The sequence below is a fragment of the Periophthalmus magnuspinnatus genome, chromosome 23, assembly GCF_009829125.3.
Source record: "Periophthalmus magnuspinnatus isolate fPerMag1 chromosome 23, fPerMag1.2.pri, whole genome shotgun sequence".
NCBI classification, from domain to species: domain Eukaryota; kingdom Metazoa; phylum Chordata; class Actinopteri; order Gobiiformes; family Gobiidae; genus Periophthalmus; species Periophthalmus magnuspinnatus.
In genome coordinates this window covers 16,716,533-16,777,480 of record NC_047148.1, presented here as the reverse complement: position 1 = coordinate 16,777,480, position 60,948 = coordinate 16,716,533, and the positions used below count along the sequence as shown (strand labels likewise).

General features: G+C 40.0%; 3 protein-coding genes across 3 annotated transcripts; all 3 read left to right on the top strand.

The window, feature by feature from the left end:
- The first annotated feature begins 3,188 nt into the window (after nucleotides 1-3,188).
- tcf7l1a (transcription factor 7 like 1a) lies at nucleotides 3,189-12,232 on the top strand. Its single transcript, XM_033989840.2, has 12 exons — nucleotides 3,189-4,197; nucleotides 4,317-4,389; nucleotides 4,509-4,624; nucleotides 9,258-9,335; nucleotides 9,550-9,667; nucleotides 9,749-9,821; nucleotides 9,897-9,974; nucleotides 10,050-10,163; nucleotides 10,241-10,406; nucleotides 10,507-10,614; nucleotides 11,056-11,104; nucleotides 11,194-12,232. Exons 1-12 carry the CDS (start codon nucleotides 4,021-4,023, stop codon nucleotides 11,820-11,822), a joined length of 1,779 nt encoding a protein of 592 aa, XP_033845731.1. The 5' UTR covers nucleotides 3,189-4,020; the 3' UTR covers nucleotides 11,823-12,232.
- Nucleotides 12,233-16,952: 4,720 nt separating this feature from the next.
- Nucleotides 16,953-19,075, top strand: LOC117392007 (caspase-7-like). Its single transcript, XM_033989980.2, has 4 exons — nucleotides 16,953-17,157; nucleotides 17,608-17,771; nucleotides 18,181-18,304; nucleotides 18,377-19,075. The coding sequence occupies exons 1-4, from the start codon at nucleotides 16,959-16,961 to the stop codon at nucleotides 18,688-18,690; spliced, it is 801 nt and encodes a 266-aa protein (XP_033845871.1). The 5' UTR covers nucleotides 16,953-16,958; the 3' UTR covers nucleotides 18,691-19,075.
- Nucleotides 19,076-19,787: 712 nt separating this feature from the next.
- On the top strand, nucleotides 19,788-22,501 carry dusp11 (dual specificity phosphatase 11 (RNA/RNP complex 1-interacting)). The gene is made up of 8 exons (XM_033990390.2): nucleotides 19,788-20,075; nucleotides 20,157-20,232; nucleotides 20,322-20,453; nucleotides 20,525-20,648; nucleotides 20,716-20,823; nucleotides 20,900-20,975; nucleotides 21,077-21,187; nucleotides 21,291-22,501. Exons 1-8 carry the CDS (start codon nucleotides 20,038-20,040, stop codon nucleotides 21,748-21,750), a joined length of 1,125 nt encoding a protein of 374 aa, XP_033846281.1. The 5' UTR covers nucleotides 19,788-20,037; the 3' UTR covers nucleotides 21,751-22,501.
- The last annotated feature ends 38,447 nt before the right edge of the window (nucleotides 22,502-60,948 follow it).

Genomic DNA, 60,948 nt, shown 5'->3' with positions numbered 1-60,948 from the left:
ACCTTATCTTTACTCTTTTCATGTTACATATACATCAAGCCTGGCTTTTCCCCCCAATTGGGCCAGTTTATTAATAAAGACCAATTAGCACATGGATCTGGTTTTACCCCAGGTGACTTTCTGGCCAGGGGACCAAATATTAGCAACCTGCCCAACAAGTACACTGCCTGATGACACCTAAGTGCTCTCGTGATTAACTCTGGCCTAGGGCAGTCACAGCCAAGCTGGGACAAAATTGGGTCAAAAATCATGTTGACTTTCAGACTTTGTATTTTTGTCCTTGTCCTTCCAAGTGTTAATCTAATTTCCCAGCCCTACTATCTTGTTGACAACAATTTAATTACACTGTGTTTTGGCTTCATATAGCACATGCAAACACACACACAGTTAGGTGGTCCAGCAGATAATAATGATCCTATTAGTAAATGAATGGGAGATTGATAGACTCAAGCTCAAGAGCAAATTACCCTTTAGGCCAAACTCCCCCACCTCCCTTCCTCCCACCCTGACTATTCACTGTGTGTCACACACCCTCCCTCTCCTGCTTATCTGCTCGAGCTGTCACAGGTATCATTAACATTTCCCTTCACACTCTGGCCTCCCTGCCACTCACCAGATAGCTCCAGAGATGTGCACATTTGCACACACACACACACCCACACACACACACTCACACACACTTACATTCCAGTCTCCCTACAAATGCAGAGAAGTTTCTCCAATCTTCTTTGAGTGGTGGACATTTTGAAAGAGGTTTAAAATCCAGGTGCACATTGGGGCTCAATCAGACAGCAGCTGTCCTAAAGCAATAACCTTATTCTACAGCTGCCCATGACATCACTACAGAGACATTTACAGAAACATACTGTACGGTCAAAGCTCAGTTGGACTTTTAACAGGAGACAAAAGAGGAGGGACGCCATGATCATGAGTGCACATTTTAAAGGTGTGTGAAAGTTCCTTACAGGGATGAGGGACTTGTGGGTTGGGCTATATGTTTTAAAGTCAGAGTTTACAATGTCTCATTTCCTCACTGCTGTAATGGTGTGGGTGAGAAAACAACACAGTCATTCTAAAAACACAGAACAAACAATCACACACCAAACAAAATAGATCTTCCATTACAACAAGTGTTGGAGGCTAAAAGCAAGAACAACAAAAACTCCAGACTTTATCAGAAGTCATGATTATTATTTGCATTATTTGGTGCATTTTTGATACAACATAATATAACATTTTTCAGAGTAAGGCAAAGCAAGTTTATTTGTATAGCACAATTCGTACACAAAGTAATTCAAAGTGCTTTACAGAATAAGAAGGACATTAAAATCACACAAATCAAAACATAAATAATCACAAATAATCATAAAATTAACATTAAAACAGAAGAGTGCAGAATAAAGACCTGACCAATGTATTGTATGTTAATATGTTTAGAGTTAGTTAGATATAACATTTTATGTAGTCTGATACTGTATTCACTTCCCTCATCAGTATTTCATAACATTTAACCTTTTCATATTTGCTTCACTTCTGTTTTTTCTATATATTTCACTATGGTAATTTATTTCCTAGGGCATTTAACATTCATTAACACTAAAGATGAATGCATTTTTCTAATTTGGGTGTAAAAATTTATTGGTATATAAACATACACATAATGCTACCTCTTGCAACTCAATTGTGTCCCCTGTGGAGAGCAGCCTGGTGGTAATTAGGATCCATTACCTCACAACCCCCTTCGGTGCAACTCTGTGTGCTTTCTTCTACAGTCAGAGGCACTTTTGCATTTCTCTTTGTTTGCCCATTAATGGGTCTCTTTTCATTACCTTTCTACTCACCTGGCCTTGTTATTTACTGACTTGCATATGTATATGTCCTTTGACTGTTTGGAAATTTTACATTTGCACATAAATTGCACATATTTTTTATTCACTCACAAGTTCTTCCTCATGTAAAGTAACTTATTGCATCACTGACCCTTTGTCACAATGTTTGGAGTGCACTGAGTGGTCTCTACACTGTAAAATCACTGACACATTCATACCATCCAGTTGGCTTTTCAGGAAACAAAAGAGGGATTTAATTTATACCAACACGCTCACATCTCCGCACTCTCCCATGAACAAATGTGGTACATAGACACACAAGCAAGCTTTTGTCACGGTGTGTGCGCAATATGGAGCCCAGACTGAAGAGCTGCAGTTGCACAGTACTATGGTGACACCCCTGTGCTTCTTCACTTTTCCCAGTTCTGCTCCAGGCAAAATGAGCTGCTCTCACTGGCCCTGAGCCAAAGACTGGGGCTCAGTGTAATCCCCTCAACACTGATATGCCCAGCTGCTGTGTATGTGTCAGGGCTGCTCACTAGTTACGTCTCAACAACATATTGCACTTTTTCCACAACAGTCAAGTGGCTATCTCTGAATAACAAGACTGTAAAGTTCTCATAAGTTAAGTTATTTTATATCAGTACTACAAAACCATTCACTGAAACAGACTGACTCACATTCAGTTAAAGGCCTCTTTTCCTGCCTGCTATATTAGAAATGAAACTGGAGAAGGTAGGCTGCACCCTGAATCCAGATGTGGTTACATTTTAGGCTTACCTAATGGAGTTATTTACCATGCTACATCCTGTAAAAAAATGGCAAAGGTGTCGTAACATTAAAATACTCAAGTGAATACTGAATTAATTTCTACACATTATATACTACACATTAAGGGACAAAGTTGTTTAGGTCACAATCTAAATATATAGTTCAGACTTCCTAGTGTTTATTGGTACATGGCTGTCCTATTGTTGCATAAGTTACCACAATGCAGTGTAATGTAAAATCATGCATTGATAGACATAACACATGTTTCCTTGCATCGTTACAGCTGGTCACGGCTTTGACCTGTGACTGGCCTTTATTGTGCTCCTCGGCTAGAACAGCAAAGTCATGTGAGAATGATCTTATTACTGAGTTTTAGTAGTCATACTCAAGTTGACTCTGTGTCTGAGTCTAGTCAGAAATGGGAGTAAAGGGAACGGTTTTTGGCACCAGTACAGGCCATGGCTTTATGACAGCGTTCATTTTTTCAATTATCTTTTTCCTCACAAATAACAGGGCCAAGAAAGTCTGTCATCTGCTCCTTTAAGTTGGAAAACTCTTCTTTTTCTTGACCAGCTCCTTCCTCCCTGGTCTTTGTGTCTGCTTTGCACAGAAAGGAAACCTGTTGTGCCTGTTTAAAGATCAGTGTAGTTGGGGCTGGCCTTGTGAAAACGTGCTGCACAACTGTTCCTGGATCTGTAAAGACTCTCCCGTCTTTTCCTTAGCACTGAGCCCCCGCCCCGCGCAGACCGACAACCATCGCCAGTCTTTTCCTTCCACTCCACTTGAGAAACATCCAGCAGCATACTGCTTTCCCACGCCTCCATATTACGGACAGGCAATCAAAAATCCACCACAAGGAATGTATCACGCGGAAATGGACACTTTAAACATCGTATGCGGGCTTTACGTGTGACTTTAAACTGGAAGGACGATGCAAGAATCAAACAACAAGGCAAACAGGGCCTCTGCTATTCCCACCGGACTAGACTAACTGTGCGCAAGAAAACTTTTTCCCGAGTGCAGACGCACACTACTACTCCGCTTTTTTGTTTTTACCAGCACGGGTTTTCTTCTGGATTATTTGGTAATCCGTTCTCTTTGATATCACTACATTGATATTTCAGTGTCATACTTACACATTTCAAGGCAAAATCTCATTTAATGGATTTAGCGTCGCCGCACATCAGAAAGCAGAGGACGCGCAGGTAGCATCTAGCTTAGCCTGTTAGCTAGTGTTTTTTAACGTACACAATAACAAGAAAGTTAGTGCATTAACACGAACATTTGTCATCATGTTGTAAGACTAACAATTTATCACACACACGTTTTCACCCAGTCGGTTTGACGATTGGTTTGTTTCACAAAGTGTTGCGTAAAACTCGGTGGAAGTCAGATTAGCCAGTCCAGCTAGCGTCCAAACATGCCGCAGATGAACGGAGCAGACGGGGATGATCTGGGAGCAAGTGATGAACTTATTGCCTTTAAAGACGAGGGTGAACAAGAAGAAAAGAGAAACGTGTCTTCAGAACGGGACTTGGACGATGTCAAGTCTTCTTTAGTGAATGAATCGGAGACAAACAGCAGCTCAGATTCAGAGGTAAAAAGTGAAAAAAAACAACAAAAAACTTTTACCCCCTGCAACTTGTGGATAAAATATTCTCCTGCACTATCGGATCCTCAGGCTTTGTTTACATTACTGTATGTGTGGTTTCTCAGCAGGCAGACAGACGCCCAAAGCCCAGACACGATTTGGAGAGTAGAGCTAGACAAAGTCAACTATTTCAAGAAGGTAATAAACACTGAGCACACTTGTGGAAATGGTGTTATCGTTTGTCCCTCAGAGTTATTTGTGCCACTCATGTTTCCGCCTCGACTGTACAAATAAAGTTTCTCAACATTTTTTTACAGCACTGAGGAGACAGGATGGGAGTTTGTTCCAGCCTTCCCCATATGCTGGCTATCCATTTTTTATGATACCAGACCTCTGCAGCCCCTATGGAGCCCTCACACCAAGTGCACGACCAGTAAGCATATATCTCCACTGTAACCATTCCCACACCAGCATTTGTATTTATTTTTTGTTCACTTTTTGAATAGTCTATGAAGTGCCTAAATCATATAGATTAAATCGTTCCACCTCAGTTTACCCTATGTACCATCACACTGCTTTACTTTGCAGGTGTATTGTTTTGCAAAGTGAGACCCGGATACCTTTGCTTCTTCATTGTCTTCTTGAAACCTTTTTTCTCTTGTGCGCATGCATTTAGTTTGTGGGTGTGTGTATGACTGAGGAGATGGCAGTGAGCCCAGGCAGCGGCCTGTTATGATAAAGTGGATTGTGATGGTACAGGGTTAGACAGGCCTGGACAGAGTCTCCTAGTGGAGCTGCCTGCCTGCAGCGGGAATAACCTCACATCACAGCTACACTCCAAACTTCAGGAGCTGCAGATTAGCTGCTGTAGCCAGCAGGCTTGACAGAGTTTGCCCAATTTCCCATTTCCTTGAGTTTTATGACAGCTCAGATTATATATGGATGTTAGTTGCGGGTATAATCCTGTAACTCTCATGGACACTAATCTAAAATGGTGTGTTGACACAGCTAAGTATTTCCAAACTTTGCATGACTTAGGTTTTGCAGAGCTAAGAGTAAATGCACAATATATTTGAATGATTATGGTGTTTAGTAACCATGTGTTCTGACCCAGTCATTTTGGTGAATTATGATTTGTTGAAGGATGTTATGAGAGACATGTAGCTGTTGAAATGGCAGTGATTGTTGTTCATTGACACTCATTTGTGGTTCTGTTTTGCTTTGAGAGTTCTTTCCTCTGTGGATTTAGCCCAGACACACATGTGGGCTAAACACACAGAGCGTGGGCCACTCACACAAACACCTGCATTCCTCAGCTTTGTATGGCCCTCCCCTTGTGTTAGCTGCTTATTGTTGTCATTAAGAGCTGAATGGTCCTAATGCATGGCTCCAGCAGGGGGATCGTTACATCTCATTATGCTTAACACGCTGCCACTGGCATCTGACTACCTCTTCTGTTTGTCTGTGACCAGCGTGAGCCCAGACTGCATGTTGCCTTGAGACAACACTGCGATTCCTCCTTTTCCTCTCCTGTGCAGGCCCTCCCTTGCGTTTCTCTTTGCACAATGGAGACTTTGTGTACTTTTCAGCTATCCCCGTGTGTGTGTTAGGTGTGTTTATAAGAGGGAGAGAGGAGGAGGAGATGCGTCTGCCAGTCTGAAGGCGAGTCAAGGTAAACAAGCTATCGTTAGTTGGCGCTACCTGAGCCATAATACAGGCTGTTTACTGTACTCTTCTAGCCAGAGCAGGAAGTGGTAGCATAGTCTTATCAACCAATCAACCCATCTGCCTATTTTGACTGTCCATGTCCCTCTACACTTATAAAACTAAAGCCCGTCAGATTCCCAAATGCAGTATGTGTAGAGAAAACTGATTCCTATTGTCATCCATTCAGAGGTTCACCCATTAAATTTGGCATATTAATCGTAGCATTTTTATGCTGTCTCTCATCCTTCAGGTTGTTCATAGATTTAATAGCTAAATTACTAAAGACAAGTATACTGTAGCCTTTTGGTTTTATAAGTTTGTTATTTTGTATAGGTGTTATTAAGCGCCTAGTAGCTCACACCTGACTAGCAGTGAATAGCTGACTGGCTGAGGAGATAAGCTATCTGGTATGTGTGTGTGGGGTGGGTCCTGCTCTAGATCATGTGGGCTTATATCTGCTTTATTTTCCCAAAAAATAAAAAAAAATCTTTATTTTCTAAACAAGAAGTATTTTTTGCCGCAAAGCTGAACAATCCCACAATATCTCTGTTTACTTGACATTGTCTCCAGAGTCTAAAATTACCCAGAGGATGACCCTGTCTAAAAAAACAGGTCTCAACATACACAATGCATACTGTTTGAACTTCATTCCTTATGTTTGTCTGTAGGCAGGATCCCGGACAAAGATTGGGTTAGATTTGCTCCAAACTATGTTGGGATTTTAGTCATGTGGCAGGAGGAACTAATTCTCCACTGGGTGCACATTTTCTTTTCAGTAAAACATTTCACAGCACCATAATGGTTTGAGAAATAACAAGATCACCTGAAAAGTTCTCCAAAACTTAAACCTAGAGATTAGATTATTGTGTTTTATATTGTGTCTAAATATCCTGTTTTCTTGTTCTAGTACTAACAACCAAAGGTTTTTCACAACTTTGTCAATTCTGTTACTGTTCTGTCACTTTCAGATGCATGATCCAGCTTAATTTCTGATTTCGATACTGTAGCTTTAAGCATCTGCTGATATCCAATTTCAACTTAAACCAGTGCACAGACTGAAAACAGCATTTCCTTAAAATAAAAATAAACCACCAGTAAATAGTCATCAGCGTATATGTCCACTCAGGATATTGACTGAACTTATATTTGGGAGCTGATTTGATTGAGCAAATTTTTCAGTGTTAGCGCCAGTATCTGATATCAGTATTGGATCAGTGCATCCTTACTTTAGATGGATCTTACTTTGTGGTTTCTGACAGGAAATCAGATGTTTGCTAAAATGTTGTAAATTTTGTAAAAAAGTTATAGAAGCATATGAGAGGCTTATTACCAGACTGACTAGCTCTGACAAGAACAGAAAAGATTGTCAGATTGATACCCAGATACAAATTGATATGTATAGTATCAAAACGCTTACTGTAATGATAAAAAAATCACCTTTAAATAGTTGGATATCTATCACTGAACTCTTCAGATTTGAGCTTCAAACTTATGTATCGTGACAACACCAGGACCAAGGACCAGTTAGTTCCAAAGTAAATTAAAGTGAATTGTCAGACTGAATAGACATAGTATGTGGTGGCCTTCGTTCTTTGTCTTGCAGCTAACTCTGTGCTCAGTGGAGTGTTTTGTAAGCAGCAGTGAGCCTAATAACTTTCCCTCCAGTCACACACTGATTTTATGCTTCCCTCAGTAATAGACTGTGATTGTGCTGGTGTGTGTGTGTGACTGTGTACATTGATTCGCCTGGTATTTTCAACAGCTGGATTCAGTTAGCACTCAGCCAGAGCTTCCTCAGGCCTGTGGAGGTGGGGGCTGCACTGTGTAGCAGCGACGTGCGCTTCTTTGTGGTGTGTCTCTCCGTAAGATACAAAAAGTTGGACTTGTAGCATGAGTTTCTGTGTTTCAGTGTTTTTCCCAATAATGGGATGGATGCAGTTTGTGTTTGTTATGATTTGAATCATTTGTTATATAGTTAGTGGCTGGTAACATGTGTCTTTTGTGCAAAAGTAGAAGGTCAACAAAATGGAGGAATCAACACGGAATCCAAATGCGCTTTTGTTAAAAGTAATTATAATGTAACTATAAAGTGGACTGAATTTAAAATAACAGATTTTACAATATCAATTCCATCTCAGGCAGTGCTTTTGTGGGCTTTCAAAAATATGAGCATTGTTGACAATAAAACAATGTTGACAGACTTTGACTATAAACACATAAATAACTCAGAAAGCTGCCTGTTATTGTTGAGACTTTGCTTGGCTCTTGAATGAGCCAAATTGTCTTATGTAATCTATTGTAAAAAAGAATTAACAACCACAGCAAACATGAGTGTGGTTTAAGATGGTGAACCCTCCCCCGGTCTGTCTGCTGAAAACTTGACTAACCATTTGTCATTATAATGCTATGGTCTCTCAGTGGCTTTATAATCTGTTTAGTAATGTATCAAGAACAGAATACCAGAGGGTAAAATATTGACACGGGGCGCCCTGGAGAACATATTTTAGGGGCACAGAGCTGTCCATCTCTCCTCTTGTCCAGGGTCAAAGGCTAAAGTCTTTTGACGTCACTCACAGTTGAACGAGCACCAAAGACCCTTTTTAAAGAACTTTTGTGCTGAGGTGGGGGTTCCCTGCTCCAGACAGCTTGGTCAACAGTAAGACCCTGGTGTTTTTTGGCAGGCTCGGCCCCTCTGTGTACGTGTGCATGTGTGTGCGCGTGTGCATGTGTGTATGTGTGAGGTATGGAGGTGGGGCACGGTCTTCTGGTGGAACTCTGTCCTTTGTCTGACTCACTATAATGTACACACAGTCTGAGCAAGCAAACATGTCTCCAAACCTAATAATAAATGCTGCTCTAATTTTATTGCAAACGTTTTCAACTTTAAGACAACACAGATATGAGCCATGATCATCAGTGTTTATCTAAGCAATCTTTACAAAGAATGTAAACATGACTGAAGCTTAGCAGACTGCACATTGTTATGTGGAATTGATCTGTGCTGATACGTGTGTGACTTGTACCTCTGTGTCATTTCATATGGCCACATCCACACATTCAGAAATTAAATGTACAATCCCTGTCCAACTAATAATAAGTGACCAACGTTTTTTTTCATGCACATCAAGTGCACCGCTTTACATAAGTCAAATAGAATAATAAAAATATTATAGCAAGATTTGCTAGACAAATGCAGAAGTTATTTCCTTTTTAATCTGTTGGTGACCCCAAAATATTGGCCTCAGCTGCTGGACCTTCAAGGCCTATAGACGATACCCTAAAAACCTCTTGAGTTGTTTAAAAATGTTGACAAACGCAGAAAGTAGATACAGGATTGACTGTTGTCATTATCTCTGCAGTATCTGCCGTTCCAGTGGCCTTTGCTTGATGTTCCTGGAAGAGCCACGATAAGAGACTCTGCAACTCCCACTCACCTGGTAAGAACCACTGTTCAGAAACTGCAGTTGAGCTAGAGACCTTTTTGAATATACAATATAAATATTTCTGATTATGGGTTTATTGACCTTAAATTTCAGATTGATCAGATAAAATGAGTATTGCTGTATGACGTTCCTTGTATTAACTGTCTTAACCTGCCACCTGCTGGACAAACATGACTACTGTAATGATATTTGTGTGTGTCCCGTGCAGTCAAATAATGTACCTGTCGTGCAACATCCCCATATGCCACATCTGCATCCACTGCTCTCCTATAGCCCCGAGGCCTTCTCCCCTCAGAGGGCCTCCCCCGGCTTCTCTCCTGATGCAGGTAAGGACCATCCTCAGGAAATGCAATAATCAGCCTCTAAAATGATTGCAGTTATTCTTACTTTCACTTCTATTTTGGCAGGACTTTCACGAACACCATGTTACCCAATGTCACCAGGTGGAATGGCTCAGATCCCACACCCTCTTGGATGGCTGTAAGTAAAATAATCTTATTTTTCAAACAATAACTGCTATATCCATTTTATATTCATTTCTGACTTATACTTTAGGCCTGGGCAGCCCATGTATCCTCTTGGAGCAGGTGGTTTCTCACCAGCGGCCCTTGCTATGAATGCCTCTATGTCAGGGTAAGTTTGTCTGGTTCCTTGTTTAATTTTCATGTGCTCTCATATGACATGGTTGTAACTTGTGTCTTTTTGCAGTCTGGTGTCTGGCAGCTTTCCTCCACGTTTGGTCCCTACACCACAGTCGTCCATCCCGCACCCGGCCATCGTCCCAACAGTGAAGCAGGAGCCCGGAGTCTGCAGCCAGCCAGGGTGCACATTGTTTTTTTAACACTTAATTATTAATGAACAGAACAAATGACTAATTTTTGTATTTATTTATTTTACAGGAAACCTGTAGTTGAGCCCCAGACAGAAAAGGAAGATGAGAAGAAGCCTCATATTAAAAAGCCACTCAATGCTTTTATGTTGTACATGAGGGACGAAAGGCCCAAAGTGGTGGCTCAGTGCCAAGTGAAGGAGAGTGCCACCATCAATCAGATACTTGGACAGAGGGTGAGTCATTTTAATCAGTCATTCAGTGGGTTGTTATTTGCAATTGTCTTTAAAATTCACAATATGGTTTGCACATCCTAACATTTAGTTGTTTTTACAGTGGCACTCCTTGTCTAAAGAAGAACAATCTAAATACTATGAAATGGCACGTAAGGAAAGGCTGATTCACTCAAAACTGTACCCAGGCTGGTCAGCCAGAGACAACTATGTACGTTCTTTTTTTAAAAAACTATGTTATTACTGTGGACTGTAATCCTTAAGTCGATGTTGTCTTAGTTGACCAAAATCTGTATTGGTCGACTAATCATTTTATTTAGATTATAAGGATTTACTTGGGACTACAACAAATGGGAGAATGCTGGATGATGTGGGAGTTAATCTACATTATACATATTAATATAGTACCCCCCCCCCCCCCCATGAACTCCCATGCAGTTGTGGTCGTGTGAATGCAGTTTGGGTCAGATACATACAGATATGTAATATTAATACAGATACTCTTTTTAGTCTACTAATTAATCAGCATGATATGTCTTTAGTCAACCAAGAATTTCTGTAGTTGACTACAGACCTATTACTGTCTGTTGGGGATGCAATGAAACTCAATATAATGTGGCATCATTGTGCTCATTGATATTTGTTTTTACAGGGTAAAAGAAAAAAGCGTAAGAGAGCAAAGAGTGAAACCCAAATTGAAGGTAAGTCCATGTTGTATGATTCATTGTGGATTCAAAGTGATGGCGGATATATTGGTGAGTTTGATCCATATGTGTGCTGTCTTTTACAGTGCCCTCAGCTGGTTCTGCAGAAGATTTCTCCCCGCAGCCCAAAAGGCCATGTGGACCTAGCGATTCCGAGGAAACCCTGAGCCCTATGGCCCAGCCTCACCAATCAGTCTCGCAGGGTGCTCTGGGACACGCCCACAACCGCACACACCACACACAGTCACACGCTATCTCTCACCTGACGCACACTCACCTGTCCCAGGCAAGCCCCGCCTCCTCCCTGGACTCTCCAGCCACTCCCACCACAGCCCTGGCCTCCCCCGCTGCTCCAGCCCCCACCCACACAGAGCACATCCTCTCCTACAGCTCGTACAGCACACACGCCTCTCCGTATGCTGAGCAGCTACAGCCCCTGTCCCTCACTACCAAACCTCCCCGATCTCACAGCCACACAAGCAGTACACAACCTCTGAGGACCAGCGGGACCACCAGACCATCCACACCTTCGTCCACCTCTGAACCCTCTCTTTCCCCATTCCAGGCCCCCTCTCCCCCCCAAAGGGCCACTTCCAGGAGCACCACCCCTACTCTCCTCTCCCAGCCCTTCCTCATCCCACCCAAATCTGCCATTCACCACTCAGCCTTACCTCAGACACAGCCTTTGTCTCTGAGACGGGCCAATCCGCTGTGAGGCCTTTTAAAGAACTCTGAAAAGTAACAATCATATAAAAATGGACTCTATTTGTACCTCTCCAGAACGCTGTACATATGCTTTCTTTTAAAATGTTTTTATAGAAGCTCACATTTTATATTAGTATAAAAATAACAAATAATGGTCAATATTTGACTTCTAACCTTTCTTTATAAACTTTATATGGTTCAGTCTTTTGTTGTTGTTTTTTCCTCATTCGTTCTGTTTCTGATCAAATGTTTTGTGGCACAGTTGTTTGACATGTATTTTTCACTGGGTAGAGCTGACTTTTGTTCAATGGTATGTTCCTGTTTTATAGAAATGGTTCCTTTTAATATTCACTCAGTTATGTCAATGTAAGAATGTTTTTCAAGTTTTTTTCCCTTCATAATACAAATTATTTGAAAGAAGCAAGGCCCCTGATGTATTTGGATGTGATTCTTACAGTTTCTTAACAGCAAGCTGTCATATTCATCCATTGGACTAACAGGTTGTATGTTTTTTCACTAAAAATAATGTCAATTAAGGAAGTGCAACAAAAACTAACAAATGTAATCATGGGGAAACAAAAATGTATATTGTCTTTATAATCATCAAATGAGTTGGCATTTCTAAACATATTCAAGGAACTCTTGTAACAAATCACGTACAAGTAAGACCAAAATAATGTCCATGCTAGAGATCGGCACAGAACAGACATTGTGAATGTTTTGAAGATGAAACAATTTGAATATTGAGTGTATCATTTATAATACAAACTGGTAAAATAATACAAAAAAATATGGTTATAAAGTTTCAAATCTGCAGATATGTGCAGACTTTGTCTAGATAAGCTACTGTTACTCAACACAGCTGAAATCAAAGTTTACATACACTATATAAAAAGGCACATTTTCTCAATTGTCTGACATGAAATCAGGCTAAACGCTTCCTGTTTTAGGTCAAATAGGATTGCCATAATTATTTCTGTTTGCTAAATGCTAGAATTATGAGAGAAGGATTTTTAAATGCAAATTTTAACTGCTTTCTTCATTATTTAAACAATTTGGGTAAACCCAGATGAGGATGTCATGTCTTTGGAAGCTTCTGAAGTTTATTGACAACATTTGAGTTCATTAAAGACACCTGTGGATGGATCAGAAGAAATCAGCCAAGATATCAGGAAGAGAATTGCAGACTTTCATACGTCTGGCTCTTCTTTGGTGCATTTTCCAGATGCGTGAAGGTGCCATGTTCATCTGTTAAAACAATTATACGCAAGTATAAACACCAGCCATCATAGCACTCAGGAAGTTCAGGAAGGGGTTCTGTGTCCCAGAGATGGTCCAAATGTGATTATCAACCCAAAGACAAAAGCAAAGGACCTTATGAAGATGATGGCTGAAGCTGGTCAGTGTGTCATTATTCAGTGAAACAAGTACTGTACCGACATGGGCTGAAAGTAAAGGCCAAAAGTAAAATCTGTCAACCGAACAAAAAGTTGTAGGAGCGAAGACGTTTCGCTGCTCATCCAATCCGCTTCTTCAGTTCTGGTCACATTGCTGGTGGACACTGTCTTATATCTATCTGAATGGAGGAGTGACTACAGGCTGACTACACTGGAACTGGAACAGCTTTTGTTTAGTTTCTGTATGTAGGCTAACTCTACTGAGCTACATTAAGTGTGTACTGTGCCAGAGACATACTGAGCATATTCATACATGTAGTAGTATGTCTCAGGCACAGTGCACAATGGCTGGGGGCAAATGCCCTGTAGCGACCACTGGCCTGTGACCCTCTGCTTCAAAATATTTTTAAATAGGCGACAACATTTCATGGGGGAAAAAAACAAAACAAAAAACATTTTGACTTTGCAGGTGTAAACATTATATAATAGCCTATTTTATTATTGCATAAAAAAATGTGACTTTCCAAAGAACCAGGAACTCCCAGAAAGCCTTGGGAACATGACAACAACGTCAAGAAACGACATTATCAGCATATCAGTTTGGGTAAAAACACGAGTGACGCAAGACTTGGTGATGAAGTGAGTGGCATCTATTAAAATAACGTGTAACCCGGGTGAAAAAACGTAATTATTTCTCGCCCTTAATAGTATTTTAGATATCCTTGCGTGATTGCGCTTTTGCTTGTTGTCTGCGTGACTACGTCACTCGGTCACGTGACTAAGCGCGACCAATGAACATGTAATATAATCCGGTAGCGGCACGAACTTTTAATCGACATACTTTAAGACAATGCTACTACTGTCGCTGACTTACTCTCAAAAGAGCATTGCAACCGATAAAATACTGGGCTGGTCGCGCTAGCGCTTTGCAGTGTCGTTTAAACCGAGTATTAGCCTAGCCCCTTACATTTGTTGGTATGCAGCGGTTAGCATCTGACTTTCATACGCGTTTTTTTCCAAATTAATTTGACTGAATTAAGTTCAATTAATGTGAGTGCTTCTTGAACAGTTTGATATGTACTACAGGTGTTTAAAGTGCATTGAAGTGACAGTAAACTAATGGTACCAAAGTTACAATACCCATGCTATACAGTTGTGTATCAGTATTATCCACCGAGACTTAATACTTCATTTAATACTTGAGGTATGGGTAACATTGCTAACGTCATTCATGAAATTTAGCTAATATTAGCATTTATTATTTATTGTACAATATGGAACTTAGTCTTTGTTGACTAGATTCAGATTCTTTTGTGCACACAGAGCCCTTACACTGGTCCTGTTCCTTTTAAAAAAAAATTCGGCTCAGGTTTTTTTGATGATGACCTTACCTACAACAACACTGAAGCCTCTCCGAGCATCCTCCCCGAGCTGGGTGCTCCGATCCTCCTGCTCTCTGGTTGGACTGTTCTGTTTGCTCCTTTACTAGCAGAAAGTGTGGCCTCACTCATTCATTTCACCCACTCTCTCCCTACACTGGACTATTCCGCTGGAAACCTGGGCTGATGCAAACTGTACAGTGCTGTGAAAAAAGTATTTGCCTCCTTCCTGATTTCTTACTTTGAAATGTCTGGCAGCAATCAGGCCTGGGTGTGGCTATGAAATTCAAATCAAGAAATCACTTAAATAGAATCTGTCTGACAAGGTGAAGTAGGCCACATTGAACCCAAGACATCATGCCACGATCCAAAGAAATTCAGGAGCAGATAAAAAGAAAAGTAATTGACATGTCTAAGACTGGAAAGGGTTACAAAGCCATTTCTAAATCTTTGGGTCTCCAACGAACCACGGTGAGAGCCATTATCCACAAATGGAGGAAGTTTGGTACAGTGGTGAACCTTCCCAGGAGTGGCCGGCCAACAAAAATTACTCCAAGAGCACAGCGACGACTGATCCAAGAGGTCACGAAGGAACCCAGAACAACATCTAAACAACTGCAGGCCTCACTTGCCTCAGTAAACGTCAGTGTTCATGACTCAACCATATGAAAAACTAGGCAAAAATGGCATGGATGGCAGAGTTCCAAAGCGAAAGCTATGGCTGACAAAAATGAACATAAAGGCTCATCTCACTTTTGCCAAACAACATCTTGATGATCCCATGGATGGTTTGGATGGAGTGCATGCCGTTACATCTGGTGTAAAATGAACACAGCATTTGATAGAAAAGAACATCATGCCAACAGTAAAACATGGTGGTGGTAGTGTCATGTTTTGGGGCTGCGTTGTTGCTTCAGGACCCAGACAACTTGCTGTGATTGAAGGAACCATGAACTCTGCTCTCTACCAACAAATCCAGAAGGAGAAGGTCCGGCCATCAGTTTGTGACCTAAAGCTGAAGCGCACTTGGGTTCTGTAGCAGAACAGTGATCCAAAGCATACCACCAAGTCCACCGCTGAATGGCTTAAAAAAAACAATAAACAAAATGTAAGATTTGGAGTGGCCTAGTCAAGTCCAGACCTGAACCCAATAGAGATGCAGTGGCATGACCTTAAAAAGGCAGTTCATGCGTAGAAACCCTCCAATGTGGCTGATTTTAAACAATTCTGCAAAGAGTGGGCCAAAATTCCTCCACAGCGCTGTGAAAGACTCATTGTCAGTTATCGCAAATGCTTGACTGCCGTTGTTGCTGCTAAGGGTGGTTCAACCAGTTATTGGGTTAAGGGGGAATTACTTTTCACATGGGCCATGTAGGTTCAGATGGCTTTTTCCCCCTTTAATCAATGAAATCAATTAAAACTGCATTTTGTGTTTACTTGTGAGTTATCTTTGATATCTAAGTTAGCTTGATCTGAAATGACCAAGAGTGACAAAGGAGCAGAAAAAGAAATCGCTAAAGGGGCAATTACTTTTTCACAGCACTGTAGAACTGAACTGTTGCGTTGAAAGGACATTTGGGTGCCACTTGCTGAACTTATCCTACGGATATTCGTAACTGCGCACTCTTGCTGAACTTATTGACTGTTTATATAATTGTTACCTTTTTGAATGGCCATTCGTAAGCTGTCCATGTTCAATGTTTGTCATTTGTCTTCAGTATATGGTACCAACTAACGTAACACTCGTGTCTCAGTCTCTCCACTCCTAGAGCTGAACTCAGGTGCATTTAACTATTCAGTGCAAACATTGTACTTTAGAGACACTCATGCTATGTGAAGCTCTGTAGTTTTGGCCTCTGCTGTCTGGTGTACTCTAATTAGTAGGAACAAGCCCTGTTCATGAAAATCAAATTTCAAACCATGCCTAGATTTTTTTAGTAAATGTAAGGAGGACGGATGATCTGATAGACATGTGCTAAGCTGAAACTGAATTTTTTTAAATTGTGGGGTTTTCACAGGATCCTCATCCTGTGAAAAAGTCAGGACTCCCTGTTAAAAGCCTTTCACTTATGTATGCTTACCACCTCTTTTTGAAACCACATATGATGCAAGGAGTATGTCTTTTTAATTTTTTTTCTGTTCTGAGTTCATGCTACAAGGCCTTCCGAAAATTTCCTTTACAGGAAAACCTTTAACTTCTTGAAGTCACCTGCCAGACGTCTTATCTCAGTACAAGTACAATAAAAATTGCACCACATCATGGCAGGAAGTCCATAAATGGTAAGAGCTGCTTACCGGTGTGTGTGCGTGTATATATACATCTGGCAGCAAAAGCCAGACTGCACCTTGTTCTTACCTGTAGACTGAAGCATGCCGCTGCATAAAGGATTGTGTAACAGGGCTCTGATAATGTCTGTGGGACGCTTTGAATATGGGGTGAACCTGAACCGGAGGCCTGGAGTGAGGAAAGATCAGAAAAAACTCCACCGAGCTCTCAGCAAACTGGGCTTCAAAGTGGACATCCACACAGACCTGAACTCTGAGGAGATCTACCAACTCTTCATGAAAGGTACTACAGAAAACTGCTATGAAATCTAAAACAGTTTATTCTTAATGAATAATGAAAGTTCAATGTAAAATTTGTGATTTTGTTTTTTAATTGAATCACTGAAATAAACTGATTAATTATTGATGACCCCCGAGCAAAGGGCTTATCTCATCAAGATGAATTGCTACTTGTAAGATACAAACATCTTATGTAATATTTGCTTGGAGGACAACCCCCAAATACTGTAACTGTAAATAAAATGTGCATGTTTTCATGAGTGAGTTTGTATATCAAAATATATTGTAATTATAAAGTTGATAAAATACCTGTTATAGCTTAAGATAGATGTGTAAAATGAAGTGGTTGTTTGACTGTAACTTGGAAACTCTAATTCCTGTTACAAGTTTGCACACAGTTCTTTCTGCAGCATATGTTCTATTATTATATTACTTTACTTTTGTGGATTTGCAGAGAGCAAGCGGCCTGTGAAAGACTGTTTTATAGCTGTGCTGTCATCTCACGGCGAGGACGGCTGTGTCTTTGGAGCAGATGGAAAACCTGTCAGACTGTCTCAGATCTTCACATACTTTGACAACGAGTGCATGGAGAACACAGCCAAGCTATTCTTTATACAGGTACACAATGTCATATAAGATTGTAAAATCAATACCCCGACACTAATCAATACTGAAACCAGAGCTGCTTCTGAAAAGTCCCATAAATGGAACAAAATTCGATCTTGATAATATTAAATAAATGGCTCTTTTTGTGTTAAATTACATTCTGTAGTATAAAAAGTGTATTTTGATATTATGGCATTGCCTTTGCCTTATTGTCAAAATGTTAGCATTGTGGCAATACTAATATCACAGCCTGTAAAACAAAAAATATTGAAATGATTGAAACATTTTAATTGTTTTGATAGTTCAAATTGAAATGCACTTAAACAATGGAATGAATATATTAAATGGAAGATTCTTCACTCAAGTTTGGTCCAGTATATGGCATATTATACTTAATTGACCTTTGTCTTTCTGTTTTCAGGCTTGTCGTGGAGGTGGTCTTGATGATGGTGTTGAAGTTGACTCAGTAGATGGTGCAGAAGAAAACTTTTCACTTGACCTATTGGTGCCCATAGACACAGCTGTCATGTACGCCACTGCGCCAGGTAAAGCCTTTCACAACATATCTCTTCTATTATGTGCTTTTGTGAGTATCCCTAACACTCTGTTACCCTTAGGTTACGCTGCTTTCACGCACCCATGTGGATCAGTATTTCTCCAAACATTTTGCAAACTGCTGGAAGAAGATGGCAACCGAAATATGGAGCTGACCCGCCTGATGACCCGCTTGTGCCATAGAGTTGCCTACACCTTTCAGGCCAAAGGTCGTGACTTCAGTGGGAAGAGACAAATGCCCTGTCTACTGTCTCGCATGACCAGAGAGGTTTACCCCTTTGCAGAAGCTGGGAAAGACACTGGTGTTTTGGGACTGTCAGCAAGTGCAATGATTAGCACTGAAAATGTCAGTGACAGTATGCCATCAATCAGTTAGACAAATACTTAAAATGAACTGTTATATGATACTTGTGCTTACATATTTAAGTTATTTGTACATACTATATATGTTTATATGTGCTATGTTGACTACCTGCAAACGTGTATCAATACTTTTAGGCCCTGTGACTGCATAATAAAGCAGCCCTTTAATGAAAAGAGACTCACGATAGACTGATGGGACGTTATACAATTTATGACAAATATTTAGAAGAATCATAACTTAATAGTCAGATCCTGTATTGCTCTAAAATTCACGTTCAGAAGCATCTACTTTGTATTTCCTGATATTTACACAATCATTATTGGAGTCTTTTGGGTTCTTGTGTGTTTTATGGTGTTTGTTAAAGGTGCACTATTTAACTTTTGATAAAAGGCCTGTCCCTGCTAGTCTCCATGGGGATGTTATTAATTTGGTTGAAATGTTCCACAATATAGCATTGGGCAACTATCTTAATTGAGGAAAAACAGGTGACGCCATCAGATAAGGAGAGTGGCAAACCCATTTTTTTTCAGTAAAAACACTTATTAATATGTTTAATGTTATACAGTGGAACGTTCAAGACAAAGCACTATGAAGTGAAGCAGGTGACACACAGACGCATAACACAAGAGTTGTAGTTTATAGTGTTGTAATCTAAAATCCCACTGTAATTGGCACTGTGGGAAAAGGATGAGGCCAGTATATTCATAGATTCATGATGTGAATCCATAAAGTACTTGGTGTAAATCAAAGAAGAGGGAGGTATCAGCTGCTCTTTGGTATCATGTGATAGCACAGCATGTAGGCAGGTTATAAAATGCTATTTTATAGTGAATAAGGGAGCATGTTATAACCTGCCTACGTGCTATGCTATCTTTAAGTGAAAAAGAGAGCGGAGCATGTAGGGAGGTTAGAAAACACGACCTTAATAAGTGACTCCACATTCTACTTCTACCATGTGGCAAACCCTATGACCTCCTCATGATGTGAAAAGTTTAAAGTCATCCCAAAAGAGAAAGACCCAGATTTCTATTTACGGATTTGTGTCACCAGATGGCGCTATAGACCTGTTTGAAATATTCACGCTTCGCCGAAGAAGGTTTTCATACGTCATCTACGCGACAACAACAACAGTCGCGTCTGTCTGTCTCTGAGATGAGTTTCACCGACTTTAAGTTTCGTTTTCCATGAAATAGCTCCGTGGAATATTTCCAAATCGGGACGGCCTGATAAACCTAAGTTTATCCTCATGTTCGCCTGTTGCATGTCCGTGTAAAGATGACGAGCTTCATATTGAGAAGATTGGCCGCTCTTAGTGCACGTGGTTAGTTCAGTTTGTCCGTTTCACGAAAGTGTTTGAAAATGTCACGAGGACACAGGAGAAACGGCATTCCCGACAGGTAGAGTACGGATGAGTATGTCTGAGGTCTTCTAAACAGTAATAAACGCAGCCATATGTAACATATTCAATTATTGTTTAGGTGGTTAGATTATCAAGCTGTGGGGAAACGCCTCCCAGGATCTCGTTTTATTGCTTTTAAAGTGCCACTAAAATTGGTGAGACAAATGTCGCTCAAGAATGTATTTTTTTCCATTATAACGTGTTTGTGGTCATATTTTCTCAAATTATAATGTAAATATTTCAGGATTTAACCCGCAGACTTGCAAGTTCTGATGTTTTTGGCCCTTTGGATCTGCTTGACACTGTCAAAAGGGACAATCAGGAACTTGGTTTCATAATTGATCTGACGAACACTACACGCTATTACACACCAGAGGTAAAGGCATACCGCCAAGCTTTAGATACTTCCATTCTCTTGTAGAAGTAAGACGAACTGTGATGTTACAGGATATCCCAGAGTCCCTGCAGTATGTCAAGATCTTCACAGCTGGACATGAAATTCCCAGTGAGTCAACAATTCTGAGTTTTAAGCGTGCAGTTCACTGTTTTCTATGTGAAAATGCAGATAATGGTAAGTGTGCCCAGTTTAAATCTCTACACCCAATGGAGATGTTCATAACAATAGTTTTCTGTACTAGACAAATTGATTGGAGTCCACTGCACCCATGGTGTGAATCGCACTGGTTATCTCATCTGTAGATATCTAATAGATGTGGATGGATTGGATCCTCGTGAGGCCATTGAATGTGAGCTATAATACTTGGTAATACCTTGCATACAAGTTTTAAGTCATCACTCTCATTCTGTCAATCCTATCCACAGTGTTTAATTCTTCCAGAGGCCATGCCATAGAGAGACAGAACTATTTAGATGATCTGCTGTCAGGACTCAAGAGGGGGTGACATACAATTCTATTTGTCTATCCATCTATCCGTCTGTCTAACATATCTGTATATTTGTGGGTGTAATGATATAGATATAAAATTCCTTCGTTTACAGTAATGAAGGCATTGAGGAATGTAAGCAGGAGCTAGTTAAAGGCAGTTCCACACATTGTTCAGCAGTTTCTGAAGCAAACTTCGACAACATGGAGGAAAGGCCAGGGTATAGGTGAGCACCAGCCATAATGGTTGGTAATGTGTCCTACTTAAAAGGAGAATCAGAAAAATAACTATTGTTGATGCATTTTATTTTTCTCCATATGATTTTTCAGAAGAAAGAGGAAGTACCACCGGGCTGGGGGCCCAAGTAGCAAAAAGCATTTGGTCTTGCCATCGCCTTTAGCATCTGGCCTACTACCATTACCTAGCGGTGGTCGATCAGGCTTACTGCCCCCTCCTGGTGGAACAGGCCTACTGCCATTACCTACCTTCCCCATGGCTGCCACACATTTCGGCGCTTATCGCTGGAGTCCACCTCAAGCAAATTACCAGTGGCGAGGACCACTTCCCAGGGCGGAGAGTAGAACCCTCCCACCTAACTCTGTGTGGGGGTCCAGCTCTTCTTACATCCAAAGAGGCAGAGGAGATGGCCCTTTTTCATCAAACCAAGCCCCGTATGCCTCTGGCCAGTGGACCAAGTACTCGGACACCAATACTTATGAGACACCTGGAGAGTGGGATGGCCCCAAAATGAGAACTCAAAAGGAACACAACCACAGACTCGACTACTAAAACTATCCTTTGGATTATCTCCAACATAGGCTGTATTGGGCTTTATACTTAATGTACTTTGTACTTAATTTTTCTCTACAAATCCATATGATATTCACATCTGGCATATGAAGATCTCAAACAAGTGGCCACTGACAAAATTGTGACTGATAAAGGGTTGTATCAGCTTATACAGATCTGATGGTATAGCAGATATTTTTATTATATAGATTTTTTTTTAACAGTTAAAGGAGATTCTGAAGTGCCTTGTGGCAATTTAAAAAACAAAACAAATGTAGCGTTTACATTTCCAAGTTAATTCACATGTAGTTCTATTTTATTAAAAGAATGTGTTATTTTATTTGAACACTTGCAAGCAGACATTATTGAGGTTATCAATTTTAACGTAATCAAATTAATTGTCCAACAAACTGACAAACTTCTAGACCTTCTGTTTTTAAAATGTCAAGGCTCCGCTAGTGATAATTTAAAGCTTCTCGTGACTCTTGTACAATAAAGGTGTCTGTATATTCTTGCTGCAGAAAAACCTTATTGTCAAAGAGTCAAACAGCAGAGCACTATTTTTTTTTTTTTTTACCAAAATGCATTACTACATAGTATTAGTCCTTACAAATAAGATTAGTAAATCATAAGCAAAATTTGGAAATCCAAAATATGTTTATGTATACAAGTTAAAAAGGTTAAAGCCACAACATGTACGGTAACTTATTTGCCAAAAATAGACATAAATAAAAAAATGTGTTTAAATGTATTTTTGATTGTTTTAATTGCACTGAAAAATGTGTACCTTACTGTGAGCAGGCTTGCATCTCCACAAACATGAATTATAGGGGCTGGAGGAAGGCCTCACACTCGTTTCCATGGAAATGTTATACACTTGCACAGTTTGGCATTAAAACTTACCTATCTCCATGGAGAATGTTCTGGAAATATGGTATTAACTTTATATATCCATGGAATCAATCAGGTGACGTGCCACCTCCATAGCCTACAGAAACAGGTCTGTGCGTTTTATATTTAATTTCGGTTTAAAAAGTCATAATTTCTTAAGTTTCTAGGAAAATGGTTCCAGTAGCCCCTGCACTTGCATGGCGTGTCCTATGTGCGCCATTGCTTTGGAAAAAGATCTGGCTTTGTAAAGTCTGGTTTAAATTATCACGTGCCACACTCTTTAGAAAACAGGCTAATTTAACCTTTTATTTTCAAATTGGCATCTCTGAACACAAGCTTTTTCAGCCTTCAAACACCAGGTGGTGCTGTGGAACTATTTATACTGCGCACACAAAGGTGGATTTCGCGAGGTAGGCCAAGAAATTTGGTACAAACCGTTAAACTTGGTTAAACAAGCCCTGAAGACGCGGTCTGTTTGGTGGTGAAACCTCGGCTTCCAGTTAAAGTAAGTCATCTGTATCTCATGCGGCCTATCTCTAGTTCAGTTTACTGGTCTTACTGAGGCCTAATTGTACTCTTAATTGCAATTGCACAATTGCATAACACCGAACTACTGGTTGATCACATGCGGACGTTGAGGTCAGTTTTAGGCCTGAGACACACTACCCGCATTTCACTGTACGCAAGCGTAAAAACTGCACGTTTTGGACGGTTTTTTTTTTTTCTTTTTTTTTTTTTTTTAAGAATACGTTAAAAGTGAATGGGGAGGGCCACACTGCCCGCGCTAGACGCGCGTATGAAGCAGCACGTCCTGCGCGCTTAGATTCCAGAAAATAGAATCCAACCTATTTCTCGCGTAGAGCGCGTATCCACATCAAAATACACTGAAAGCATGCGTCTCTTGCTGTATTTGTGCATTTACCATCAGCACAACGACTTGCTGGGACAGTTATGTATCGTTTGAAGGAGCCCAGGTTCAGAAAGACAATTTGTACTTTCAAATTTTCTTTGGAAATACTCGTGTTCGCCGCGGCCAGCCTGTACAGACGGTAAATACAAGTCTATTTGGTTAGTTATTTTCGCTGTAGACCTAATATAAGTGGCTAAACACTCCCCTTCGAGTCTGAACGCCTTTCTCATTGAGAAACATAAAGTCCCGCGCGCATACGTCCTGCTTGAGCAGTGTGTATGCGTGTGTGTATGCGTGTGTGTGTGTATGTGTGTGTGCGCACGCGTCGGCGTTTATGTGCGTACCCTCCCGCAGCACGTATGCGCGCGGGACTGGCTCTGTGTTTGTCAGTGAGAAAGACGATCAGACTTGACTGTGCGCGTTTAACCCCCTGTATCAGGTCTATAGTGAAAATAAGTCGCTGAATCGGCTTGTATTTACCGTCTGCACAGGCTGACCATGGAAAAGGCGAAGGCGATTTCCAAAGGAAATTTGACAGCACAAACTGACAGTGTTTCTGAACCTGGGCTCCTTCAAACGATACGTAACTGCCCCAGCAATACGTAGTGCTAATGGTAAATGCACACATACAGCTGAAGAAGCATGCTTTCAATGTATTTTAATTGGGACACGCGCTTTACGCTCGTGTAGCGCGTCAAAATAGGTTGGATTCTATTTTCTGAAATCTACGAGCGCAGGACGTACTGCTCCATACGCGCGTCTAGCGCGGGCAAGGTGACCACCCCCATTCAATTTGAATGTTTTTTTTTAAAAGTACGCATCCAAAACGTTATTTTTTACGCTTGCGTAGGACGAAATACACGTGTAGTGTGTCCCAGGCCTTACAACAGGGGGTTCCAAACTCTAGCCCGGGAACCAAATTCGGCCCTGAGAACAGTTTTTGTTGGCTCTCACGCCCGAAACACATCGCAAGAGCATTTTGTAGCGGAACGGCAAGCGAAGTGTCCTGCGCAGGAATTCGCCAGACTCATTTCACTTGCGCGCCTACTTTAGCAGATCAGAGTGTGCAGAGCCGCGCACCCTGGGTCGTAGCCGAAACCTCACGCTAAAATACGCTCCAAGCGTATTTTCCCGCTCAAGACCTGCGCAGTGAAGCGGTTTTCAGTCAAAATACAGAGAAAATATAGACAGATCAACAGTACAGGCCAATCATACACGGACTAAAACATCAGAGGGTAGACCGGTTCGGATTGGCACTGATTCTAGACTTTTTCTTTCTTCCATAAAGTCTCGCGTCTGACTTAACCAGCCCACAGAGATAGTGAAGACTTATCATATGCAGCAAATCTTTGCCTGGGTGAACCTGTTCTATTGGCTGTACTGTGCGCTAAACTTCACCACAGAGACACACAGAGGCAGCAGCTGTAGCCGCTCCTCTGCTCGCTTCCTGTGCTGCCTGTGTGTCATCACACTCCGCTCTCCGCGAGGCAGCTTGGCCGCCGAAGGCGTACGACTCCCATGTTCTCGTGCAGTATGTTTCGGGCGTCAGGCTTCATGCTGAATTGGTCCAAATTACTAAAAGTCAGAGACGTGCACAGATAGGGCCCAGGTGGTGCTCAAGCACCTGCCCCTTTGACTTGTGCCCTCGTGGTCAACACATTGTTTAGTTTTAATATTTGCCCCATGAAGACAGCAAATGTGTGAAAGTTGTTTTAAAAACAATGTCATGTCACTTCACTCCACTCTGTCCTGCTTCTCCTCATGTGCATCTGCCTGTCGCAGCTTCAGACTCCACGTGTGTCTTAACAGCACATGGCGCCAAATCAAAGACTGTATGAACAGTTTAGAGTCCATAAAGATGTTCTACACTATCTAAGCGTTAATCCAATCATATTTTTGGATAAACCGACTCTTACTCACAATGTTATGGGCAGAAGAGCTGACGTATTAATACGTGTGTAGATTGAATATCGCGAGTATGTCGCGTCGATGCGCGGGGCATTTCTTGGAAAAGATGAATTCTCATAGAGCAACATAACACTTAAGTCTAGGAGTGTGGACAAACATTTTAGACCGGACTGTGACTGTTCTCTGGAGCGTTTGTCCACAGCTCAGTCTGCTCCTCAGACAGTAGCTGTGCTCAGCAGGGGCGGAGCACAGGGAGGAGGCACAGGGCTGGAGATCTACAGAGAAATAAGTGATCCGTCTTTCTAAAAATGGAATTTAATGACAAGTATGGCATAAAAGTAGGCCAGATGTTATAGTCTAAGAAACAACTGCATGTTTTGATTTTTGGAGAGAAATACAACAACAAGCTTGTCTCCATTATTCTGCATCAGACTGCTACAAAATAGGATTTCGTCACCTAAAACACCCCAGATCACAGAAAATTACATTGATTTTGATCAAAAGCTCCTGGGGAAAGGACCTCAGACTCCCGGCACATGTTTCTTTTTTGTTCTATTTCTCTCATAAAAAAAAAAAAAAAAAGTGTTCTTCTTGGTCTCATACACCTGCGTACAAAACTTTGCTGATGAACCTCAGCAGGCACAAGCAATAGTGCCTTTTTTTTGGTTGAGCATCTGCCCCTCAACAGGTTTGTACAAGTCCCTACCAAAAGTAAGATAATAAAAAAAATTGTTGCTATCAAAACTTAAAATACAAACATTCTGATGTGATACAGACTTAAATATGCCTAAATAAATAAACAAGTGTCCCAGACCTTATTTTAAGGTGTGGGGCTCAGTCAAACCGACGTCAAATGCAACATTTTGAACAATGCACTTACGCCTGAAACACACCACATGAGCTCGAGTCGCCAGGCTCGTTTCACTTGTGCTCCTAGTTTTGCAGATTGGAGTGTGCAGACAGTACGCCAAAGCACATCTATTGAAAATATGCTTTTATTGATGCCTTTTGAGGACTAGATCAACAATACATGCCCACCACACACCGATTAAACATCAGAGGGAAGACTGGCTTGGATCAGAGGTGATTCAAGACTTTTTTTTTCCTTTCATAAAGTCTCACATTTGTCTTACTCAGCCCACAGAGATAGTGAAGACAAACATATTTAGCTAATTTTCGCCTGAGTAGACCTGTTCTATTAGCTATAATCTGCTCTAGATGTCACCATAAAGAAACATAAAGGTAGCAGCTGCTCCTCTGCCCCTTTGCTCAGTGTATGTTAAAATATGCAGCCCTCGGCGAAAAAAATGTGGACATCTCTGTCCACAAGGATTAATAATGGTACAGATGGGTTTCTAAAGACATATTAGCTCATGTGTTTGCGAAAAGCCCAACTAGTAATGTAGATCAGAGTTTGGGGATCCAGGTATTTTTGAGGATCTGACAAAAATCTGAGAAATTGTGTGTGTATGGCAGTGTTCCTGGCAACTGTTTTGGCCTGTTACCCCATCACATGATCACTCCAGTCCACAAGTGTCCTTAACTAATTTACAAATTAAGTATTAAGGTAAGCTAGATATTCAGGGAGAAGATCACAATTTATAAGGTAATATGTGTTTGTTATACAAACACATATTACCAAAAAAAATTGTGTGCACTATTACTTTTCTTTGTTTTGAATTCAGTAAAACCTCCAGACTGGTGCTGAAAAGTCTTAGCGCCAGAGAAATGTGACATGTTTGCCATCTGTTGCAGTCAAACTGGCACAGCCAAAAATGTTGTTAGTGCAAAAAATGATAGAAAGGAGATTTGGAGCTGAACTTAATTTGTGTATTTATAAATTTTTGTATTTATATCTCCAGAAGCATGCTATTATTAGAGTGTGGTGCTGTGAAAATCTCTGCGTTCTTGGATCAGGCACTTTATACATGTGGAGCAGTGCTTGGAGCAGTCAGCTTGCCCTGATGTGCTTTGTTGAGGCTAAAGTGTCAGTTTCTGTTCTGCTGGAAGATGCATGTAAATCAGATCTGCAGCTGAGCACAGTCCAACCTGTAGGCTGGCATTTTAAGAAGGTAGCTCTTGTTGCCGAGGTCAGCTTAGCCTTTAGCACAAAACACAAAAAGAAGTATTTCCGACTACATCATGGGCAGACTAATCCTACCCCCTATCATTCATTTAAAATGAGGCACAGCTGCTATTTCCCAGACAGAGCCATCACTCACAGACACAGAATTGGCTCATTGGTTTTCTTTCTCTCAAAAGACAAATCCGATGGCAAAACTGCCAGTACCTGCTTTTACTATCAATGTTTCTCAGTCTACTTAGACATGTGCAATCATAGGACCACAGAATCAAAATTCCCTGACTTATGCATGTTGACTGATCGTACTCTACTACTATCACGTTGAGAAGCAATGTAAAGTTTGCTGTCGAATGCTGTGTTCGTTCTGTGTCCTGTAGCTGAGCTGATGTGAGTGGACGAGAGTGAGAGTGTGATGCTAATGGACAGTGTCAGTGTTGTGTGTTCACCTCCCTGACGTCTCACTCTTCACAGTGCCAGGCACTGGGCTACTACTGCTACTGCTGCTGCTCAAAGGTTCTGAATTGCTTCAGGGACCTCTGAGGGTTTTTTTTGTGTGTGTTTTATGTTACCCTTGTGAGAATGTGTTACACTCCTCTGAAATAAAGGCTGCCGTTGTCCAAAAAGTAGACATTTCCAAAGTAACAGCAACACAGTGACCTGCTAACCCTGGATAATTGATTTTATTTACAGACTGTGGACAAACTGCTTAATGTTGCACAAGTCAGTGGATATTGAAAAAGACCCGGAAACTCTCCTCAGACCAAAGTTGTTTTTTCCACTAATATTCTTGTCTTTATTCTTTATTTTTTGAAAAGATAGATGAATTTAGTTTAATTCATTTTATTTTTGTGTCTTTTCCATTCACCAGTCTTGCTTATTTCAAACGTAATAGAGCCTGGAGATGGTGCATTCAGGGCACACTCCCACGTCAGCCTCTTTGATAAATGCAGCTGACTTTGGGTCATAGCACTGAACAGTACAGCCTGTCCCCTCTGCCACAAGTGCATTATGTATTCTTATTTATTTTGGTTTGCTTCAGACTCTTGCATGAGAACACAAACAATCATGAAAGTCTCAAAGATTTAGGCTCACACTGCTCCCATCTTAGACACGTTCACAGCCACTGAAAGCCCAAGCATACTGTTAAAAATGTTAATAGCAACAGTCTAAAGGGTGGGTACATGCTTTCAAGAGCTGGGATTATTCATGAAGCTTCATCATGTATTTCTAACCACACAAATAATTGAAATAATGTTACAAATGCTCACAAATAACTAAATGTTTTTTTCATTTCATTTATTTCAGCCATGCAATTTGAGTAAAGTGCAGTTAAGTCAACCCCTGGGTGAACAGGAGCATGAAAAAGACCATGTCTTATTATTACATATCCCTTTTAACAAACTGAAAATAACCAATCATTGAGATGGTCAGCCATCACTCATAACACAAGGTCACTCCTCAGCCAAAAACAGTTTCCTCTAATAGATACAGCTACAGAATTTGTCACAGTGTACACAGGAACATGGAAGGGAAATGCAGCAGAGAGATGTTGTTTGTGATTACACATAATTTAAAAAGGTTAAAAAAAAAAGGTTAAATGGGTTTGGGAAAGATTTGAAGATATATACTCAATACTCAATGTATATCTCTAAAACTGAACTCCTGTGTTAAAAATGATAACTGACTGAACCTCTTAATATTCTTTTCTGTACTAGTCTCAAGATTTTGAGTAGAATGAATTTCTAATTTGTAGTAGTAAATATAATCCCAAGACTGTTCTCCAAATACTGAGAGATACGTGTCCCCTCAGCCTCACCTTCCCTTTTGCTGATCTGGATCTAATTTCCTGTCCTGTCCTTGCCCTAGTGGACACACTTGGGCTGTGGCATGGCCTTATGGTGATGGAGCAAGGTCAATGTTGACAAAGTGATGTGGTGCTAGCTGCATGCTTGCATTGTGCATCCCAGTGCTGTCTGTATAAATGAGTGTAAGTGCAGCATTTGTCACAGCGAGTGGATCAGCTTGCATTGTAGTGATGCGGTGTAATGGGAATCTGAATAAACAATCGCCTTTATTTATCTGTGTATGTGTTTGCATACATTAAGAACTCAGACAGCGTGTTGTTGTGGGGCTGGCCTGGGAGTGAACTATGCATTGGAGATCGACTCAAATGGAAAGTAGTGGGAAGTCGCAGGGGCAGCTCAGTGCGGCGTTATCCTCCATCTCTCTCCAATCCCCCTCTGGCTGTTGGTATGTGAGCCTTGCACTGAGAAAAAGAGCATTGTTTGTTTTGACAGGCACTGAAATCCATTTCCAGTCTCTGTCATATGCTCGCTGAATCCATCTGAACTCTCAATCTGCCGTGCTTCTGCCTTGTGGATTTGTCTTTGTACTGTACATGCAACATAAAGTGTAATGCCACGTGTGTAGGCAATGAGGTGAGCTGAGCAAAACATCACCACTCACCGGGACTGCATGGCTCCTTCCACACTGGCACAAGTGGTTTTGTTGGAAGTTATTACCCATTCTTATTCTATCATTATTCAAACATGAGGCTACTCCTTGTCCTGGGGGAGGCAGGCACAAATGAGGCCTTGTTAGGAGAACAAACTAACAAAAATGAGCAGATTGGAATGAGTGGTAATGCATGCACACACGCGCACACACAGATCAGATATCCCTAGATAATTCATAGCTCCTCTCCTATGCCTGTCCTCCTTTTTTCCCTCCAAAGCCCCTTTTTCTTTACCACAAAACCACCAACCCACACCAGGCTTTAAATGCATGGGAAGCATTCTTGAAGTGCACTGAATCCTCTGGAGTATGGACTACTATTGTTTGTCCTACTAAGTACTACATATACTGACATATTATTTGATATTAGTGGTATAAATTAACACTATACCCACAATTTAGTGTTATACTGTTAATTTAATGTTGATTACCTTAAAATGCTATGCTGGCTTTTGTTTAGTCTAGTATGAATGTAAATCCATTTGAATTAATTACATTTAAAAAAGACATTATTCTTTTGTCTGCAACAGCTGCAGGAGATTACTCAGTCAAGAATGAATCACTCTTAATACAACTTTGAGTGGGTAAATGTGAAGGGAAAACAAGTGGTTAAAAGCTCTGTGGAGTCCTTTAAGAAAAAGTAATCATCTCTTCTTTATTCTATACTGTATTTCAGCTCTTCAGTGTGACTTAAACAAGGCCCTTGACCTGAGTCACTTCTAAACATTGCTCATAATGTCTGTGCACATACTTCTGCTGCACTGTGCAGCAGTCACCAGAGCTACACCCAGTTAAGTAGTCTTTAGAAATCAATTACAATTGATCTGAAGCCCACGCACCAACTCTGATTGTATGCAAACTCACATATATTTCAGAAATTAAAAAGACCTGCGCTGAATAGAAAACTCATTTACTCTAGTCAATTACTGAGAAAGGCATATTAAACAGTCATATTTATGTTTTAACCTGACTCAAATGCTATTTGCATCAGTGCAATGACCTGTGGAAAATGCCTCTCAGATATTCATTAGATGTGATTTGTATATTATTTGCTGGGTCATTGTGAAATGCATGGTTTTGGAGGAATAAACATGCTTCTGTGTTGTTGTATTGGACACAGTTACAGATACAGTACGTGAGGTGAAGTGTTGATGCTATGATGCTGGTCACATGACTGTAATACTCAGTGACCCTTTCTTCGTCAGCATCCTCCATAATCCCTACATTTGTGTGCAGTGTGTGCCACCATGAGACCTCCGCTGGGATGGAGGCTCCAGGTCCATCTGCTGAGCCCCTGCGCTCAGAGTAAAGCCTGTGGTTACTCAAAGCCATTCCCCGCTCTGCTCTGGCTTCCCAAAGTGTTTGTTTGTTTCTCTGCTGTCACTTTCAAGGTGATGAAAGTGTGAATAAAACATAAAAGGAGAAGAGTGGCTGTCAAAGCACAGTGACGCTTCACCCAGAGAGCTAAAAGGGAGGTGTCATGTTCATTTTTCTGGACAGAGATGTAGATTTGATTCTGAGTATTTATTGTAAATATAAACTGCTCATAGCCACAAAGCGGCAGTTCACAGCGAGGAAGTGACAGTTGTTTTTGTTTCGGGGTGGTTTGTATGTGCGTGTGTCAGGACCCTCCGAGCCCAGGCTGTGATTGATGCTGGCAGGTGTCGCTACGCTCTCTCTCTCTGACGTCTCATTCTCTTCTGCGTCAGTCCAGAGTGTGGCCTTGTACAGCTCCAGGAAACCCAGGATCATGCTCTGAATGGTCAAATAGACAGTCACTAGCCGCTCTGCTCCTGGAGAATATCAGAGGACTATGTGACAGAGGCCCATCACAGCTGACATGTGCTCACCTCTGTGCAGCTACGACCAACTTAAGTCCATGTGGGGAGCAGTGACAAATGGCAATGTCACTTGGAAATGAGTGGTAAGAATAGAAGAAATGATTTGAGAAAAATATGCCATTATTACATGAAAGGGAGCGCAGAACTTTTGACAATGAAAGCTTTGGAACTTTTCACATAAACTGGCTCCACTGAAGTCACAAGTCACTGGGGACCATTGTTCTCTCTTCAAGTCGCTGCTCTGTTCTTTTGCTGTCAGACAAGCCACTCTTTGCCTGAAACTTTGGGCACACCTGCCTCTTTTGCTCTAAACTACCTTATTAACCATGTAGCTTAGCAACACAGAGTATTTAAAGGTAATAGCTGCAACATTAGCTTTCAAATACTGAGGACACATCATAGAGAGCGTTTTTGCAAGCAGGCTTTAGTTGTAATATCTGGCAAGCCAAAGTCTTTTTGCTTTCTGGATAATCAGCTCATGAACCTGAACACAAATGTCACCATAAACTATTTAACCTAATGTAAAATACTTTGGAGTTCATGTTTTAACCTTTTAATATATTTACCTTAAATCTGGGGGTATGAAAAATAGGCTTGTGTTTTGCATACAGTCAGAGATGGGTAGAGTACCCAAAAACTGTACTCGAGTGAGAACCGTAACTTCAAAATAATAGTAATAGAAATACAAAGTGGTCCCAATAAATTACTTAAGAAAGAATAAAAAGATCGCCTAGTTTGTGAAGGCATTACCAGTAAGCATTATAAGAAAAGCACATTATCCATCATTTTTATGGTTCTGTTTGATATCTGAAAAGAACTGATCCTGATCAAACCCCTAAAAGGTGAATCTGTAAAAATAACACAAAGGTCTAGTAGTTATTATTTCAGACATAGATCTCTCCATCAGCTCCTGTCACACTCCACTGTCCGACTCCATCTTGTTTTTTCCCGATATTCTTTGTCCCTTTGCATCATGATGCATCTCGATGGTGTGAAAGCATCTCCTCTGACCTCACCTCCCCACAGGAGCTGATCTGCTGAATTAGCTGGTGTCGTTTGGTGCCTATTTATCCAATACCGTCACTCTGGCTTTGCTGATGTTGCTGTTTGTCTCGTATTATGCAGATGCTGGTCATATGCTGGTGTTCACAGTTTGTTAGAGAATAATAACTACGGCAGGTCAGAGAGTGGGAGTGTGTGTTAAAACACAGCATAGATGGTGCTTTTCTGTGATGCATCTGAAATCCAGCAATCCCTTGACCCTGTGGGCTGACTCAGACGAACAACCGGAAGAACAGGGTGGTGTCGAGTGATCCCAGAGCAGCCAGGTCATACATGCAGTTAAGAGTCAGTGTTTGTTCTTGTTTGCATTTGTTGAAATTTAAGTCTTTATGAAGATAATACAAGTATGTGTGTATGCGTATGCAGTTTGTGAGACTATTATTTAATATAGGTGTCATTTATTTCAAATATTAATACCTATTTTGTAATGACAGCCAGTGTCTCCGTTCAGGGATTATAACTGTCTAGGCTTTAGGAATAAAAGAGTCACTACTAATGCACTGTTGACATTGCAAAATGGGTATTTTTTAGAAGAAAGTGATACAAATTACTCTTTACATCTTAAATAAACCTCAAATCTAGAAATATTGTGGCTCCAAGCAAGCGTGAAATGTACTGTAACCTCCATTGTGGCAGATGAAGTTCACAAAACACCTGCTCATTGGCACTTCTGATTATTATCAAGTACAAGTCACTAAAAGTAGCTTGGTGAAGCTGAACGTCCAGACTCAGTCATTCTTATAGTTGACCTTATTTTTTACTCTGTCATAAACACACATAGGTACAAGAAAAACAACACTTATGCGACTGGCCGTATGAATCCCCATCAGATGTGAACATCCTGGAATGTGTCTTTTTAGATTCATTTTTAGTTGTTGTAGTTTGTCCATATGTTTATCTCTGTGTATTACACTGTAATAACTGTATGTATGATCAGACTTTTAAACCTGATCAGACCTAATAAAAACAGGAAATGTTATCAGAAGGACTTTGCTCTTGCAATTACACCAAAACCGCAAAGTGTCTGAACCTTCCTACGCTAAACATTTTCACACATTTTATATATGTCCACACAGCATGTTGGTGTACACTACCCTGCTGTGTGCCACACCAAGAAAATATACAGCCTATTATCCACCCACACGTGGAGTTAAATACACTAAAGGCTTGGACGATCACAGGCCACTGTGTGCTTTGCTTTTTCAAGTGAACCACTGTGATTTGGAAAAAATTCTCAGAACTCAAGATAAACTGTTGGGGAGAATCAGGTAACCTACTTTTATGAACCAGGCAGAATACTCACTCCTTTTGATAGTGTGTTTTAAGAAGAGATACTGAGTGTGATTAACTGTCAAATTCTGATGCATCATTGATATATATATATGAACTTAAAAAACATGGTTAGAGGCAATAAGGAGATAAGCTCACCTCTTCCTGTCTTTACTACAGTGAGTCATCCCATTCAACACTGTAATACAGATGGAGCTGTGGCATTTTTTCAGAGACTTGTGGCCTATACTTATGGTTGTGGCATCTCACCCTCCATGCAAAATATTTGATAACAGTAATAGCAGAGTCTCAAAACTATGGAAAAGGTGATTCACACTACAGGCTGTCTTTTATTTTATATATTCTACATATTTTTAATGGGATACTTTAAATATTCCCTTACATTTACATTTTAAATATAGTATTACATTGCCCATGAACGATCCACCATCATACAGAGTAGAGTTCTCTGTGCTGAGCGTATATTTATACTGTCATTGGAGCACTTTCTCAATAACATTAAAAGATTACTCTAAACTACCACATGGTTTTTTCATCAAGATGATTTCATTTTCCCTAATTGCCACCGAGAAACTATCATTAATTACAAGCTTTTATCTCATGCACCATCTGCTCAGCTTTGCTAACATTTGTCTTGTTCCTATTTTAGCCGTCAGTCCTCATGTGCTCTAGAGAACTGCAATAATACAGACCTTTGCACTGTGTGCTTTTCTTCATGAGGATGATTGGATTACCATTTGAAAACCTTTGACCTTTTACATGTTGTATTTTAAACATCTGACACAACAAAACAGCTAACCTAAACTAATTTGTGAAAATGACAAACTAAAATATGACATAAGCAAGTTGGCATAGTGGGGAAATACCTTGCAGGTCTGAACTGTCAGCATCTCTAAAAGTAGAGCTGAGATATATTCAGTAATGAAGTAAATGAGACAGAGTTTGCTTCTTTGTCAATGCAAACATTTATAAGGAAAAAGGTACATAACAATGAAATGAGTGTAAATATAAACTTCCATTGTGCCCAGTGGAGTCTGCCGCCTGCTCTAGTCTCACTCTTTGTAAGGCACATGCCATTAACACTTAGATTAGACATGCATCTCTTTTTGTGATTGATGACTTTGTCAGGTCAACAAATGGGCATTTAATCATCATGTGGCATTCTCTGATGCAAAACAGTCTCTTATTTATGAAGTCTTACTCTGGAGGACGGAATATTTATCAGGTGTTTCTGAGCAGCTAAACTTTGAATGTCACTGAATTTGAGCAGGTTCTGAATATATCCTTCTGTTATAATAAGTGATGTTGGCAAATCTGTTATGCTTAAAGGCTCGAATAATAAGCATGCCAATTCTGTAATCCATAACATAAAAACTGCAATGTGTTAGAAATGTTCATGGCAAGACAAACAAAAACAACCAAAACTCCAGCTGCCAGCAACACAAAGGGCCTCAAATATCAGGCTAGTTATAGACTGATACTGAGATAATGTGCTTCAGATGTAACCTTAACATATAAATTCATTTCTAATTCATGTGAAAGTTGATGCAGAAAATGGACCCAAAGTTAGGGTGGGGCAGGGTTCTAAAAATGGGTGTCACTGGCAGGTATTTGACAAGGAAACTGTGCACAGACTTAAGACACAAGGCAGACCACAATCAGTGTGAGCGAACACCACACACACTATCAGACTGTCCACACACACCAATCGTATTTATCTGTCACAGGGCAAAGATCAGCTAATTACAGCCGCCTTACACTCAATACCCCCCCCCCCCCCCACACCCCCCCCCACACACACACACATATATATATATATATATATATATATATATATATATATATATATATATATATATATATATATATATATATATATATATATATATATATATATATATATATATATATATATATATATATATATATATATATATATATATATATATATATATACTCTGTAATAAACATGTTGCTGTCTTTGTCTTAAGTCATGTTACAGTTTTCTTGCTCACAGTAGGTCCAACTCTCTGTCACACTGTGTAACTTTATTGCATGTGTTTATTACCCTGAAAAAGGTATAAAAAAAATATTATTATTATTATTTTATTTTTTCTTTGCTAAAAGCAAGTAAAATAATTCAAAAGTCACATATTTTCACTGTATTACTCAATTCTGACCCTAGTATAATATTGACAATGAAAAGACAGTGAAGGTTAAGTTTGACACTGACACAGTGTGGACTAAATGGATCCTATTCCCATATACTGGATTGTACACAATGTGTGTGTGTGTTTGTGTGTGTCGTGTGTGTCCGTGTGTGAGTGCGTGCAAATGTATGCGTGTGTGCATGTGTGGTGTGCGTGTGTGTGCAGGGGTGTGCGTGTGTGTGCATGCGTGTGTGTCTGTGTGTGTGTGGGTGTGTGCCTGCGCATGTGTATGCATGCATGTGTGGGGGTGTGTGTGTGTGGGGGTGTGCATGTGTGCGGGGGTGTGCATGTGTGTGCATATGTGTGTGTGTGGGTGTATATGTGTGTGTGCGTGCATATGTGTGTGTATGCATGTGTGTGTATGCATGCATGCATGTGGGTGTGTGTGTGTGTGTGTGTGAGTTGGGGTGTGCAGGGGTGTGTGTGTATGTGTGCAGGGGTGTGTGGGTGTGTGTGTGTGGGGGGGGGTCGTCTGTCCCGTTCCCTGCCTCCGGGCTGTCTACTGTCGGATCTGACTTCTCTATTTCTGGAACTCAGTATTCAAGGGTATGGTGATACTTTTGTGTGAGTATAGTATGTGCATTGTGTGTAAGTAGTAGAAACAAAAGTGTGTTATACTTGGAGGAAACTGAGTTTAACTTTATGGATTGCATGTTTGGATTTCGTAGACTGGAGGAATACCAGTCTGCTGTAAAAGAATGTGGTCACTGCTGAGGCAGGTTTACTGAAGCTTGTTCAAACTGCACTCAATGGGACAAAATTAAAAATAAAAAGATTTTTTTTTGTTTGTTTTATTTCTCAAAGTTGCATGCAGTAGCTTTGTTTCATTTCATCTGTTAATGTTCATGTCACTGTGCATCCAAATTAGGCAAATCATCAAAAACAAATCCATTACTATTTGTGCCATGTACATCTATGTAAACATCCCGATTGGAAGTACATTTGCACATTTACCATGTGCGACTACTTCTCTTTTCTCTCTTGAGAGAAATGAAGTAGGCAATGCCACAGACAGGGGAAATCATTGAAATGCTGTAAAACATATGGCAAGGAAAAGGCCGCCAAGAAGAAAAGTTGCAGTGCTGGATCGAGGCCCTTGAAGATGGAAAACATTTTCGAAAATTTGGAAAACAACTTAACATGTACCACATGTTTGGCTATGCTAATGTAGAGACTGCCCCAAACTGGAGAAAAAGAATTTCAGATGTAGCGTTAAAACACAATTTCAGTACCATGGACAGCACTACACAGCATGCCAAATCTTAAAAATCTCAAGCAACATTTCCTCCTAATAAAATGCTAGTAAATATTTTATAATATCATATTATCTAAAATAGAGGTTAAATATTTATGTTTGTTTTATTTATTTTTTGTTGGCAGCATCACAGAATCAAAGACAGAACGCAGGTTTTATACCTCACTAACAGTAGACCTGTTAGTGACGTTTACACTCCTTACTCTCTCTACTTCATGTATCTTAAAATATCACCCACGCTGTGGTGCCTACACTATTATGGTGTCAGTTGGTTGCCTAATTGGTACTAGCTTGTTTTTACCTTAATTATAAGGTGTGGAGCTATAAAACATTGGCCAGTGGTTCTTTACAATGCACTGAGCAGATCTATAGATAGAAAAAAACATTATGGACCCATGTCTGTGTATGATCCATAGTAAAAGAAAAATTCTAATCTGTCAACAGGACAGAAAGGTTGTTGGAGGGAAGACATTTCACTACTCATTTAAGTCACTTCTTCAGTTCTGGTCAGATTGCTGGTGGACACTGCCTTCTCTCTGAAGGGAAGAACTAACTGCACTCAAACTAACACACCGGTTGTTTACAGTTTCTGTTTGTAGGGTAGGTCTAATGAGCTACACTAAAGCCTCATTTCCACTGGCACGGTTTGGTTAGAGTCACCTTGGTGCAGAACAGTTCCCCGGCCAGGGAGTGCTTCGATTACAAACGGCCTGGGCCGCTTTTGGGCGTGACACAGGTCTAGCAAGGCACACCCAAAGTAGGCCTGGAGCATCAACACAGCTCAACAGCGGCACAATGAGCATGTGGGTTTGGGACTGGATACACCTCCACGCAGTCATTGGAAGACCAGCCGCGCGCGTGACATTTCTCAGATGATGATCAATATAACAGCAGAAAACAGATATAAACATAAAATAATATTTTCTCACCAGACGTTGACTTGATCTTGTGACATACAGCGTTATTTTCCAGTGATGGAAAATACACCACTCCCGTCATGATTGATAAAGTATGTCACATTTGCAGTGTATAATGCAACTAGCACTAGTAAACCCCAATGCAGTAAATAAAGAGAGGTTAAACGCGGCGTAGAGGTGCAAATTTAATGAAATAAATGCAAAAAACTGACAATAAACCAGAACTGGTTTAGTGTTTACACAAGCATTAGCCTTGTCTCACAGCACCACAAACGCTAACATCAGTCTTATGAGCGTATAATTCAGGTATGAGTTTGATTTGATTTATTAAGTTAATATTAGTTATGCTGAGCTGACATAAGTTGTTTCACCTGGAGCCGTACTCAGAACATGGAAACACAACTTGGCTGGAGTTGTTGCTGGTCCTCCAATGACTTTGCGTAGGTGTGACTGCACGGGGGTGTGACTAGCACCACTGTCCCCGCAAGCCGGTCCCAGGTCCCAAGCGTCTTAGACCCCTTTGTAAGGTAGTATCTCCAGGGGTCCACTTTGGACCCCATACTGGCCCTATGGAAACAAAGGTTAAGTGTGAACTGTGTCTGAGTCATATTTAGCATAATCATTCAGGCCCCTAATGGGTGCTCTCACACCTATTAGCATCCTGTCTAGCTCTTTTGTTTTCTTTGTTTAGCTTTAGTTCCAAGGATGGAGTTATAAATAGGAGATAAACAATGTTTAAGGCCCCCATTCCAGTTCAAGGATACTAAGCTAAAAGAGAGAACTAAACTGTCACCTAACCAAATCTGCTAACTACTGGAATTTTTTTTAAATACCACATATTTCCAGTTCAGAGGAAACTTCTACAGGCAAATCCCTGGCTGCGCCATGGGCTCACCGGTCTCTCCTATTATTGCTAACTTTCATCTGGAGCAGTTTGAACAGAATGCATTGGCCTTGTTTCCATGGATGATAACTGGACTAATGGACAAAATTCAAGATCTGGAACCCTTTCATTGCACATATTAATACTGTGAATCCAAACATCAAGTTCACACGGGAAGAGGCCAAGGAAAACAAACTGGCCCTCTTAGATTGTGCAGTAACAATAGGAGATGACCGACAACTCCAGGTAGAAGTCTTCACGAAACCCACACACACTGGCCAATATCTGCTTTTTGATTTACACCATCCACTGCAGCACAAACTTGGACACTACATCACAGAGCTCAAGTGGTACCCACAAACACAGAGGGAAAAGTGAAAGGACATGTGGAGAAAGTCCTCTCTTGTGTATGTCCAAAATGGGCCTTCAATAGATCTATTAGATCTATAAGAAAAAGTGTACCTATTCCTAACACAACTTGTGTGTCTGAAAAGCTTCAGAGGATTTTCAGACAATATGAAATTCCAATCTTTTTCAAACCAGAAACTGGTTCACCCAAAGAACAAAACTCAGAGTCACAAACAAAGCAAAGTGGTCTACTCCATTCAGTCTAGTGAAGACTGCACTGAGCCTTATATTAGAGAAACTAAACATCCGCTCCATCACAGAATGTACCAACACCTCCGCGAGAGCTCCTCTGGACCTCAGTCTGCTGTACATCTCCATCTCAAAGACACTAAGCACTCCTTTGAAAAAAATCAAATCAAAACAAAGAAAACAATAGTGCCAGTCTGTGTGCTAATAGGTATGAGAGCACCCATTAAGGGCCTGAATGATTATGCAAAATATGACTCAGGCACAGTTCACACTTAGTGTAGCTCATTTGACCTAGCCAACAAATAGAAACTGTAATAGAAACTATAAACAAATAGGTGTGTTAGTTTCAGTGTAGTTAGCTCCTCCCTTCAGATAGATATAAGGCAGTGTCCACCAGTAATCTGACCAGAACTGAAGAAGGGCTTGGATGAGCAGTGAAACGACTTCACTCCAACAACCTTTTTGTCCAGTTAACAGATTTGAATTCTTTTACTGTTATAGATCCATGCCAATGCCTGTTGATTTAAAATCAAATTCACAGCACAGGTACCACACTAAGCTTTGATGATCTTTACGTACCTAAATAAATATTCTTCAAAGACTCAAAAGTGACACCAGAGTTGTCCACTATTCAATAAGGATTTACAATGGTGAGCATTATATAATTATATATTAGATAATAAATATACCAATATAAATAGTTTGTATCTATACAGATAAAATATGTGTAAAATATGTGTTTAGACAGGATGAGAAAAGAACTGGGTTTAAACTAAACTGACTAAAAACTCAGTGCTTTCAGTGCAGCTCAACCTGCCAAAGGCATATGTGCCACTGGCTAAATCCTTGGGGCTCTGCTCAACAGAAGATAATTTACTTTATTTTAACAACATTCTTCACAAGTTCACACCTCATAAAAGAAATAATACTGCTTATCTATAGTCTATATTCAGTGTGCTTGAACAGAAAAAACTAAATTTCGCATCAATTGTAATACTATAATAATAATATTATTTCAGTTTTTTAATTTTTTTGTTTAAATTTCAGTTAACCATTATTGAACAAATGAGCATTAATCATATGATCAGCCTAATAATCCATCTTATGAAACCCTGCAAAGAGTGTGGAATTTATTATAACTAAGAAGCTATTACCCCCAGCTGAGGGGCAGTGCAGATCTGAACGTGAGGTCAGAGGAGGTAGGTGGAGATGTGTCAGGGATGACTAACACTGTCTGTTTCTCTGTGAGTTTTCATGGATAACTGCAGCACTGTTAATAATAATGTAGTGTTACTTGGTGGTGGTAAGTTAATTTTGTAGCCACAGTTGCCCTGGGATAGTGACAGAAGCCGCCAATCTGTGCCATCCGCTCCTCAGACCACCACAAATTACTCACACACACTTCATTCAGACAAATAAGATGAGTGAATTGTCTTTCCCAAGGACACAACAGAAGTGTTGAAACCACCAACCCCTGGGTTGGTGTCTCTCTTACGTAATGTGTCAAGCTAAACCTTTAGTGACATATGACACAGATGATCAGTTTATCTACACGTGAATTGTGTGGCTTCTCAGTAATATTGGTCTATGGAATGATTTATACACATGGGAAAAAAGTAATAAACAATCTTTTATATATTTTGTAACATGTTTGTGAATTTTTCATGGCTGCACTTTTCTTTCTGTGATACACTCCCTCCTCCCTCTTCTGTGCCATTCTCCAGCTCTGCTCTCTACTTATTTCTGACAGTTGGACAGGTCTGCAAGATGCAGGAGCGTTTCACACAATAATACCCATTTACTCTAAAGAGTACTTATAATGACTTCTGATTGTCTATAATGGATCATAATAGGCACTGCAAGCACTTCGTATTTAAGCTGTTTTTCTTATCAAACTGCCTCCTGTATGCTCACACACATAGTTTGTCTCCATCTAAATATAAAACATAGAATCTAGAGATAAAGCCAATTATAAAAGTGGGACATACAAGGGAAGACTTGTGCAGTTTCCAGATTTTTGTCGAGGTGTTTGTGGATTTCTTAATGACGCTGGGAAAACTATGTGTAGAATAGAGAGGGCAGTCAAAAAGTAAAAAATAAAATAACTACTCTGGTAACTGGTAAGTAACTATTCTGGCATTATCGTACAGGTCAATCCTCTGTGATATGCCTGACACATATTTTAAATGGAGTTGTCTCTCTTGTGTTAAAACTAATTGAAGGCTTTATTAAACACAAACACTCATTAAAGTGTGCCGTCTGTTTAGGCTCAGCAGCTGCTCATAATTGTTTTTCATTGTGCTCTAATGAATTGCTGTCTAGCTGTGTTGTTTTCAGAGTAACATTTGTCTCATTTGCAACAAGTGTTGCTGGGCTAACTGCTGTTGTTGTGGTCTTGTTGAGTCCCGCCCTCACACTAATAGTTTTACACTGGCGACATGAGACAGATGAGATGGCGGAGGAGTGAGTCCTTGTCAGCAGCAGCAGCAGCAGTCACTTCTTTGTGGCTTAACTCTCTGAAGAGGTCCAAGTTTGTGTTTGAGATGTTCGCTGGAAAGAATGTGTTCAGTTCCTACTCCTCTTTGAGTGCACGCCAAAATAAGCTCATTACCATCATAGGAGCCCAGGCTGGAAGTCACAAATTCATTACCACAACCATTTGCTTCGTCTCACTTCCCTGTTAAGAGAGTGTGCCTGAGTGTGCTCCCCGTTTCCCTTTTAATGTGAATTTGGCACCAGTTGCTGAAGGCACTCCAGCCCTATACCTGCTCTTCTGTCATGGTTTCTCCTTCCCTTGTATGGTTGATTTAAAATGTTCTCCCTGCTCTGCTCAAGGTTTGAGTTCCAGTGCGATTTGTGTTCAAAGAACTCCTAGTCTGAGTACAGACTCACAAGTACTGTAACTAAGGCATGACCGACAGGGAGAGGAGCTTTAATTGAATGAAAATTGGCTGTCTCAATAGATCGTGTTAATTTTAGAGTACGTATATTTTTGTGGACGAGAGTTCTCCTAACTCTAGAGAGGTCTATGAAATCCCCAGCTTTGTCTTTAGGAAACATATTTATTTTCACTGTTGTACTTCACTGTAATAATACCATGATCGTTACTTTGCTTAGGGTCTAAGAAAAAGTTTGAAGATTGTCTTATAGTCTTATGTCTTATGTCACATTCTTTAATGTAGAGAAAAGACAGCACTAACAACATTAAGCCAACACTGTGCATAAATAAATTAGAGACCAAGGATTCCCACAAGCCACACACCAGACATACAGACAAGTACTTCACAGTCTTACGTTACGTTTTTGCCTTCCAATTACACATTCCCTAAACCTATCACAGTCACAAACACACATGTGCATGCACACAGACACACACACACACACATATAGACACCCATGCACATACGCCCACCCCCCCCCCCCCCCCCCCCCCCCCCCCACACACACACACACACACACAAACAGAGTATTAACAACGTAAAAATTCAATGTATTCATATAATATTTCAATATCAATCTATTTCTTGATTTGGTTTGTTTTCATTTGTCTTCAACGTCATGTTTTTTCTGCTGTGCAGGGACCATTAATAATGTGAGAGTGCACATAATCATGTTTTGTCAATACACTTTACACCCTTTTTAAAAAATCCAAGTTGTTTCTTTTATGGTTCTTTCAGCTTACATATGGGTTTGGATTTAACATCCAACAGTCAAAGTGTGTGTTCTGTTGGCCAGTGTTGTTCTCAGTGTCTGCCTGCGGAGGCTGTCACACATTTAACTCTCAACATTTAAAAAAGCCACCAGACTGTGAAGATATCACACTTTGGGTTTGTTTACAGCAAACACAAAATGGAGACAATTTGCGTCAACAGAAATGACAGATGGATTACACTGCCATTATCCCAAACTGTAACAGCAGAGCACCATTTAGGGTGAACATGCTTCCTGGTTAGTTTAAAACAAGAAAGAATGTGTGATTATTCTCCTCCCCCAAAAGACCCCCCATAAGTCCATGTTAAATACATGAATGCATATTGCACAATGTACAAAATAAATGCTCACTTCATCTCAAAATACTAAAAAAAAAACACATCAAAAACGGTTTTGAGGTAAGGCTGTTTCTCCCAAACTATGCTGTGTAACACTATGAACATGTCCTTAGGCATGTGTGCACATTTCACAGAATGGTCTCCATGACAAAGAGACCTTTTTGTTAGAACATATTTATTCTGTGTCTTTAATCAAAACTCATAGACATACACACATACAAATGTGTATTTACTGGCCCAATGTAAAATGTGTAAATGCATGAAACAGCATCAAGAACAAGTGTTGCCATGTACGAGCATATGTGTGGTTCTTGTGTGTGCGTTGGACATTAGTACCCAGTATTGCATGGTAGTGAGTATAGAGTAGGCCTATAGGTCTCACCTGAGTTGTCCTTATCACTGCTCAGAGCACTCACTTCTGTCGACTCTTGGCTTTGTTCTCCCTTCCATCTGTGTCAGACAGGATTCAGCGTCTAATCCCTTTTACTCTGTGCCCTGTCTGTTCTTAATACACCATCCCTTGTTCTTGTACAGAATATCCCTGCCCACATTCAAATGGCTAAAAGTATTGCCATGGCCTCATAGAGGGAGATCTCTGATGAAGTTTTGGCTTGTTTTATTATTTTGTAAGCTGATTCTCATCCTGAAACCAGATCAGCCATTAGTTTTTGCCCTGTGATTATACAGTGTTGGGGCACACTCCATTATCTATATATCATGTAATCCTTGTGGTTAAATAACCACACGCACTCCTAGTGCAAAAGGAGTGTGTGTGGACTTGAGACCAAATTGACTGGTAGGATGTGTTCCTGTTGCACAGCTGCAGTGACTCCTGTGCTGCAGTTATACGTGTGTTATGTTGTTGTGTTAGTGGTAATGAACTCCCTCTGCTGACATGTGCACAAATGAAGCAATTACTGTGTTGTTGTAACCAAGAGATAAAAAGTATCTTGTGACTAGCCTGAATTCTCATTCACTCAAGGCATTTGTTTTGTATGTATTTACATACATTTTTCTTGGCATGTCTACATCCTCAGCTGCATTTAGTATTGCTCATGGGTTTATACTGCTGGAATCTGACAAGAAAAACTAAAACAGTGTGTTGTATTGTAATGTTTACATGTCTTTTATTCCCCAAAATACTATATTTTTTTAATCTATTCCAGATATTTAGTCTGAATAACCAGAGAGTTGACTTTAAAATGCATTACTCACTATATTCAACATTTATTTCTTCTGGAAGGATGCACATTTTTACACTCACAACTCTGATCAATAAGATATCCTCAGATTATCTTGTGTGGATTACTGGTGAACTGCAGCCATGTTTTCTGCAGCTTTTGCTAAAGGCAGCACATGAGAATCTAATAAAAGGCAGCATGGAGAAAATGGCTCTATGTCTATGTAATACATAGATGTTAAATGGGAAGGCATTGGCTGTAGATTGATGTGATACGTGTGTTTTAGCCTGCAGTTTTCAGGGCTAACACTCCAATAATTCAATTACCTCAAATCTGAACCAATCGTACTTATATGAGTGCAGAATACATCAGCACACTTTGACAATAGACACAAACAGACATTTCTTGTGAGATGTGTTCCTCCCTTCATCTCTTATAGGAGCGAGAGGCTTCAGAGGATAAGCGGCAGATCAAACACAGCACCGGTTAAACCACTGCAATTACACTATCCACCTGAGGGAGTGAGGGGGGAGAGGGGGAAGGGGGTGAAGGGGAGAGGGGAAAGGGAGGCGACTTGATAAAGAGTAGGAGAGTGGGAGAAGAGGAAGAGATTGCAGATGTGGAATTCAGAGCACTGCTGAATTAAATGGGTTTGGGGAAAAGGGGGATTGTTGAGGTAATGTGTTTTAATAAGATACTATTCACAAGGGTCTCAGTGTCCGCATAGGTGCACTCTTTGTATTGCTTTGCTAATGCTCTAGACTTATTCAAGTTTTCGAGATTTATGTATAGTATGAATAAGGGCTTTGATAATGACTGCACAAGATACAGCACAACTGCCAGTATTAAATAAATAGTCTCTGTGCTGATGGTAATGCCAATTTGCCAATTAGGATTATGGTGGATTTACAGTTCTTTTAGTCCATAAGCTCAAGCAATAGCTTTGCCAAAACAAAACACTGCAACTGCAATAAGTTGGACTGGGAACATAAAATACACATTTTACCTTTCACACAACTGTCCATCAGCCTGGGCTTTCACATATTTGTTCCATGTCTTTGAAGTCCCAACACATCAAGTGTTCTATGCGGCATGTGAGGAGGTGGGTCTGTTCTCATCTCAGTGGTCAACAGCAGTGGTCCCCAACCACCGGGCCGTGGACCGGTACCGGTCCGTGGATCAATTGGTAGCGGGCCACCGGCCGTCCAAGAAATAATTAATTATTTCCGTTGTATTTATTGTCTGAGTCTGAACAATCGTTTATTTTGAAAAATCTTTTATTTTGAAAAATGACCGGATTCTCTCGGTTACATTTCCGTCACTTGAGCGCCGACAACTTAACCACTTAGCGTTCCGACGGCCCGCGCGCGTAATTGCGTAATTTTACGCACTGTTTTGCAGCACTTTTGCATGACGAACATATGGAAGCCCGTTTCCGCCATGAAAAAAAAAATAAAAGCCCCACAGAAAGTCGAAATTACGAGTTTTAAACTCGTAATTATGAGTTTAAAACTCGTAATTATGAGTTTAAAACTCGTAATTATGAGTTTAAAACTCGTAATTATGAGTTTAAAACTCGCAATTACAAGTTTAAAACTCGTAATTAGGACTTTTAAAACTACTAATTATGAGTTTAAAACTCGTAATTAGGACTTTTAAAAGTATGAATTATGAGTTTATAACTCGTAATTTTGGGAATGTAACATTTACAAAAAGTGAACCTTATCAATTTTGATTAAATGAATTTGGTATTTTAATAATTTCCTCAATAAACCAGCGGGGTTGTGACCAGCTGGCACTCTGCTCAGACCAGGAAAACGAGCGCTCACAGACACAGAGCACAGCTCATGAGTGGTCAGAACAGCACTCAGGGCCCACTGATTTGTTCAAGACGCCAGAAACTTTACTGGAGCTTAATTTATTCATTTTTTAAAAGTATGTAGGTGATAAACATAACAGTCCTCCTCCTGTCTCCTCTGCTCTGTACACTCAGTTGCAGTGTGCTACAAGCTCAATTAAGACTTTAAAAGTTCTAATTACGAGTTTTAAACTCATAATTAGTAGTTTTAAAACTCGTAATTACGAGTTTTAAACTCATAATTACGAGTTTTAAACTCATAATTACGAGTTTTAAACTCATAATTACGAGTTTAAAACTCGTAATTTCGACTTTCTGTGGGGCTTTTATTTTTTTTTTCATGGCGGAAACGGGCTTCCATACGAACATGACGAAACGGACAAAACAAAGGAAGTACGCGACCGAGGACACTGTGGATGTTTATACAAGTTAAACTAGAGGCGTCTCGGACCCGGAGCGGCTCGTGGAACCGAGTGAAGATCTCATGGTGGACTCAGGAGCAGAGGACCTGATGTTTTGATGGACTGGATGCTGTTCCTGATCGGTAAGCGTGGTTTATTCTGCTATTGTGGGTCAAATGTGTATCATGTGTAATCATTAGCATTAGCTAATGCCAATCTGCGCCCAAAAGTGTATAAATGCTCAGCAGACAAACTTACAGTGATTCTGACACCTGTGGGTAAAACTATAGGGTGTTTCCTTTACAAAGACCCCAAACTTGTGCATTTACTACTGAGGGTTCAATAGTGGTGATTATTTTAATTTGGAGAGGTCAGAACAAAGGCAATTTCACCAAAATGACCCGGAATGCTAAGGGGTTTTTAACCCAAAAATTAGCAAAATGAGTAAACCCTCCCCGGTCCACGGTAAAATTTTCAAGCGTTGGCCGGTCCGCGGTGATAAAAAGGTTGGGGACCACTGGTCAAAAGGCTTCGTTGCTGTCGACATGAACACATGGCATGTCTTTGAGTATGTCCTGCTTCTAATAGAACATGAGCAGGCTTTAATCTGCCCCCGACTCAGCAGTGCAGTTTACTGGTAAATTTGAGCCCTGTTTCCCCCTTTCCTCCACCCGCCTCAGCTTATTCTCTTTGACCCAGAATAAAGTGCACTGAGCTGGCTTGAATCTGCATGGATTTGTTTCTTATATATTCACCATAGTAAAAGTGCTACATAAATATGACCACATTTAAAGTGCTTTATTACCTGTATAAATGATGTATGCAGAACTCCACTCAAGTGCCAAATACTAACATTTTTAAACGCTGGAAACTCTTTATTCATTTACAATAGCTACTTATGCAAGTAGCTATTGTAAATGAATAAAGTTGATTAAGTGTTTTGGGTGCATGTTTTTATATTGTGTGCATCTTTTTATGTTTGTGTGCATGTTTTTATATCTGTACATATGTTTCAGAATGTGTGAGCAGTAGAATTGTGCCTGAGCTCAGACAGACCATGTCAATATGTGTGTTTCAATTAGGTCTGATGTTTTATCTTGTGACTGTGTGTGCTGTGTATATGTTTAGTATGAGTATGTCTGTGTCCTGTGCATGCTTTGCTTCTTGGCCAGGACACTCTTGAAAAAGAGATTTTTAATCTCAATGAGTTTTTATCCTGGTTAAATAAAGGTAAATAATAATAAAAAAGTGTGTTACACTCTTCACATGGTTTAAAAGTGTTTAACCAGCTGCTTTGAACATATAGAACACTTTATTGGTTAAAGGGTCTTAAGTAAGATCTGTCTGCTAACAAATGTAGTATGTCCCACCTCTGCTGCTTCTTTGACAGAAATATACAGACACTAGGTCAATATGGGTTAATAATAAAACACGAGAGTGGGTCTAGTAGGATTACACAGGGTCATTCAGCAATGAGGTTTACCAAGTAAAGACATTTGTTGAAGACAGTTACTATAGCTGTGGCTAAGGCGAGATACATCTTTCTTCAGTCTTTTCATGAAGCTGAAATGAAATACTAATGTAAACCTAAATAGCAAGTGGCCAAGTGAAGCTTCCTTGTCTTTGGATTTGCACAGATTATAGGGTCCCAGTCTTTTTATCATTTATAAATCCAGTTGTGTTATGTGACTTTATGGCAGAGCCAAAAGGTTCTCCTAGTACTGGGCAAGTCCACATTTGATTACCTGGAGCTAGATTATCAGGAATAGTCATTTTTGGATTTACATTGTGCTTGCTAATAATGTCAGGACGGCATTTGAGACTATAGGCTCGTTTCCACTAGTACTAGCTCCCAGAGCGGTCTGGGGCCTGTACGATATGGCTCCAGGCACAGTTAAAATGACAACAGATGATTGGACAAGAGAAAATGGCAAAAACTCAGCCAAAACAAAATGGCAAAAAGCAGATATAAACATAAAATAATATATGTTGAGCTGACACACTTCACAAAACAAAGCTAGCGAACTAGCACCAGTTGTATAAAGATCGAACATATTACATTTCCAGTGCATAATGCATCTAACCTGAGCCAAACCCACTGCATTACACAAAAAAGACTCTAAAATGTGGCGTGGAATCTCTGAGAAGTGAAATATATGCAAAAAAAAAAAAGATAATAAACCAGAAGAAGTTTTGTGTTTACTCTAACTGTAGCCACATGTCACAATGCCACAGACTTAGAATTACTGAACATCTTTTGTGAATTGCTGAGATTGGCCTAAAAAAAGTGTGTAATAAAAAACTGGCAGACACACTGTGTGCTGTGTTTGAAAGGACGGATCTCTGCAGTGTGAATTCTGTCATCACTCAATGTCATTATTTACAATGAGTATTATTGAGCATTATTTACAATGAGGAGAGGAGAGAGGGCACGGTGGCTCCCAAAACAAGAGAAAATCGGCTTTGGCTTTGATCAGAGGAGTGGAGGTAATGTTGATTGAGCTTTTTGATGGTGAAACTAACCCAGCAATGCCACACTGTGATAGCAGTCATTCATTTTTTTAATTCAAATTTCTTTGTAGATAGTTTCATATTTTGACTGGCTCCATTTTGCCTGGATTTGTTCAGCAAGACCTCTCTGGCTGTACATGGCTGTGGAGGAGTAAAGCCTGTGCAGAAGTGTGCTGATCAGGACATGATAGGACTGTGTGTAAGTTGGACCTCATTGTGCATGCTGTTGCATATATGCAGTAGTACTCTTGACAAGACCAGCCTCTTGTGGGGCTTCACTCTTTACTCTGTCTCTGTTAATAGAGTTTCCTAGTTATACAGTATTCATGGAGGACAAGTTACACAGGATTCATGAAGGACAAGTTACACAGGATTCATGGAGGACAAGACAAAGCCATTGCACAAAGGTCATGTCAAATCTATTTGGCTTGTAACATACTTAGTAGTAGAGTAGACTGGAGTAGAAGGGACTAGCACCTTGTTTTTAACGGAGACATATGTCCAATAGACAAAAAGCTTTTAACCATGTTATAGTTGTTTTGCCTTCTTATTTACTTACTCTAAATACAACTCAGTTGTAACTGTACACCAGTGCTGCCTGGAAACTGCCCTTATCAGTGCATATGTGGCTTTGCACTTGGAAATAATAATAAGCTCCACTCTGAAGAGAAACTAGGTTGTTTATTTGAATTGTCATGTAAACCATTGTTTTATTGTAAGCCATTGTTTTATTAAAACCAGCATCTTAATTTTACTCTATGCTTGTTAAATATTAATAATAATTTGGCCAGTGTAGGATCTTTTGCATGTTCTCTGTGTGTATGTTTCCTCAGGGTACTCCTGTTTCCACTACCACTAAAAACATAGCTTCCCTCTGGGACCAAGACTCTCCAGAATGATTCTAAAACTGAGTGGGACTATCCTGGTTAAAAAGCCAGTTGTCATTTGTAGACAGAACTATATATGGTACATGCATATACCTCTGCTGAGCACATTATACAATACACACCGTCTTATTGTCTCTCACTGCAGTGTTGAAGATACAAATGAACAATTTAGGAGTGGGGATCTCCCAAAAGGACGCTGCTCACTAAATCCTGAAATGCCTCTTACATAGTGGGGTCTGATGCTGCATGTCACATGGGTGGTGTATTAAAAGTAAAAATACTTAGAGATTAAGTACATAGCCAATGTTTATATATATTGTATGCACTATTTGCTGTCTAAAAGATAATCAGCTCTACAAAATTTCAGTGTCCACCATGTAGAATATTTCACTATTTCTCATTTTTCTTGCCATCACACAATTTTCTCCTCCAGTTCCAGCGTCATCTGAAATTATATGGTTAAATGAGAAGGAAAAAGGAAATAAAAGAAATTTTGCTATTTGGTGAGTGTGACTGGTGGTAGCAATCTTGCCGTATGCCTGTAAACAAGCCTGTTAAACTTAAAGAAACTGCAGCAGAAACACCTTTTCAACCAGACTGTTCATGTCTATTCAATAGAACGATATGAGCAAATATTACAATATCTATAATGTCTTTGTTGAAATAATACTGTCGGTCAAAACATAGATTTTGTTCACATCAAGTTTGTTAAGTAAGCCTTAACTTTCCATGTACCTTGGCCAGCGTCTGAACCCATATTATTTGGCTTCCATAATTGGTGTAGTATATATTTGCCTCATCCTCACCTCACAAAGTTGAGCAGTCACTGTCCATTAGTCTGGAGAAAACTAGCCTCGTCTGTAGATCATTTTTGCCTCTGTCCTTAATGTGCAGACATTGATGTGTTCTCTCCATGGGACAAATTAAAAATCCATCCCATTCCCTTGTGCGTTTTTTGTGAATGTGTGCAGAAATGTGGTTGTACTAATTTGTCTGCTGTCTCACTTTGTGGGCCAAAACTGTTAAGTAGATCATCTAGTTTACAGCTCAGTATATTTTTATATCAAAGAGTGAAATTATGTGTGAAATCTGTTGTGTGTTTACAATGGATTTCAAAGAATGATTATGCTTACTGACTGAGTAAAGCTACAATGTCGTCTCACTAAGAGGGAACTCATGTGTTTAACACACATAGTATGTACATATAATTAAAGAATTGTGGAATGTGTTCAAAGTATTTTAGACCTGCAGATTAAGCTAAAAAGAGAGAAAGAAAGAGCAAAAGAACTACACATCAGTTTCCTGATATGACATTTAAATTGGAAAATTGATTAAAAAAACAACACCCCCACACACGCACGCACACCCACACACACCCCCGCACACACATGCACCCCCCCCCCCCCACACACACACACACACACGCACACACACATTGTAACTGGGTCAAACGTGAGGTCAAATCTCCTACAGGGGAAATAAAATCTACCTTAACCTTAACCTTAATATACAATGGGTATCCTCACATTAGTCATGCCATTAAATGACACAATATTAACATAAAAAAAGTCTTTCATTCTGTGTGAGTCTGAGGCCATGATGAAGCCAGCGAGGCTCTGAGAGGAAGAGCACAAACATGTGAGGGAGACTTCCAAGAGCAGATGAATCATCCTACATTTCTTATCACATTCTTGCATATGGTGTGAACATGTGTAGCTCTGTGTGTTTGTGTGGCTGTGTCCTGCCATGCCTGATCCTCTCCTTTTAGTCCTCATGCACAGCTTTGCACATTGTTGTATTTTTAGTCGACTGAATTGCAATTTTGTGTAATGTTAATGTGACAAATTACAACATGTAAATACCGTCTGTGTGTGTATATGGTGTTCACATGGCACTGGGATAATCAAACAGTGCTCAGCTGATTCTGGAAATGCAAGTTTTCCCACTGAGTTATAGCTCAAGGCCAGCTGTACTCTGTCATGCTCAGACTATTATAGACAGGACACAACCAACGTGTCTGTGTTTCAAAGTGTCTTGTCCGAGGTGAAGGACGTGTGCTTCTGAGAGAACTTCTGAGAGAACTTTGTCTCACTTTGTGTATGTGTGTGTATGTGTGTATCTATCTATCTCTCTTTCTCTCTATATATATAGACACACACGCACACACACAAACACATACACACCCGCACACATTGTTAAAGCTTATGTACACATGGCTCTGTGAGACTCCAGTGTTATGGCATTTTGCTGACTATCCTCTAGTCTTCACCTGCAATTCATACTTGCATCTTTTTTGTCCAATAAAACCCACCAGCCCAAAACATCTTTACTAAACAATAATGAAGTTGTAGTTGTTTTTTTATTGCACAATGAAGCTACAATGACCGAATATCCCTTGTAGATGATATGTTGAGTTTGTTTCAGCCTAAGAGTCTTTCACAGCTGAGCCCTATAGTACAAGGCTGTGTAAAATGGAGCATGTGTGAACTGTTGAAATGGTGAGAATAGGAACAGTATGTCTATACACTGCCACCAGAAATACATGGCATTACAGTTATCCTGCCCAGGCATTTTCTGTTGACCGTGCTCCAGACTGTGCTCACAAACCTCACACAAAGAGGCTGTGAATGCACCAATGTCGACACAAACAGAGCTACAATCGCGGAGGTTTTCGTCAAATGCCATTTCACTGTTGTGTCTTACGGTGACAGAACTGTGAGGCCCAACTGGCTCAGGTAAAGCCTTAGAGCAGATTAACACTCAGTCAGGCATGTGTGAAGCGGGGGGCTGCTTGGTGAGAGCCAAGTCTTTCCAGAGGATTGTCGAACCTGTAGCACACTTGGAGGAATGAAGGAATCGAGTTATTCTGAGCAACATAAAAAGTGTTTTGTCTTTTTTCTGATTGTTCAGTCATGTAATAATCATGTTTTTGGATGAGCTTTTAATCTTCAAGGGAACTTTTTGACATTATTGTAATAATAATGGAATGGTCTCATTTCTATGCATTCAAAGTAGAAGTCAAGTTTATTCTCTTACAGGCTGCTTATTACAGCAAGGGTTATCTGGACAGTGGCTGAAAAGCAGTTTAAATGTTATTATTCACAATGCGTGTCCACTGCACAGACAAACATGACACACTAATTAGTAGTAAAGATCAGTAGTAGTATATACTTTTTGTCTTGCTTTTATTCTATTTGCATCATTCATTTCACATTAATGCCATTTTTAATCCAGGTGATGACAGTTTCAGTGTCTTTGTGTAAAGTGACAGTGTTTATGTGGTTATATTTAATCTACTCAGTATCATCATTTTAAGATGTATTTATTATTTGTTAAAAGGGCTGCTGTCCCAGTGCTGCAGAGTCCATACATGGGCTTTTCCTTCATCCTGAAGTCCACTCTCCCCTCGTCTTTGTTTATCTGCAGCCTGCACAATTGTCACTTCTCTCTTTCTCTTTTTTTCCCTAAGGACCTGCTCCCTTTCTTTTATGACTGCAAAAACTCTATCCTCCTCTCACCATGGCGACGTAGTGTGTGTATGCCTTTATTTGTTGTTTTTTTTAGGTTGAGTTTGTGTTTGTTGACTTTTTAGAAAACCAAACTCTTTTAACTCTCTTCTTCACTGTTTTAATAACAATAAAAACAAATCATGAGAATATGATCCCTGTGATGTTGGTGATATTGTCATGCATTCTCTAAATGAGTGACATGTGGATTTAAATGCTGTGAGAATAAACTCAGAAGAAGCTGATTTTAACCTTGTGAATGCAGTAAACGGTGTAAATCCTACTCGCTTAATAGAGACCTGGAAGGATGGTGTCAGGCAATAAACGGGCACTTCTCCCATAAAATAAACATTGTATCCACAGACAGAGGTCAAGAGCAATTTGGGACATTTAAAAAAATGATGTCCAAGACTGTGATGGTCTAGTGTACAGTTATCTGGATGACTGAAGACCTCGCGGACGTCAGCTTTGCAGCTAATAAGAAGAAAAGACAGGACAAGTGCAGAACCTTAGGGAAGGCCACAAGGACACAAACAGATAAAGACATGGATGAGGAGGTCAAAGGGAAATTTGTGTGCACCCTGTTGTTTGACACTTGAGTGGTTTGTGCAGTGTTTATGCCTCGAGCCTGCTGCTGTCTGCTTGTCCCTCTCAGCTCCACTCACAGCCTCTGCCAGTCCATGCTCATTGTGTTTAGCGTCACTTCTCCTCCTCAGGTCTTTCGCTCACACTTCTGAGGTAGATTCTTGTTCTGTCTCTGGAGAAAAGCTCATAATAAACTTCACAGCTCCGTAAATTTGACGTCATCGGAATCTGACCGGTCTGGCCTTGTATGCCACACTCTCACTCAACTCCTCCAACACACTATTTCTTGTCTAACCTCCCTTGTGCTGTCTAAATCAATAGAGCTTAACCTTTACCTCCCTGTATTTAACCTTTGCAACTTTGTAGCCATGCAGGTGAGTAATGTGATTAGCTGCCGCTCGGCTCTGTGTGAAATGAAAGCACAGACACATATCTTGCCCTGGAGCAGGTGGATGCTCAAGCTGCAATATTAAGTAAGCATTTTCCTGGCAGCGCAGAGGTGTCTGTGGCTTTGAAGTTAAGAGCAAAACTTTATTTAAGGCTTGCTTTCACCGGGAAGAGGAGTAAAATGTGGCTTCATTAAACAGAAGCTCTACAAAGCTGTCAGTAAGCAGTTCTTCTCATGGAATACTTTTATGTCTAGTCGGTACAATCGTTTTATGTAGCCTACCCCTCAAGAGGCCTGTGTATGTACATATATGTCTTATTATTTCACTTTCCCTTTTTCAACACCAGTCTTTGCCCATTATTAGAAGATGTGTGGCTCATAAACTTAATTATTTTTACGTAGTACCCTTACACATATCTGCTGATGTTGCAAAATTTAAAGGCATTATAAAAATCCATTGCATTATTGTTACTATTATTATTTCCAGTTATTTTTATCAGATGTAGAATGCAAGTCAACACAAACAATATAAAGTACTGGTGGTAATTCCAGTGCTCAATCATGACCAATGTGAAGGCTGCGCTGCACCCTTGGGTCACTGAGAAGGTGCTGATATCACACTCTGTGTACTCTGGCTCTTTTATGGCCATGTGGACCATCCTTGATATGGACCCAGTGAATTGTGCTTGGTGGAGCGTGGGAAACCTCTGCTGATTTGGCCAATTACAGCTCGGCTAACAAAAGGTCAGTGTTTCATTACACACTACACAGCACTGGCCAAGTCTTCTTGACAGAAGAAAAAGCCAAGCACTAGGAACAGTCATAAAGGGAACAATAGCCATTTATGTGTATTATTATTTCAAATGAAGGTCGAGCAGAATATCAAGCATGTGTCCTCACTTTAACCTGTACCATAAGGCTGTGCAGTGGTCTACAGCATCTACAGTATTCATTAAAAGGCTACTTTTGATGTGTCTGTGTGTCGATGCGATGGAGGAAAAGCGAGGCTGTGGTGGGGAAGTAGTCCACAGAGGTACAGGTCAGGAGCAACATTCATCTCTTAGCCTTTTTCTGCTGAGCTCTGATATCTCTCCTCTAGAAAATAAACACACTAAACCCCTGGAAACCTGCAACAAACAACAACTTCAGGCTGCAGTTGCATTATACGAGAAATAAAACAAAACAAACAACAATAAGTTCAATTATGTAGCAAGGACAATGTGATGCTAATTTCAAGATGGTGAACATTTGTGTTACACCATTTAAATAAAGAGCAATGCAGCTTTGTCCAGAATCATAGTGTTTCCAAACCGTTTCGAGACGCACACTGACATCAAGGCGAAACTGAATACTCTTTGAATGTACTTTTCAAATGTTATATAATTATTTGTTTGCAATTACATTTTTGAGTTTATATTTTTACATTTTTTTTAAACAATGTGATAAGTGTCATATGTATGTTTTGATTATGTTGGAGTATTATGGATAAGCCAAATGTAAAAACAAAAAATGTTGACCATTGTCATAACAATTTAAAACAGAACATGTCTTTTGGGTGGGTGAAAAAGTCCTCAAAATGTTCTTAATGCATAAAATAGGAAGATGAAATCCATGAATCCAGTCATTTCTTGAAACAGGAGTACAACATCAAGAGTTGTACTTATTAAATATTCTTGTTATTTTTTTTGCTCAAACATTTTGTTGTGTGTTCAGTCAAATGTAAAATATAATAATACAATATAAATGAAATACAGCATTGACCATATACAGTATAAATGACCCACTATAATGTCTGAACAGCTGAGCTTTTTCACCAGTTTATGCTGACCATCTGCAGAAGGGCACCCTGGGAAATTAAGTGGAAAAACACGCTAATTATAAGCAAATTAACACACAACTGTGAGCTTTGCCTCCTATGTCATCATCTGCAAAGCAAAAATATATTTTGCTTATTTTTCCCAGTGTCTTGCAGGCTCCAATTTCACTAAAGGAAAATTCAGTTCATGGGTTTGAAGGCACAGATTTGACCACAGACGTAAGAAGACACTAAATTCTCTATAATGTGACGATTCAAAAGATAATTTGAATTGTCAATTGCTATGGCAACGGTGATAATTTTAAATAAATTCTTAAATAAACCCACAGATAATATTAATCCACTGTATAAAACAGTGTGGAAACTCTGATGTTTCCCAATTATAAATAAAAACAACCTGAAAAATACAATGTGCTGATGTCCTCCCTGCTCGTCACTTAGCTGATGTGCTATATGAATTGTATTGTAATTGTCTGGTTTAGTTTAGTATTTATATGAAGGGACAATGAACAGAGACATTAAGCTCATAAAAACAGAGGTGTTCAGCATCAGATTAAAGCGAAACAGCTAGTTTCCATCGGCAGACCCTGATTTATACAAATAAATTATACAATGCAATTACATTTAGTCAACAATAAGAGCGATTCACAGTGTCCAATCTCTGGCCACACCCTCGCACAATATCACACATTAGCAAAGGAAAGAGGTTCATCTTATAAAACACATATTAACCTACCATTTCTACTTCTCTTCTATTACATCAAGTCAAGTTTCAGTTCTTAGTCCCAAATGATGGTTCATCTGTCCGGACAGAACTTGAGTTATTATTATTTAATCACAAAGATACTGTGAGCTCTATTTTTAGACACTTTTTTTTATTTTTATATCGCATTCCTCTCTGAAAGAACACTCCCACTAGAGCACTGGGGCAAATCACTAAATATACTCCATAACCATATAACCACAGTGAGGAAAATTATAATGAAAAGAGTGTTGTTGAACAGTTTGCACCAAGCTGTTGTAAAAATATGTTTACTATTCATTCGTGCCTCTGCACCAAGCCGATCCGTGCTTAACCAGCATCCTCTCAGAAAGCATCACATGATCCTCCCCAGTGAATACATAAAGAAGAGAGCCAGTTCAGCAGACACCCGCTACGACTTAAACAGGCGTACAGGAGTCCACAGATCCAGCTACAGCAGGTGTGAATGTACCAATATACCACTGAGATGATAAGATGATTGTGTTTTCTTCCATCTGAATTTAAGAAAAAACTGTGCTCACCCAAACCATTTCTTGGCAATAAAGATTTGGGGTAAAACTGAATCAAACTTGTCTAATTGACTTCCCCCTTAATACTGATGTCTGAGCATAAAGTCAGACACTTTAGCGTTTCTCACTTGTCTCCAGACTCCTTTCAGACACATCACAGCAGGAGTGTTTTCCATTAGTTTTACCGCAGTCTACTTACAGTGTCAGTGTGTCAGAGTATTTAACAACCATCATTTATTTGGTACACATTGCAGCTTGCTAAAACTTACATGTGCCGTGTGTCTGCTCTAGTCATTTATATTTATTAGACGCTTGCAAGCCCAACCTGACATTTCATATACTACTGAAATGTACTACTGAAATGTACACTGCTAGTTCAACATTATGGGCACATTTTTTTGCTTTGAGGATGGAAGTCAGTGGCATTGCTGATATCCAGTCATTTACAGAACGCTTTACTCTTTTAACTGTTCTGGCTTAGATTTGGGGTCTGCTGGGTGCCTTTAATTCATGTAATCAACAAGAATACACAGGTTGTTACTTGCTTGAATGAGAGTCGGAAATGCAGCTAAGCAGTCAAAGCTTTACTGCAAAATGTCATTGTGTCTAAGCTGAGGACACACGATACGATTTTTAACCAGATTTTTAGCTAGGTTTCACGTTTAGTCGCTCCCCATCCTTACAAGACAGTCGCAGCTGCTTCAGTCTCGTAGTGTAAAGCAGTTATGACTCCAGACACCGCGGAACGACACACTAGACTCCAGTCGCAGACATTCAAACTTGTGACTTTAAGGCTGATTGTGGAGGCACTCTCGAGCTGCGGACTGTTTACTGTCCTTCTTGTGCACACACGGAGCCCAGCGACCGAAGAAAAGGAGTGGAAGAGGCGCTGGGAAAAGTGTCTGGGATAAAACTTTACTGTTTTCGTCCTTTCAGAAGACAGAGGCAGAAACAATGTCGACAGCAAGACATGTGTTTGTTATTCCTGCCTGAACACCAGATTACACATTAAGTGCACACAACAACCAGAGCTGAACATGTATCTAGAGCTGAAGCGCTAACAAACATAAACCATGCACTCACTGCTTTAATCATCTCTCCTCCTCTTTTTTCTTGTCTCTTACAGCTGATGTTGCTGTTTTGAACACTCCAAATTACAAAGGGCTGCTTCTGATACAAGCCACAAAGGAAACATGTCCAACTTGGCCTGTCTCCACTTTTAATGTCCATTTTAGAGGATCCTGAGTGAGCTAACTTCATTGCTACAGCCACTACTTTTAACTGTTTTGGTCGGCCAGGGGTCACATGTTTAGTCCATGAAAAGTCAGGAAAATACGCACCCAGCCTCACATGTGTTGACTACAAATAAATACATTATTTATTACATGTTTATTTGTGATCTAGGCTTAGTTTTCTCAATCAGAAATCATTCAGCATCTCCTTACAGTAAATAGTATAACGTTGTTTTTGTAGATTTTTTACTGTACTTTGTAGGGTAAAAGTTATGTTCAGTCGCTAAGTGTGGACCCACAGTCTCTCTGTAGTCACGCGGACTTCAGTCATGTAGTCTGGACCCTCCACAACATTCTAAATCTCTCACCACTGAGAAATTGTCGCATGTCCTCAGCTTTAGGCAAGACACTTTATCCACACTGCATAGTATGAATGTGGTGCATGAGGTGTTGGTGGTGGTTGGAAGGACCACTGGTATAGATTGTAATGTTAAGTGTCTTTGAGCATGTAAAAAAGTGCTATTTAAGTCAAATGCATTGTTATAGACTTGAATATTAAATAAAAAGAAAGATTGAGTTTGTACATTCTCTGTAATCTTGATAAGATACTGTCAATATTAGGTTTCAGAATATTTCAGTTACACCAGTGTTTGAACAATTGAGTGTTCAATTCAATTCAATGTATTTTTATAAAGCCCAAAATCATAACAGCAGTTGCCTTTTAGGGCTGAACATAAGAATTAATTTAACCGACAGAAAGTGAGAGAATCAACAATGAAAGAGAAACAGACAAGCAAATTAATCAACTGAAAACAAGCAAATGGATAACTGTCTCAGAACATCCTCTGTCCCTAGACCCTCCTTCTCGGTAAGTAAAAACTACCACAGCTGTAGAGCCCCTGCTGTGTTTGAGCTCCTATGGATGTTTCATTAACATGGACCTCCTGAGGCACACCAAATAAAGACACCACTCAGGTGCCTTCACTTCATTACACTTGTCCAACAATAGTCTGCTTTTAATCACCGTCCAATGAAATGTACCAGCGGGAGATAGTTCAGTTACATACCACCAACAATAATTGTCATTAGGACAGAAAATCCATTTTATGTAAAAAGAATAACTGTACCTTGGAGGTTGATGTAAGCTTCCT

What these genes read in the sequence shown, in the direction of transcription:
- tcf7l1a (XM_033989840.2), top strand. Translation starts at nt 4,021, where the DNA reads ATGCCGCAGATGAACGGAGCAGACGGGGATGATCTGGGAGCAAGTGAT. An exon ending in CGGCTTCTCTCCTGATGCAG is followed by an intron (nt 9,668 to 9,748) that starts GTAAGGACCATC and finishes CTATTTTGGCAG; the next exon opens with GACTTTCACGAACACCATGT. An exon ending in CCACACCCTCTTGGATGGCT is followed by an intron (nt 9,822 to 9,896) that starts GTAAGTAAAATA and finishes CTTATACTTTAG; the next exon opens with GCCTGGGCAGCCCATGTATC.
- LOC117392007 (XM_033989980.2), top strand. Translation starts at nt 16,959, where the DNA reads ATGCCGCTGCATAAAGGATTGTGTAACAGGGCTCTGATAATGTCTGTG. An exon ending in CCAAGCTATTCTTTATACAG is followed by an intron (nt 17,772 to 18,180) that starts GTACACAATGTC and finishes TTCTGTTTTCAG; the next exon opens with GCTTGTCGTGGAGGTGGTCT. An exon ending in CATGTACGCCACTGCGCCAG is followed by an intron (nt 18,305 to 18,376) that starts GTAAAGCCTTTC and finishes TGTTACCCTTAG; the next exon opens with GTTACGCTGCTTTCACGCAC.
- dusp11 (XM_033990390.2), top strand. Translation starts at nt 20,038, where the DNA reads ATGTCACGAGGACACAGGAGAAACGGCATTCCCGACAG. An exon ending in AGAAACGGCATTCCCGACAG is followed by an intron (nt 20,076 to 20,156) that starts GTAGAGTACGGA and finishes ATTATTGTTTAG; the next exon opens with GTGGTTAGATTATCAAGCTG. An exon ending in CACGCTATTACACACCAGAG is followed by an intron (nt 20,454 to 20,524) that starts GTAAAGGCATAC and finishes GTGATGTTACAG; the next exon opens with GATATCCCAGAGTCCCTGCA.